The sequence below is a fragment of the Miscanthus floridulus genome, chromosome 2 (assembly GCF_019320115.1).
Source record: "Miscanthus floridulus cultivar M001 chromosome 2, ASM1932011v1, whole genome shotgun sequence".
Taxonomy (NCBI): Eukaryota; Viridiplantae; Streptophyta; class Magnoliopsida; order Poales; family Poaceae; genus Miscanthus; species Miscanthus floridulus.
This window is the reverse complement of record NC_089581.1, coordinates 30313857-30385945: the sequence shown is the minus strand read 5'-3', so window position 1 is coordinate 30385945 and position 72089 is coordinate 30313857. Positions and strand designations below refer to the sequence as shown.

Here is a 72089-nt window from a genome sequence, read left to right as displayed (position 1 = left end):
TTCACCAACAATTCACCGCCTGCTCCCTCGCTATGCGAGGAAGCAGATCGACAATGATGATCTGATCGCATCCATCGATCAGGTCGGCCAGAAGCTTGCTGACTGCCTCTCTATCATGGAATCCGCTCTAACCACTCTGGTTCAGCACCGACCACCCTCCGAGGCCGATCAGGAAACTCCAGGGGTTATGGCCACCACCCATGAGGATGCCCTAAGGGGCAAATTCACCGACCAAGTGGGAGACATCTATGCTCTCGCCGACCAGATCACCGACCAGCTCTCACCGACTATCAATATGCTACAAATCGGCCGACGTCCCGAAGCATCCCTCCACACCATCCTGGAGGAAAATCAAGACTTTGAGTCCTAGGGCTCTATGGAGACTGTCGCCAAAACCACCACCATCCAACCTCCGTTCCCTCCCATCTGAGGAGGTGGGATTTTTAATATCAACGTCGACTGCCCTCCACGAGATGGAGCAACTGTAACAGAACCGTCCAAATTATAAGAGCACAAGTACAAAAAACGATCATCGAAACGATCAAATTCTCGCACTTGAGCCCATATAATTTCGGTAGTCCGTCGAAATCATGAAGGATTTCAAACCAACTTGCATACAACCAAGATCATACATGATTCAACATAACACATCACACGTTACAACATTTCACAAACAGTTCGCAGATAGATTACAACACACCGGAGTCATAGTTATTACAAACCAAGTCTTGCAAAGTAGCGGAAGCAAATAGTTTAACTCACACCCATGAGTTCAAATACAAGTACCAGCTTGCCGATCACATCCCACAAAAGCATTCGGATAAGATAAACAAAGATCATGCCTGTGATCTAGTCTTCGTCACCCGCAGGGTGGAGACAGTACTTACAGAAGCCTTGATAAAGAAGATCATCTGCAACAAGAGGGAATAAACCCTGAGTACGAGAATGTACTCAGCTAGACTTACTCGTCGGAAACCAAAAATAAATGACACCAAGGATCATGCATAGCTTAATTTAGTGGATATGGCTGACACTTTCTTTTTGCGGAAAAGCATAAGTAATAATGATCAACTTTTAACCTAAGCTTGCAGTGACTTTAAGCCATTAACCTATCATCTATATTAGCACCTGTACTAAGCAATCAATTGATTAAGATGCAAACATTATTAACCATAGCAGGTATAAACTGTGGCAACCTTATTATCATCATCCATTTAATCATATCGTTAAATTAATTGAATCTACGTTGTCGCTGCTCAGTCAAGTTCTCACTATCCGGGAGAGACGACGATTCGAATCGATTCCTATCCAGCTGGAGGGGTATTCCTATCACAAACCATGCTTCCCCTGTCAGGGTCGCAATCAAGTCACCTTTGGTATAACTCTGGAGTAAAAAGAAAAGTCGTGGGTATGACCAGCGCCTCATAATCAGAGAACCACTCTACCAAGGGTGATCGGGACTCTAACCTGCCCTAGGGCTTACTTCAATGGCTCTCCGCACATCCTTTCTGCCATCCAGAGTGCGCACTATAACTGCTCGTGGTCCTGGCCTGAGTTGAGCTACTAGGCTTCGCGGTCGAAACGACTTATCCGGCTAGCTAAGTGTTAGGCTGAGTTCAACATGACATGAGAACGTACAACGTATCGGTCCTTAAACGACATGGACGGAGTCACTATGTCCAACCCTACACAGGACTCCGCCCGGTCTTAATTCATTATTAACATGGTTCTTTTCCACGATAGCAAATATAGCAAACCCTGACCCACCTCATCCTAAAGCTCGCAGGTGATAGGAAATCACCCGACTTCTACCGCACTAAGCATGGCTAAGCATTTAACACGTTCCTAAACTTAAATAGGATTCAAGTGCGGTATCTGGACAAGGATAGATATATAATGCATCAAGTGTTTTCACCCAACTCCTACAACTTAATGCATCAAACATGTAAAATTGACTCAAATGATATTTATAAAACAGGGGATTAGCATGCACCGGGGCTTGCCTTTCAGGAAAGAGGATGGGCGGTGATCAGGGCACTCGGGCAACTCCTCCTCGACGGCTGCTTCGTCGGTTGCCTGAACCTCGGGCTCCTCCTCCTGGCTCTCGCTCCCTCGAACTCCAGAAGCGTCACTCCCTCCAGCACACCTATTGCATGTATGCGCAAGATAAAAATCATGGATATACATGAACGAAGTTAGGGATGCTCGGGGAAAGCACATGCTTACTGCAGTACACATATTCCACTTAAGCTCTATTCAAATCACTTTAACTTACCAAGTTTAGACAACCTAATATACAATTGCTCATCTTCAGTTAAGAACCTAGCACCTGCACCTAAGCATTTTCTTAAGTTAGCCTAGCACCTAAACAATCAACAAGAACAATGCTACAAAGCATTCACACAAGCATTCATATTTTAGCAAAACTGGGACTATACAATAGCATAGTAAATTGACCATAACTAGAGATTTACAAATCCAAATGACATGCAACAAGACAATTTGGAAATCTTATGAAATTTCCTAAAATTCATTTTCAGACCTCAAGGCATGATTCCAACTTTTACTAGATCGAAATCACTTAACAACATAAATCTGTCCTCACAAGACAGAAAGCAGCCAAAAACTGGACTCAAACTGAGAACAGCCATATCTCCTAAACTACTTGGCCAAATGACACCAAATTTTAACACAAGCTAGTTTAGTAAGTTAACTACAAGTTTGGTATTCACATGATTCCCAGAAAACACCATTATAAAAGTCGAATTCACCAAGTGCTAGAAACGATCCAGAATTATAAAAATGCTAACATTAAATATTTACTTATGTGCCAAACATGATTTTTGACAAAACCAAGTGCATCACAAGTTAACACATGATATAAGATCACCAGAAAGTAAGGTGTTCACCACCAATTCATTTCTTTTAATGCATTTCTTAATTTATTTAGTTATTTAAGTGGAATAAGGAACATATATGAAAACTGCACAGTTTAATCTACAAAAATTACAGTTCATACTACATGCTTCAAGTAGGCTACTGTAACAATTTCACCCAAAGTTAACAATAAAAACATCCTACACAAAAATAATAAGGCAGCAAGGCTGATTTTGGCCTAAATTAGAAACCCTATTGAAAAGTGTCAAACAACAGAAGAAATATGTTTTTAGCATCCTTAAGGTACTAGGACAACCGCCAATAAATTTCATGAGCATTGGATTCATAGATTAATTATTAAAATTCACACAAGGATCACTAAATTATAAAAGGGAAATTCGTAACTCAAAAACTATTCATGCACTGACTCTCAAATTTTTACTAGAGCTTATACTCATCAAGAAAAGCTCACCATACAAATTTCATAATTTTTGAATCACAGGAACTCTAGATATCAGTTAAACAAATTTACATTCATTTAAAAACACATTTTAAGTTGCAATTTAATTCTTTCAGAAACTTTACTACAAGTGTTCATTTTATATTTTTTCTAAATACTACACTTCATGAGGAACACCAAAAAATTTGGTTCACCAAAATTGGCCCTCTCAAACTCCACTTATGATTTTCCAAAGTTGCATGTAACTCTAGAAATAAATGAACTATCTTTTCACTTCACCGTCACTGACAGCCGGGACCCATCGGTCAGCTGGGCCCGCATGTCAGTGAAAGAAATACAGAGCCACGGCGCGGGACGATGCGGTTCGACCGGAGTTCGCCAACGGCGAGCTTTTTCGACGACATCACCGGTACAACAGTGACCACCAAGACATTGCGAACACAGTAGGCTAGCTATTCGGACCGATGACCGGAGATTAGCACGACGGCGGCGGTCATGGCGGTGCGGCATTGCGGCTCGACGGCGAGGCGCCGGAGCTGACCACGATAGCTCGATCTAGGGTTACGCCTAGACTCTACGTGCTATGGCAGAGCTATTGCATGCGCTATTATGGTGAATGACGAACAGAGGTGGTGCGGCCACAGCGACGAAACACCAGCGAGGTCCGCGCGCGGCATGAAGGCTCACCGTGCGATTTTAGCGAGCTCTAAGGGCGCGGTGATGTGGTGGGAGTTCGACAAAGCTATTGCGATGATGGAGGAGGGATGTGGTGCGCTCTGGGCCGGCAATGGTGACGGCGGCACTGCGGTGCGTTGTTGCGGCTGCTGCGGGCGCTACGGTGAGCGAAGGAGAAGCAGGAAAATGGAAATGGAAGAGCGCGAGGTCACGAGCGGGTGCTGGCGCTTGAGTTGGCGTGCGGCAGCCCGACATGGCCTGATCGAGCACGCCGATGGTGACACGCGGCCTCCACGCAGCGCTGAAGTTCTGATGTGGTTGGCACTATAGCTGCCCGATTCAGTTCAGCCATCAGCGCGAGCGAGGTAGCCTAACAGCGTACTTTCACAGTGTTCAAACTCCTAAACCGTGGCACAACAGCGAAAACAATCTTAACGAAAGTTTCAGCCCTACATACCATCTTCAACTTCTATTAAAGGACTAAGGCCTATTTCTCACTGGTTAAGGAGTAAAATCATCTCCAAGTCGAGTACATGAAACTGTTTTTCAGAGTTAACACAGAAAAATTGTCTCTGAAATCAGGGGTAAATTTTGTATTGTGATCCAATTTTGAGCATGTTCTACACATTTTCATAGCTTGGCACCTTTACAACTTTTGTTCCTTATAAAATTATCTATAACTTTGCCAAAAGGTGCATTGCCATGCAAAGCTTCTAAACAACACTTTTTAAAAGGTCAAACAAATTGGTTCTAGGGTTTCCAATTTGGTCAAACCTCACTTAGGGACATAATTAGTCAATTTACTTAACATGAACAATGCTCCACTATGTACCCTAAGTGTAGTTAAGGTGTTTTAGGGGATAATTAACCACACCAGACATTGATCACACCAAAATCAAGCATCACATGCATTGAAACAAGGAAAAACAAGTGAATTGCTACTTTTGTTTCAAAGCCATGTTTCATATGTTTCATGAGTTTGTTGCATAGTACTAACTAACCATGTTTTACTAAAGTATGTGACATGTTTCAAGAGTGAGTTGCACATGTTGCACTTGAGTGTTGCACACTATCCATTTCATAAAACAAACACACATGGAATATAAACATATGTTGCAATGTTTCAAAAGCATGTTCCAAACAATCTAAGCTCATAAATGGATGAATGATGCTCATGTTTATGAAATGCAAGTGCAAATGTGGTAGCCAAACACCTAGGGTGTTACAGAAACCAAGGAGGACCACACGGCTCATGTCAACAAAAATGCCAACCGTGCGTAGCACCGAGCAAATGAGGCCCCATTGTGCTAGCTGAGGCTGCTCGCGATGGAGAACAGCTCAACGCGCAAGGGAGGCCACGCCCACTCCGCTGCAACCTCAACAACGAATTCGTCCGTGTCGACGGCCATGATGTCTACAAGACCCCAAGCGCCAACTTGGTCGTGGCCGCTAATGAGCTTGCTCAGCTCGAGCAAACGCCAAAAGTTGCCAAGGTCACCGTAATGCTTAAAGTTGCACACTGCCAGGTCAACGAGATCCACCAAGATCAGGGGCTTTCCTACTCAACAAGCTCAAATCACCGATCTGCCGTGCCAAGATCCAATCACTGCCCCGGTAGAAGCCATTTCGTCGACTAGCATTGTGATGATGGATGACCCCTCTAGGGGGAGCTAGGGGGAACCGCATCAACTACCCTTGCCAACATGACCAGGAAGTCAACCAAGATGTCCGAGCGCACATCAACAATCTCTAGGATGCGCGATGTCATATCGACGAGCACCGTTTCTCTCGGCATGAAGAGGAAGTACACCGGTGTCAAGAATATGAGCAAGAATTTGGTAATCCAGACACAGCCCTCTAGCCACTTAATGTCGACAATGCTGCAGATCCTGACGGTGACGATCCTGAAGGGCCCCGAGCATTCACGAGAGCAGTCCGAACACTCCAGTGGCCCTGTGGTTTCAAAATTACTAGAGTCAAGCCCTATGAGGGGTGGATGAACCCCACACAATGGCTACAAGCTTATGCCACCACCATGCGCACCGCTGGGGAAAATACCAATGTCATAGCAAACTATCTTCCCATCATGCTTACGCTAACCACGATGAACTAGCTCACGAGCCTCGCCTCGGATTCCATCGGATCTTGGGAATAGTTGAAGAAAGTCTTCACCGACAACTACATGGCTACGTGTACTCGGCTAGGCACCAAGCACGATCTGAATCGCATCTATCAGAAACCGTCCGAGCTCCTACGTAGCTACATTAGACATTTTTCGAGATGAGGAATTCTATTCCCAACATCATAGAAGCATAAGTCATCACCGCCTTTGTTCGAGGACTCCATCACCTAGTCTCGATCTATGCCATGGAGCTCTATCTTTGTTGAATGATGGTTTTTAGTGACTGCATGATTAGGGTAGAAACTAGTTTGATGAATGAATTGAATCAAAACAAAGATTCATTGGTTGAGCCTCATCTGTACCCGCAACAGTGCTGCATGTTGGGTGTGGCGGTACCACACTCAATATAATGAATATGTAAATATAGATGTTGTTCCATCGATGACTCTCTGTTTTGGTTGGATTTGTGCACCAGATGTATTTCTATCCTAAACATGTAGCTACTTTACCTACATTGTAGATAACTCCATGTATTTGTTTAGGTCTACTCATTCTGAGATTGTCTAGTGGTTTAGGAGAATGGTTGACAAATAGTCTAAATAGTTGAGAAGAAATGAATCATGGGAGAGGTGAAGCACTAGGTGCAGCAGTGCCGCTCCTAGGGTGTGGCAGTGCCGCATCCTCTGACCAGTTTGGTTTAGGGTACTTTCCTAACCCGAGATTTGAATCATCTCATCTATCTAAAGTGTTTTACAAGTATTCTTCTATAACCCTTATGTACAGTTTCTTATTTGGACCTATATTTGTTTGCATAGTGTCCTCTGTTGGTGATGATGACTTGAGGGGGAAGAGGAAGATGATCGAGCCTTGGGATAAGCAGATGCCTCGTCGTGGTCGTGGCAGGACCATAGGGGGTAGCAACAGTGCAGCAGGCAGAGATGTTGCCATAGACAGGGGGAGGAGAGATCAGATGATCCAGGATGAGGAGAACTTGGAGAGGGCTGGCCACACTATTCCTCTAGGTGCTTGCCCAGATACTCCACCTCATCTTGAGGAGTTCAATAGGAGCTACATCAGAGAGTATTCTGATGATGTGGTCAAGAGGCGTCCTGTTGATACATGTGCTCATCCCATGCTCAACTATGCGGGAAAGCTGAAGATGGTGGAGGAAGCACGTGAGAACAATCCCTATGAGCAGCCAAAGGATTTTGGGACAGACTATAGGTTTTGGAATGAGTTTCATTCCAACTTCTATGCATCTATGAACTTCAACTCCAAGAAATCCAAAGTTGTCAAGATGCAGTATGTTGATTGGGAGGAGATGAAGGCAAAGAATGAGCCAGAATTCAATAAGGTGATCAAGGCTTGTGAGTTTTTGGCCTCATTGATATTATGAGCTTCAGATATAATTGGAATGAGGAAGTGCGAGCCTAGTTCCATGCCACTTTCTTCTATAGCATCTACACTGATGAGATTCACTAGATGACTGAGGGATGACATTATAGAGTTGATTTTATGACTTTCAGCCGGATCATTGGTTTTGAAGAGGAGGAGCGGGGCTTCACTTATATTCATGATGAGGCTAGAACTGAGATCTGTGATATTACATATATGTGGATTGATAGGAGAGGAGCAGATGGGAAGGTCAGTGGCCTGAAGAGCTATTATTATATTCTGAATAGTTTGATCAGGCACACTATCAATCCCAAGGATGGAGCAGCCTCTAATCTTAATGGCTATGTCAGGAATGTGCTTGCTAGATTTGCTCCTAGAGGTGATAGGTTTAATGTCCCTCGCTTCATGTGGCATGAGCTGAGGAACGCCATGGAGGATAGGAGAAAGGGGATACCATATGCCCCTTATCTCATGTTTATGATTGAGAGGGTCACTGGCTACAGATTTGAGAAAGATGGTCTTCACACCATCTACAAGATTGAGAAGACCCAAGCCTCAGGTGCTAGCAGGGCAGTGAGACACTCTCCATCAGTTGAGGATGTGCCTGAGTCCTCTCGCTCTAGGCCCCGCAAGGAAAAGAAGATGGAGAAGTTTGAGAGATGGATTAAGGCCATTTTCACCACAAGCACCTATGCAGCGAGGACCGCATATGAGGACCAGTTGGAGAACCGTGAAGCCAACCGAGAGGCTAGAGAGCGTGCAGGGCTGCCACCTCTTTCTCTAGATCAGTCACCGCCAAGGTTTGATGACCTTCTTAGCCTTTCTGAGGCAGATTCGGAGGAGGAAGAGGAGCAGGAGCAGCCAAAGCTTGATCCTCACATGAGTTTGAGGTCCACCTTGCAGTCCATGAGGAGGAGCACTAGGCGTGAGCGCCACACTTTGACCACTCATCGCCAAGGGAGGGCGATGGTGTCTTGTTCTTCCTCCTCTGACGATGACGATGATGGTGGTGGTGGAGAGGAGGACGTTGCAGGTGCTAGTGGAGCTAGTGGTGGAGATGATGTTGATTGGGACACGATCCAAGAGGATGAGGAGTGAGTGTTGGTCTTTCTACTTTTCTTCTCTTGGTTGGTGCTTTATGCCAAAGGGGGAGAAAATTAGAGGGGTCAATAACTTTTTTGACGCTATGGAGGTTGTTGCAGCTAGAGTTATGATCGTATCCGTTTAGAGTAGTCTCCATTAAGTGAGAGTTTGAGAGTCCATTCGAAACTCTATTTATGTAATAATGCTACTTAAGTACTTTATATATGTGTGGGATATGGACATATATTAATCTATGCTTTCGCTTGTGATACAATTGTGCTAGAATGTATATCTTTATATGTATTACATGATGTGTGGTGTCTGTTCTAATCTGTGCTGTTACAGCAAATGCGGCAGTGCCGCACTCTGGTGCGGTAGTGCCGCATCCAACTACAACAGCAAACCATGTTGTGCATAAACTGTCATTTGCATCACGTTTTACATACCTAACACAGTATGCACCACCCCATAGGAGCATGGATGTAGGGGGAGCCCCATCACTTTCACTAAAATGTGAATCTTGGCTTCTTATGCCAATTTGAGAATTCAATTCTCTATTCACATACTTAGGGAGAGGCTCTACACCCATGGCTTGAAAATCTCAATATTTATTTCATATCTTTTATAAGCTCTAATTGGGTTGTCATCAATCACAAAAAGGGGAAGATTGAAAGTGCAATCAAGCCCTAATTATGGGTTTTGGTGATAATGACCACGCAATTAGAGAACTAATGAGATATATCGAGATGACAAGCAGGGAATTCATGTTCGAGGATGCTACACGAAGCGGAGGAGCCCCCAATTACAAATGTAGATGGCTTCAAACTTAAAGGAGGTTTAAATTCTTTTATATTTTGAATTTGAGTATAGAAAAATTCATACTATAAAGGGGGACACAATGCTTAAGCTAATATGTGCTACCAAGTGCTCAAACATACACATGCATCCTCAGATTTACAGCCAAGACAATCTATACTTCACTCTTACCCTTGCTGTCTTGCGTGGTGCGGCACTGCCGCACTTGAAGAGAGGCACTGCCACGACTTAAGTGACCGTTGGGGACTGGGGTATTTATACCCTTCCCCTTCCTCCCCAATGGCTCTCTGCATATTCTTCCTCCTGCTCATTCCAGCATGTCCAAAACAGAAAAGGAGCTCTCTCTCTCTCTCTCACCCTCCATTAGTGACCTAGAGCCTCCAAGCAAATCCATTGATTTCTCCATCAATCCTTGAGAGAAAAGGGTCCAAAACTCGATTAGAGAGCAGCTCCATTGATTTCTCAACTCAAAAGAGCACTTGGTTCACGTTTTGGTCGGCGGTTGTGTTTGTTACTCTTGGAGCTTGGCTCCTAACCGGCTAGAACGTCGCCCGTGGAGCTTCCCAACTTGTGTGGTAGCCCTAGGAGGTTTGTAACCATCTCTTAAAGCTAGTAAACTCATCCCTCGTCTCAAGAGTTAAGTCTCTTGACTTGAGAACGAGGAAGGGCTGGAAAGCCCTAAGCCTTAGTGGCTAACCTCAACAACGTGGAGGTAGGCAAGCCTTGGTGGTGAGTAGAACCACAGGATAAATCATTATGTCACGTGTGCTTGATTTACATTACTTGCATTTCACATTGTTGGTTGAGGTGATTTCTAGGGTTTCTAGTCGATCTACTTATGTGTGGTGTTCCTACAACTTCTAGCTCTTGATCTGTGACTATCATACCTGCAGTAGGCTGAGAAATTTCTCTGATCTAAGTTTCCGTTCACTGATTTTGAACTGTGACTCGAAGTTGTCTGTAGGTGCGGCAGTGTCGCTGTTCTGGTCTGGCAGTGCCGCAGTCCGACAGTGCCGCCCTCCAGAGCGGCAGTGCCGCATGGTGAATTTGATAAAAGTTTGAGTATTTATTTTGATAGGCTTATTCACCTCTCTCTAGGTCAACTAGTGATCCTACATGGGGCTCAAGCCCCCTTCCGCCGGTGTGAGACCACTTTTGCCATCGGAGCACGGGTAGAAGAGGCCAAGTTGTACTTATCTCTCTTGAAGGAGAATAGCCTGTTGTACTTGTTGAAGAACCCAACCACCGCGTTAACGTGGAAGTCCAAGTCGGCCAGAAACACCAGGTAGCTTCTATGTACCCTTAGCCATTACAGGAGCCACCATGTGGCAGGTTGAAGCGCTCCTCGACAACAGTACTCGCCCTAAGCGCATGCACGAATTGATAAGGGAAACAGAACGAAATAATCCAGTAGCACATGTAGGTTATCGCGTTAAACGAAAGAGTGGCGCACATGTCGTGCACATAATAGATCTCAAATACTAGAGCTAGATTAACCGATCGATGAGAAATAAACAAATTAAAGCCGGAAGCCCGGAACGTATCTATCGAAGAGAGTGACAAGCAGCTAATTGAACAACAGCGAGGTAGTAGCTGAAACGAGGCAGGCATCGGTCAGATCCGGCCTCTGGGCCTGCCGTGTGCTGGTCGATCGATCGATCATGCACAACACAAAAAATTAGTTTGTCAGTACTTGGGGGGAGGGGGGCCTCTCGGACCGAGGGTTTGGAAGTTGCTAGCTATAGGTTAAGCGGATGACATGGGGAAGGGAACTGGACGAAGGACCAATATTTTGTATATGCTGTCTATCGCTACTATAAAAACGATTTTAAGAGATAGGAGGTTATTTTTAGAGATGGATCAACCGAGCCACCTCTATAAATGCATTTATAGAGGCAAAGTTGTTAACAACGCCCTCTACAAATACCCCTGCTTTTAGAAGCAGCTCTATTTCAGCCACAACTAGAAATCGATTTATAGAGACGGCTCTATTTTCAGCCGCCTCTAAAAATCGATTTTAGCCGCCTCTAAAAATAGAAGCTGCATAATAAAATTCAATATTTTCAAACAATCTAGAATAGAGAAATGACCAAAACAAAAATTATAGATCTCAAAAAGTTAGCAACTTTGTAGTTGATAACTTTTTATTTGAATTCCTCTATGCATGAAAAATTACGTTTGAATTTCTTACATTTGAAATTTCAAATGTCCTCGAATAGAAAAATGACCAAAACAAAAATTACAGATCTCGAAAAGTTACGAAACTTTATACTTTACAACGTTTTCATTTAAAATCATCTATGCAAGAAAAATTATATTTGATTTCTCACATTTGAAATTTGAATTTTTCAAATAACCTCGGATGGAGAAATGATCAAAATCAAAGTTATAGATCTCAAAAATTTATGGAACTTCGTAGTTGACAACTTTTTCAATTGAATTCGTCTATGCATGAAAAATTACGTTTGAATTTCATACATTTAAAATTCAAAATTTTCAAACGATCTCAGATAGAGAAATATCAAAACCAAAGTTGTAGATCCCCAAAAGTCATAAAAATTTGTAGTTGATAACTTTTTCATTTAAATTCTTTAGAGTCTCAAATACTCATTAAAAAACTAAATGAAGATATATAAAATAATGATGAGGACTCATGGTCAGGGGAGGACAAGCGAGGACTGAGGTCGTGGGTTTGAGCCCCTTGGCTGCTAAGCACACGGAAAAGTTGTGCAACTAGCGACTCAAAAAATCGTGCGGCTCGTTGGTGAGGTCTCCTCGGGTTTAAAAAATTGTTTTTTCGGTCTAGATTTATGATTTAGGCGGCTTGTCTGTCTTCACAAATCGAAAAGCAGAGGCGCCTCCTCTGTAGTGATTTTCTGCAGTAGTAGTGTACCTAATTAATAAGCGCTCGCATATTACCGCTAGGAAATTAATACTACTAATACACCAATGCAAATTTTAGTTTGTAGGTAATGTATTATTTCATCAGTTTTAGTATCCAATTGTTGATCCGTTTCGTTTATTTTCGTTCCTGCGTATGTACACTGAGATGCACCCACAAAGTCCGAGTTCTAGAGAGAAAAGAAGAATACTAGTCGCGCGCACGTACACTGGCAACAGGTCCGCCCCCTGTTGTCCGGCGACGAGTTCAGAGTCGACGTGCTCAGCGGGGCCAGCGCCACGGTGACGCGCATGGTGCCATCCGGTGGTGCCTTGGAGCATGTTTATAAAAAAATGAGTGTGTATTATGAACGTCTGTGTTGTACGGTATAATTTTTTTTAAAAATGGATAGGTGGGCCTCACATACCGATATGCATGAGGGGTATATGCCCTTAAGGGCGAAAACAATTTTGCCTGGAACTGGAGTAGACTGGGGTCACGGGGTTGTGGATGCTGCTTGGAAGTAGTACAAGATAGTCGCGGAAAGGAAGCGAGGCAGACCACCGGTATTTATCTATACTATAGTATAAAGAGCGTGCAAGCCGGCAACTTCCGTCGCTCTCACAGACCACTGTTACCGGCACAGTCAAAGCGCGATGGTTTTTCGGTGAACAGTAACGGATTTTCTGTGAACAGTACCGGGTTTTTATGAACAGTGACGGGTTACTATGAACAGTACTTTACCCATTAATAAACAATACGCACCTGTTTTTTTTTAAGACGTAATACAAACCTTTTTTCCCCACTATTACCCGCGCAAAGCGCGGGGTTACCTGCTAGTATATACTATTAATATGTGACTGTGACTGTTGGAAGTAACAGATAAGCGTATGAGTTTGGATGCCTGAATGGCCAATGGATGAGCACGCCTATATTTGTGCAATTTGATCCGATCCTGACTTATTACCCTGTGCAGACCACAATGGTTGAACATGTGGGTTGTTGGCACGGATAAGTATCCGGAGAAATATATACTGTAGAATACAAGTTTGTTTATACACAGCTTGCGACTTCCTAAAAATCAGTGCACCCGATTTTTTTTTTTTTTGAAGGTAAATGCACTCATTCTGTTGAGAATTATCTCTTGCAACGAACCACTCTATTGAGAATCCCTTGCAACAATTAAATACTTGCTGATCTCTAGCTCCAATCACAGCAGACATATACACACGCTCGAGAACCCTAGAGGCTCACATGAACACGAGATCGATGCACACGCACAATATCTATGTTAGTTCTGCTGTGCTAGACCACATGCCCGCAGATCGACCTCAAAAGAAAAGTGCTACAACCCATCAGTGATACGATCCAAGGTACGTACGTGAGAAATCGATGTTCATATCCCTCGGTTTCAAGGGCTAAGAAGCATGCACTCCTTTCATTTACAACGTGTAACTGAACAAAATCTTACATGATCCAGTGGCAAGGAAATGGTAACATGCCTACACACATATGAAAAGGATGGTAAGCTAGCCTCTTTATGTATATCTATATATATTGCAGATTCTCTGGTTGCTTACTTTACAAGTTACAAATGACGTGTGTATCACTATATATACAAGCCAGAACTGATCCTCTCCGGCTTATACGGGTGTGTTTGGTTGGTGCTCAACACTTTGGCCTAGGCCCTGCTTAGTTTCTAAATTTTTTTTGTCTCATACAGTAAAAGAGCATGTTTGAACACATGCATGGAGTACTAAATGTAGACGAAAAAAACTAATTGCACAGTTTTCGGCGAAATCGCGAGACGAATCTTTTAAGTCTAATTAGTGCATGAAAAGCCTTAAGTGCTACCGTAACCCCATGTGCTAATGACCGATTAATTAGTATCATCAGATTCGTCTCGCAGTTTTCTGATGGGTTCTGTAATTTGTTTTTTTATGAGTATCTAAAAACCCTCCCGATATTCTTCCAACACATTCGATGTGACACCCAAAAATTTTTACCTTCCCAACTAACCACACCCCTAGTCTGCTGGAGCTAACTGGCTTGTTTGGTTGCCTGTTGTTGGGCTTTAGCCAGGCCAAACCTGGCCTTTGTACGCCTCTTGGCAGGCTACGAAAGAACGGATTCGCGATCCGTTTTTCTGGAGCCGGGCTTGGCCAGGCCGCGTACCCGGTTCACAACACCCCGTGATGGGAAGGATATCCGGAAGATGTCACGTAATCTGATAGGATATGTACGATCCCGTGTTTCTTGTAATCTGTTATTACTTTCCGGTTATCTCTCAGATCTAACTGACTTGTAACCTTGCCCCCCGGACTATATAAGGCGGGCAGGGACCCCCTACAAAATGACGGAAAATCATACGATAGCTAATACAAACCAACAGACCACAGGAGTAAGGTATTACGTCATACTGACGGCCTGAACCTGTATAACTCGTGTGTCTCTGTTGCCTTCTTGTTCTTGATTACACGCTCCTCTGCCGATCAATCTACCATCGCGGGATACCCCTCGGTGGACTGCCGACGATATTATGTCGACAGTTGGCGCGCCAGGTAGGGGTGTGCGTGCTGTTTCCTTATCGAACAAGATGGTTTTTTCCACAGGCTCTTCGTTCCTCCCGCGGCCCGGCCAGATCTTCACGGTCGGATCCATCACGGGGGTCATCAACGCCGACGGAGTCGGAGAGCTTCTCGAGCCGGTGCAGATTCGTTCTGCGCCGACCACCCTCGCACCTGCGACCGCAGATCCAATCTCAGAACCACTTCTGGGGTCGACTTCATCAGCCACTCGCCGCTCGCTTCCTCGCTATCGGAGGAGGCACGTCAATAATGACGATCTGATCGAGTCTATCGACCGGGTCGGCCCGAAACTCGCCGATTGCCTCTTCATTGCTGAGTCAGCTCTGGACACCCTTGTTCAGCACCGATCACCTTCCGATCCCGATCTGTCGGTATCTAGTGCTCGGCAAACCTCAGGGCTCGCCGCCCTGCCCTTCGGGCTCGCCAACACCGCCGCTACGTATCAGGACGCCCTGAGGGGCAAATTCGCCGACCAGCTCGCCGACCAGCCTCCACCAACCGTCAACATGCTGCACGCCAGCCGGGGTCCCGGAACATCCCTCCAAACTATCCTTGAGGAAAATCCAGACTCCAAGTCTCAAGGCTCCACGGAGTCCCTCGTCGAGACCTTCACCAAGCAACCTCCCCTCCTGCATTTCCGGGGTGGCGCAATCTTCAACGTCAGTATCGACAGCCCCCTCGGAACGGCGAAATAGATGAGGAACGTGCCGCCCGTGAAAATAGGAACGCCAACCGCTCGCAACGCCGTGATAACGAACGCGCCATTGCGATGGCTGAGGCCGCTCGTGATAACCAGTTCGATTCACAAGGAAGGCCCCTCCATCGCAACCTCAACGAAGAATTCCTCCACGTTGACGGCCACGACGTTTTCAAAACTCCGAGCGCCAATCTAGCCGTGGCTGCCAACGAACTTGCACACCTCCCGCAGACGCCCGAGCTCGCCAAGGTCACCGCTATGCTTAAAGCGGCACACTGTCAAGTTAACGAGATCCGAGAAGTTCAGAGACCTTCATGCTCCACAAGCGCGATTCACCTATCAGCCGATCCTAGATCTAATCGCCACCCTAGTCAAAGCCGTTTCGTCGACCAGTCACTACCTCCCTAGGGGGGAGTTGGTGGCCACCACGCCGAGCATCATCGCCAGCACGACCAAGAGGTCGAACAGGACGCCCGAGTGCACCTCAGTAACCTTCGGGATGCACGACGGCGTATCGATCAATGACGTTTTGGGCGCCATGAAGATGAAGTACGACGTCGCCAGGAGTACGAGCAAGAGTACGGTAACCCGGACTCAGCTCTGGAGCCGATCGTCGCTGGTAATACTGCCGATATCGACCCCGACAGCCCGAAAGGGCCCCCAGCATTCACCAGGGCGCTCCGAACGCTCCAGTGGCCCCGCAGTTTCAAGATCACCGGAGTCGAGCCCTATGAAGGGAGGATGAACCCAACCCAGTGGCTATAGGCTTACGCCACCGCCGTCCGCGCCGTCGGAGGAGACACCAACATCATGGCAAATTATCTCCCCGTCATGCTCAAGCCAGCCGCCATGAGCTGGTTCACAAGCCTTGCCCCAGACTCCATCGGATCTTGGGAAGATCTGAAGAGAGTCTTTACCGACAACTACATGGCCACATGCAGGCGGCCGGGCACCAAGCACGATCTCAACCGTATCACCCAAAAGCCGTCCGAGCTACTCCGCAGCTACATCAGACGCTTCTCCGAGATGAGGAACTCTATTCCCAACATCACGGAAGCCGAAGTCATCACCGCCTTCGTCCGAGGACTTCATCACCGAGACCTCCGTTCTAAGTTCAACAGGAAGCCACCCACCGGCATCGACGAGATGATCACAACTGCCAACCAGTACGCCGACGCCGAGGAAGCAGAGGTGCGTTTTAATGAAGATACGGGCACTAATCGCCCGCCTCGCCGCCACGACGACCGCAACGACGACCGACAGCATAACGATCGCCGCCACGACGACCGCAACGACGACCGACAGCACAACGGTCGTTGCTACGATGACCGTAGTTTCCACCGGGACAGCGGATGAGATCGGCTAGATGGATTCAAACCTGGTCAGAATCACCGCCACTGACCAGATCACTTTGTTGCCAACATCAATGAGCCGCGCGCAAAGCGTAACTACGATGAGCAGTACAAGAAGATCCTTGATGGACCGTGCCCCCTGCACAAGAACGCTAAACACAAGATGAAGGACTGCCTTGGTTTGGCTAAGGAGTTCCAGGAGAAAAAGTACAACGACGACAATGGCGGAAACGGAGGACGCCGACCACCTGGGGATAATAATAATGCCTTCTAGGATCACGACAAGGTTGTCGCCACCATCTTCGGGGGTTTCGCCTCCAACGAGAGCAGAAGGGAACGGAAGCTCGTCGCCCGACGAGTGCTCGCCGTCGTTTTAGAAGAAACTACCGCCAACCCCAGCTATTGCCCGTGGTCTGAAGTCTCCATCACCTTCAGCAGGACCGACCAGTGGGCGGACATACCCTACACAGGGCGTTTTCCACTCGTCCTTGACGCGACTGTCCAGAAGGTGCTCTTCAGAAAAGTCCTCGTTGACGGTGGGAGCGCTTTGAATCTACTCTTCGCCGGGGCCCTAAGGGAGCTCGGCCTCAGGCCAACAGATCTCACGCCTTCAGACTCCTCCTTCTAGGGCGTGGTACCTGGCAGGGCATCTAGACCGCTTGGGGAGATTACCCTACCAGTACAGTTCGGCACGGCAACCAACTACCGAGTGGAGCATATCACTTCTACGTCGTCGACTTCGACACCGCCTATCATGCCATACTGGGGCGACCGGCTCTGGCCAAGTTCATGGCTGTTCCGCACTATGCGTATTTGGTGTTAAAGATGCCTTCGCCCGCAGGGGTCCTGTCTTTGCGCGCCAACCTCTCCGTCGCCTACGCCTGCGAGACAGAAAGTCTCACCCTCGCTGAAGCCACCGACCTCTCCATCCAGATGGCTAGCGTGGTCACCGAAGCCAAGATGCCGTCTGCTGACGACATGGAGATCCCAGAACCTCCTCGTGCCTCCGCCAAGTCCAAGGAAGTCAAGGAGATCGGCCTTCCTGCGTGCCAAATTGGGGCTCACCTTGACCCCAAATAGAAAAGCGCGTTCGTCTCCTTCCTACGTGCCAACGCCGATGTGTTTGCTTGGAAACCTACAGACATGCCGAGGGTACCACGGGAGAAGATCGAGCACTCCTTGAATGTCTCGCCGACCGCCAAACCAATCAAGCAAAAACTTCGTTGATTCGCGCCGGACAAAAAAGAGGCTATTAGGGTAGAAATAAAACGGCTCTTAGCTGCCGGATTTATAAAAGAAGTGTATCATCCAGATTGGTTAGCTAATCCTGTTCTTATTAAGAAAAAGAATAAAGAATGGAGAATGTGTGTCGATTATACTGATCTTAACAAACACTGCCCTAAAGACCCCTTCGGCCTACCTCGGATAGACGAGGTTGCAGACTCCACTGCTGGCTGCGACTTGCTCTCGTTTCTTGACTGTTACTCCGGCTATCATCAGATCTCCCTCAAGAAGGAAGACCAGGTCAAAACATCTTTCATTACGCCTTTCAGTGCATACTACTACACCACTATGTCCTTCGGACTAAAGAACACTGGAGCAACCTACCAAAGGGCTATCTAGACGTGCCTCGACCAACAGATCGGCCGCAACGTCGAGGCCTACATTGACGACGTGGTCGTCAAGACTAAAATCGCCGATAATCTCATCGCCGACCTTGAAGAAACTTTCTCAAACTTGAGCAAATACCGATGGAAGCTGAACCCTTCAAAGTGCATCTTTGGAGTTCCATCTGGTATCCTGCTAGGCTACATCATCAGCGCTCGGGGCATTGAACCAAACCCTGATAAGGTCTCCGCCATCACCAACATGAAACGACCGACGTGTGTCAAGGGTATACAGAAGCTTACAGGCTGCATGGCTGTGTTAAGCCGATTTATATCGCGCCTCAGTGAAAAAGGGCTACCTTTCTTCAAGCTCCTTAAGGCTTTCGAGCTTTTTTCTTGGTCAGAGGAGGCAGACACAGCTTTCGAGCAGCTCAAGTTGTTTTTAACAAAACCTCCAATCATGACAGCGCCACGACCAAATGAAACTCTGCTGGTTTACATCGCCGCCACTTCTCGAGTTGTCAGTACGGCTATTGTCGTCGAACGCGAGGAAACTGGACACGCCTACAAGGTACAACGTCCGGTCTATTTCATCAGCGAGGTAATTAATGAGCCCAAAACTCGTTATCCTCAGGTGCAAAAGCTATTATATGCAATTTTGATTACCTCACGCAAGCTCCGACATTACTTTGAATACTACAAGATCGCCGTGGTCACCGAGTTCCCTCTGGGGGATATTCTCTACAATATAGAGGCCAATGGCCGTATCATCAAGTGGGCTGTTGAGCTCGACACATACTCCATTGACTTCAGAAGCAGACCGACCGTTAAGTCACAGGCGCTTGCTGATTTCATCGCTGAGTGGACCAAAATCCAAGAACCCATCGCCGCCACTTGCCCTGAGCACTGGGTGATGTACTTCGACGGCGCCCTTAATATCAATGGTGCCGCTGCGGGCATTCTATTCATCACACCAACAAAGGATAAACTCCGATATGTTCTTCGCATACATTTTCCGGTCTCCAACAACGCCACGAAATACGAAGCATGTCTCCACGGCCTCCGTATAGCCGTCGAGCTCGGCGTCAAACGCCTCATGGTATACGGGGATTCCGCGCTGGTTATCAATCAGCTCAATAAAGATTGGTCCTGTTCCAGTGAGAAAATGGACGCATACTGCGCCGAAATCAGGAAGCTTGAAGGGAAATTCTATGGCATCGAGTACCACCACGTGGTATGGGATCAAAACCAACTAGCCGACCAGCTATCAAAGATAGGATCTTCTCGCGCCGCGGTTCTGCCGGGGTTTTTCGTTCAAGACATCTTGACACCATCCATTAAAGAAGATAAGGAAGTTGTAGAAGTACCCCCTGCTAAGCAGTTGGTACTCATGTTACCTTCGCCGATCACCGATTGGAGGGAACAGTTCATCAAATACCTCTCCAACGGTGAAGTACCCGCCGACAAAATCAAAATCGAATGACTAATTCGCCGAAGTAAGCACTACGTGTTGGTAGACGGTAGCCTGATGAGGAAAAGTGCCAAGGAGGGGATACTGCAGAAGTGCATCATCCAAGACAACGGTGTGAAGCTACTCTCCGAAATTCACTCTGGCTCCTGTGGCAATCATGCGGCTTTGAGAACACTGGTCGGCAAAGCTTTCTGAGCAGGTTTTTTCTGGCCCACGGCCATCTCCAATGTGGAAAATCTTGTTCGACGATGTGAGGGTTGTCAGTTTTTTGCCAAGCAAATATATGTACCGGCACAGGAACTACAGACCATCCCAGCTTCCTGGCCATTCTCATGCTGGGGACTTGATATGATTGGACCTTTCAAACCAGCGCCAGGAGGTTTCCGGTATGTGTACGTCGCCATTGATAAGTTCTCCAAGTGGATTGAGTACAAACCACTCATCGCAGTTACTGCTAAGAAAGCAGTCGAGCTCTTTGAAGACATCGTACACAGATTCGGTCTCTCGAACAGCATCATCACCGACCTCGGGACAACTTTTACCGACCATCATTTTTGGGACTTCTGCGAAGACCGGTGCATCTCTGTTAAATACGTTTCCATTGCTCATCCTAGAGCTAACGGCCAGGTCGAACGGGCTAATGGGATGATCCTCGACGCCCTAAAAAAGGCTCTATCAGAAAGAAGAAAAGCATCTGGGCAGATGGCTCAAAGAACTACCAGCTGTGGTCTGGGGACTGCGCACTCAAGCTAGTCGTAGTACCAGCGTATCTCCATATTTTATGATCTACGGCTCAGAGGCCATACTCCCAGCGAATATTGCATTCCGAGCACCCAGAGTAGAAAATTATGATGAAGAGCAAGCCGCAGCTGTTCGGACAGAAGACATTGATCGGGCTGAGGAAGAACGTTTGATTACTTGCATTCGCACATCCAAGTACCTCGAAGGTCTGCGGAGATATTACAACCGTAACGTCAAAGGTCATTCGTTCGCGATCGGCGACCTCATCTTACGTCGGAAACAAAAAACCGAAGGGCTTCACAAGCTGTCTTCACCCTGGGAGGGCCCTTACATCGTAAAAGGTGTTACTCGACCAGGGTCTTATCGCTTTTGTGACTTAGATGGACTCGATGTTCCCAACTCCTGGCACATAGAGCACCTTATACGTTTCTACCCCTGAAATAACACAGATATGTATTCTTTACTTTCATATTAATAAAGTTCTGGTCTCCATAATTTTCCTCCATTTTTTCCCTCCATTATAAGCTTCACTTACCGCTATCGGGCTATACGCCACTCCATCACGACCTCCAATACGCTCGCCAAGTATGCCCAAAAATCGCCGAACACGATAACTCCAAAAATCGCCGAACACGATAACTCCAAAAAACGCCGAACACGATTACTCCAAAAATCGCCGAACACGATTACTCCAAAAATCGCCAAACACGATAACTCCAAAAATCGCCGAACACGATAACTCCAAAAAACGCCGAACACGATAACTCCTAAAATCGCCGAACACGATTACTCCAAAAATCGCCAAACACGATTACTCCAAAAATCGCCAAACACGATAACTCCAAAAATCGACGAACACGATTTCTCCAAAAATCGCCAATTATGTTTTCACCGAATTACATAAGTTTTTCCTCCTAAAAACGACAACAATTTTTTGCACTCCAAATTTCGTAACATAGCTCGCCAAGCAACACACGTTTGTCTTTTCTATTTTCTATGGGGAAAACCCAGTCTTCGATTACTTCCTACACGCGCTAAGGGGCTCCACGCTCTGTGTTTCGGTTGGTCGGCTGCGGTTCCTTGGTCATACTTGTTAATCCTACACGTCAGGGTCTCTGCGCTCGACATTATGGACTATGGGCTAATCAAGGCCTAGATTTCAGGCATTGACTAACTGCTCGGACGCCACTTTAACTATTTCTCTCGACAAGTTACTCAAATCAGCCGCTGGGCGGCATGAGTTTTGCTTTGATAATTATGGAAGAAACCAAGGCTCCAACATCCCACCACACGTGCTATGGGCTCCGTGCTCTGCGTCTCGGGCCGTAGGCTACGGTCCTATGGTAACGCTCGTTTTTCCAACATGCACATGGGCTACGTGCCCTGCGAATTACGGGCTAGCTAAAGCATCAGGTTTAGTTAAAACTAACTGATCAAACACTGCTTATATTATGCATAACGGCATCGGGTTATTAATAAAAACGACTCTTCAGCGCTAAATAAAGTAAGTAGTACAGGCGACAGTATCCGAGCAGTTCGTTAAGATTCGCCACCAGCTTCTGTTTCGCCAAACAGGTCTATATCGACGACAAGCATTTTCGCCGCATCTTCAACATCATCCTCCAGTTGCTGGGTTTGCGCATCGCTCAGCCTATCTGTGAACCCACCACCTATCGACTGGATGTCGATAGACGGATAGTGGGACCGAACCACTGCAAGGGCATGAGTAGCGGCGGTCAAAACGGCGTCACGGTTGAAATTTTTGAAGTTCTCCCATGCTGCCTTGCATCTCTGAATGATGGTGTCTGGCCCTTACTGCCTGCTGTCAGGATGGGGTGCCGGTTCAATGTCGACGCAGTCGAGTACTGGTGCTATTGCGGCAGATATAGTGTTGAAGTTGTCTTTCTGGACTTTGGCTTCCTGTACTAGCACATCGAATTGTGCCCTAGTTTTATGGCGGTAATCTACAAAAATTAGAATGGTTCGTCATACCAGAAAAGTACTACAACATTACTTCTGATCAGGGGGTATCTACCTTTTAGTTCTTCGGCCAGTTTGGCTGCTCGCTCCGACTCTTTCACTTTCTCTTGTCGAATTTGCTCGACGGTCTGGCGAAGCTGGCCGAGTTCTGCGTCTTGCTCTGCAAGCACAATAGTTATCATAACAATGGATTGGCAAACTATTGCAAAGTACATTATGTATTAAGGCATACCGGATTTCTGCTTGGATACATCCTCGAACTGCTGACATTTCCGATCGAGTTGCTCGGATTTATTTTTGAGTTCTCCGGTTTTCTTACCCAATTGCTCGGACATATTTTTTAGCTCCTCGGATACAATCGCCAGTTGTTCGGACTTCTTCTGCAGCTGCTCGGATGTAGCCGTTAATTGTTCGGACAGAACCCCTTTCTGATGTTCAAGGTCAAGTGAGTTAGACTCTGCAAGGTCCCGCTCGCGCTGGGCCCTCTTAATATTCTTCTTCGAAAGATTTAATGCCTCTCGGAGCTTCTTGTTTTCCTCGGCGAGGGGCTCCATCCTCTTCATCAGTTGATGCCGCTGCTCGGCTGTTCGAGCTATCCCCTGCGGATGAACAATGCTAGAGATAAGCCATGGTTTCCAACAACATATATCACTGTTTTAGATGCGGTACTCACCTCGATTTGAGTCATAACACCAGCAACGGCGGATTTTAACCTCTTTATCTCCCTGGTGGTGTCTTCTTCCTCGACAACTACCACCTCTTCCCCGCGTTTTCAGAGAATCCGGACAGACTGGGGCTTGGGCGCGGCACGCTCGATCTCCACAACCTCGTCCTCATCCGTCGTCGATTGAGGCACCACTGGGGGACTCCGTGGTCGGACAGCTGCTCCGACCACCCCTGGCATCGCTGCGGGTGGTGCAGGTTGCTCCTTGGCCGTCGACGGAGCTTCATCTTCAGCTTCCGGTACATCAACAACAGTTGCAGTTTCCGCTTCCAAAGTACCGACCTTTTCAGTTGAAGCCTCAGTCGCGATCACTGATGCGCCTGTCGCGTGCGCCAATGATTCACCGTCGCCAGGACCGCTCGCAGCGGCAGTTGGCCCGTCCTCTGTTGGTCGAGCACTCGGGGACTCCCGGATAGGGGCAGTTGCCATTTTTTCTACTGAGGGTACGGGCCTCGGCGTCGCCCTGCGTAATATCGGTTTTTCAGTAATCAAGAAAATTCAAAGAACAATATTATTACTCCAAGGCAAATATACTTACGGTTTGGTCTTCCAATTAAATTTCTTGAACCGACGATGCCTGCCTGATCCCCCAGGCACTGCTGCTTGTTCTGCCTGATGGGAGGACTCCTGCTCCTCTACAACAGAGTGCCGCTCTGCTTGGTGCCCCGGGGCCGCCTCTGTGTGCTGCTCTGCGGTTATCCCCTCTTGCTGCTCGGGGACTTTGGTCGTCTGCGCCGCTGGGACGTCTGTCGTTGCCCGCACATAGCTTCTCCCCGTCTGCTGCTCGAGAGCTTCAGCATCCGTCGATGGCTCTTTCATGCTCGGCGGATGCGCTGCCTGGTCCTCATCATCGTCCGACCACTCCAGCACAGTGTTTCTTCGTGGTCGAGCGGTTCGGTCTTCTCCAAGCGAGATGCCGCCCGATTTTGGTGCTGTAGAGCTTGCGGTTTTCCTCCTTTTTTGGATCGGCTCATCTACTACCGGTCTTTTCCCGCGGATCTTCTCCGATGCTTGGGATGGACTATCCGACGAGGTGCTCTGCTCCTCCTCTTCGGACTGTAGCGGTCGTCGAATGTCCACTCCTTTCGGCCAATCCGCTCTCGAAACGTTTGAAAAGTATATTGCCCTATCCTGCAAATGGATCTTTACATAAGTAAGTCAGTCCTTTGCTCGGAAATTGATGCCTAAAAAATGCAAGGTGAAAGGGTTACCTGAGGAGGGGGATTGGTATAGTTGAAAGCCTTCATTCCTTTTGGCCAACTGAATGAGATATTGGAAGTAAATAGGTCCATGGCACGGTCTATTACTTCTTTCTTCATCAGACGGTCTGTGTTTTCCCAGGTACCGTCGTTGTCACCTTTATAGTCAAATGCTAGGTGGGCCCTCTCTTTGCAGGGCTGAACGCGCCGCACTATGAAGCTAGCCGCCACCAGTTCACCCCTAAGCTCCACGCCCTTAATCAAGTCCAGCAGTTCCATTACCTGCTCCATGTCAGCATTGTTGGGTCTCTCCGACCAGTTACTATGATTAACCGGGATGTGGTGGACGTCGCATTGAATCATTGGGTGACTTTGTTTGATATAGAACCATCTGGCATTCCAACCTTTAAGAGAGGTATTTAGCGGTACACTGATATATTCGCTGGTCATCCCATCCCTGAGTTGCAGGTACACACCGCCGACCACCTTGGAACCGCTGCCCCCCTTCTTCTTCAGACAGAACAGGTGCCTGAAGAGGTTGAAGTGCGGAAGAACACCGAGAAACGCCTCGCAGAAATGGATAAAGATAGACACATGCAGAATGGTGTTGGGATGCAGATTACAGAGGCTAATCGCCCAAAACTCCATAAGATCCCTCAAAAAGGGGTGGACAGGAAACCCTAATCCTCGCCAGAAATAATCTTCAAATACTATAGCCTCATCAGTATGTGGTGTTGGGAAGGGCTCACCACTAGCCGGCCGCCATCCAGCAGTGAGGCGGTCTGGGAGAACGCCCACCGCCACCATCCTATCGAGATCAGCCGCCGACGTCTTCGACGGCACCCACTCCTCGTCGCGGCTAGCTCCGGTGGCCACTTTCTTCGGCTTTGCGGCTCCTTTTTTCGGCGCCATTTTCTCTGGATTGGAATTGGTTTGGAGGCGAGTGCTCGCGATGGTGTGGAATGTGGAGCGTAGGGTTTGCGAAGGAAGGAAGAAAGGCAAACTGAGTGAGGTAGGAGGCGATGTATGTGGCGGCGCGGTTATAAAGCACTTCCTCCAGTTTTCATTGCGCCTGAGGGTTTTTGGGAAACCGTTCTTGCCATTAGCGCTATTTCGACTCCACCAAAGCGGTTTAATGGGCCGCAAATTGGGCTATCACGCAACAGTAGCCCACGTCGCTCATTTATTGCCGCCAAATATTCACCAATTTCTCCGCAATTTAATGAGGCTCAGCACCCGATGCTGCACAACCATTACTCCGATTTTTTCTCCACGGTTTGATTTATCCGATATCTACGCCCAACACACGGGGACTAGCTACTTGCTTGGGTGGATTACTTTTTTCTGAGCCTGGCACCACGTGACTACGTCACCTACTGTCAGGCTCGGGGACTAAGTGGGCACACTTCACCTTGCGGTGAATGTGTTTGTTTTTCATCTCGAGGCTACGCTCGGGGACTGGTTACTTGCTCGGGTGGATTACTTTTTTCTGAGCCTGGCACCATGTGACTACGTCACATACTGTCAGACTCGGGGACTAAGTGGGCACACTTCACCTCGCGGCGAATGTGTTTGTTTTTTCTGAAATACTCCGAGCCTCTAAAAGTTAAACCAAGGTTTCTTTAACCTCGTGGTCGGACTCTAAGTGGGCACACTTCATTTTACCACGCGGGAATTTTCAATTCTGAAATTGAGCTCCTTACACCCTTATGACAAGCCGTGCTCGGAACACACTGGTCGGCGATGGTGCACGCTGCTCGGCAACTGCTCACAACTGATCGGCGATTCGTTATGGTGGTCGGACCATGATTTGGACAGCTCGGTTTTTGTTCGCACCTGCTCGGAAAAGTTCAAGACGGCGTTGCTCAACGGGTACAAGGCGCTCGGGGACTAGCTGTGGGGGGTATGACCCCGGATACCCACGGCAGGCCATATGGGCTATGCCTCCAGAGGCGGTCCAGCCCACGAGAAGGAGCCTTGCGGGGCACGATTCTGCTCGGCGCCTCCCGCAAGGCATGGGAAGGATATCCGGAAGATGTCATGTAATCTGATAGGATATGTACGATTCCGTGTTTCTTGTAATCTGTTATTACTTTCCGGTTATTTCTCAGATCTAACCGACTTGTAACCTTGCCCTCCGGACTATATAAGGCGGGCAGGGACCCCCTACAAAATGACGGAAAATCATACGATAGCTAATACAAACCAACAGACCACGGGAGTAAGGTATTACGTCATACTGACGGCCTGAACCTGTATAACTCGTGTGTCTCCGTTGCCTTCTTGTTCTTGATTACACGCTCCTCTGCCGATCAATCTACCATCGCGGGATACCCCTCGGTGGACTGCCGACGATATTCTGTCGACAAGTAGACAGTAGTAGTAGATTGATTTTTTATGGTTAACCGCTGTGGTTGTCTGATATATATAGGGGGGTGTGGTTTTATCTGAGTAAAAAATATATCCAAGATATAATCTACAAGTTCACCGTAACATCAGAGGTGTTTCCATCGAATTTGAGTTGAATTAGACTCGGGCTGCCGATTTCTAAAATTGCCCTAGGCCAACAGCAGTCAAAACCGGTCTGGACTGGTTTGGTCTTCAGCAGCATGTGCATCGTGGCAGTCCAAACCGGTCTAGGCCGGTTTTCTACTTGTTTTGCTCAACTTTATATATATATAAATCCAAAATTGATTTTTTTATATAATTTGATTCTCAAATTTGAACACGTGAAATAAGATTGGCCTGTGAAGTTGTGAGCGCTGGTCGGTGAAGAACTACTTCTGTTGGTAACTTCGTATGCGTACGTGGATACTGCTTCGTATAGTAATCGGTAGGCGCCCCGCGCTGCCGCGCATCCACATCCACCGAACTGCATCATGGATATTCGATTCGAATTCCCCTTTCCCAGTTCCCTGGTGTGTTTCTCTGAGCGGCGAACTTGTAGCGGCCCGACCAGTTGTTTGTTTTTGGTAGATAAGTTTAATCGGTGCTGGTTTATTGTGAGAAAAAAATATTATTGATTGACTGAAAAGCCCTGTCTAAAATCAATAAGCCCTTGTTTAGTTGCCCGATTTTAAACAACCAAAATCATTGTGCTAGCATTGTAGCACATTGTAGCGTTTCGTTTGTATTTGTGAATTATTGTCCAATCATTGACTAATTAGGTTTAAAACGTTCGTCTCGCAAAGTACGATCAAACTGTGTAATTAGTTTTTGATTTCGTCAACATTTAGTACTCTATGTATGTACCGCAAGTTTGATATGACGAAGAATTTTCTTTTTACATAGTGCCAAAGTTTAGATTTTGGCGAGAACGAAACGCCCCCTAAGCCAACATGCTGCTTTACTCGACTACCGTACGTTGTCAGGGCACGTTTCAACGTGCTCGTCGTCGTCATTGTGGAGGGAGGGGATCGTGGTACATGCCGGTGCAAAATCGCAGAGCACAGTGAATGTCTTGAATGCAAACAAACAGGGGGAGCGGTAGGAGGGCATGCGTAGCTGCACAATTTAATGCACGCATCAGAAGGACTCCAGCTGTTCAGCCAGAAGCCCAGAGAACCGCTCTAGGCTCTCCTCGCCAGTCGCCTCTGGCCTTGACCCTTGAGCCAGCTGCTGCGTTCGGCCATGTAGAACGGCGAGGGCTCCAAGCGCGGTGGCTGGACCGCCTGCACCTTCATCGTCGGTACGTCCCGTACATTTTCCTCATCAGAGAGATTCAGAGTCAGCTAGCGGCGCGCTCTCGTTTCTCCGGCCCGACGGCCGGCGGCAATGTTTCGCCGCTGGGATTTGTTTCGCGTGCCCATGGGCCATGGATCTATGCTACGCATATATGCATGCAGTGTACGAGCTGTTCGAGCGGACGGCGTACTACGGCGTGGCGGCGAACCTGGTGGTGTACCTGACGGAGCGGCTGCACCAGGGCACCGTCCAGGCCGCCAACAACGTCACCAACTGGTCGGGCACCGTCTTCCTCACGCCGCTCCTCGGGGCCTTCCTCGCCGACGCCTACCTTGGCCGCTACTGGACCTTCGTCGCCGGCTCCGCCGTCTACCTACTGGTATGTACGTCATCGCTAATTAATAATTACCCCTCCTGAGTCCTCACTAACCAGTTATTACGTTAATTAATTTGTTTGCCATTACAGTACGTTTCACAAATAAACCGTTCGCAAGTTAATTCTTGGATTCTTTATTTCTAGCCGTTGGATATATTTTTTTTGGTGTCCCATGTTTTTGTGTATCCTAGAAAAACATAGTGAGGGGAATGAACCTCCCGTTAAATTTGAGGAAAAAAAATGCCCTGCAATAAATGAGATCTTATTGTCATGCTTGCGCAATAATTACATGTTGAATGCTTGTAAGTACTTTAGGACAAATCCATTCCAACCAGCTGATGAGCCACTACTTTGTGAATTGTGAGCAACATTGTAAACTACAGGTTCAGAAGGCAGAGCATCAGATGCCTTCCATTTTTCTAAAAAAAAGCGCATCAGATGCTTTTGTTCTACTAACATTGGTACAAAGGAACTTATTTGAGGTTGACTGTTCGGTTGGCTTCATGACTACTTTTGGATTGAGCTTATTCAATACGCATGGAATAATATTTTCTTCTCACAATATTTCAGCGTAAGCATCAGCGTAAGCCAAATTTCAGCATAAGCAAACAGGGTAAGGTTGTGTCAAATACTTCCACCATCCAAGAAAAGCATTTAATGTTTAAGTTGCTCTTTGTCCTAAGTCAAACTACCAAATTTATAGAGAAAATTGTTAACATTTATACACGAGTACATATACTCGTTCCGTTCCAAAATACATGACGTTTTTTACTTTTTAGACATCATGTTTGATTGTTGTGGGGGTATGGTCCTCGGTATCCACAAGACAAGACATGGGCCGCACCATCAGAGGTGGCCTAACCCACAAGATCAAGGCGTGCACAACGTTGCTCGGCGTGCACCGTAAGATATTGTATAGTACCAAATAGAATATTGTCCTTATAACCCTATCCCTCCAGAGTACATAAGGAGAGGCAAAGGTCCCCTAGTCGCTGGGCTACATCAAGATACATACATCTACACACACGCAATATCAGACGATAGCTATATAAACCAACAGACCATAGGAGTAGAGTATTACGTCATACTGACGGTCTGAATCTATTTAACTCGTGTGTCTCTATTGCCTTCTTGTTCTTGATCTCACGCTTCTCTGTTGATCAATCTATCTTCGTGGGATACCTCTCGAAGGACTGCCGATGATATTCTGTCGACAGTTGGCGCGCCAGGTAGGGGTTTACGTGCTGTTTCCTTATCAAACAAGATGTCTTTTTCTGTAGGCTCTTTGTCCCTCCTGCAGCTCGGCTAGATCTTCACGGTCGGATCGATCTCATGGATCATCAACGCTGATGGAGTCAGAGAGCTCCTCGAACCGGTGCAGATCAATTCTGCATCGATCACCCCCGTACCTACAACTGCAGATCCGATCTCGGAACCACCTCTGAGCTTGCCTTCATCGACAACTTATCGTCCGCTTCCTCGCTATCAAAGGAGGCAGATCAACAACGATGATCTGATCGCATTCATCGATCAGGTTGGTCTGAAGCTCGCCGATTACCTCTCCATCGTCGAATCGGCTCTGGACACTCTGGTTCAGCACCGACCACCCTCCGATCCAGATTATCAGAGACTGATCGGAAGGCTCCAAGGGTTACGGCCCTACCCTTCGGGCTCACCAACGTCTCCGCCACCTACCAAGACGCCCTAAGGGGTAAATTCACTGACCAGGTGGAAGATGTCTGCCCTCTCGCTGACCAGATCGCCGACCGACCTCCGTCGACCATCAACATGCTGCACGTCGGCCGACGCCCCGAAGCATCCCTCCAAACCATCCTAGAGGAGAATCCGGACCAGATAACATCAGACATCGTCGACCAGACTTTCTAAATCAAGCTAAGTCATAGATTTAATATTCTTCTAAATATTCTCCACTCTTCGTATATCGCCATAATGTTTCTCCGAGTTGCTTTCTCCATATTTGTTCTCCAAATGATTTTCTGAATCCCTGAACAGTCATGTTGATGCTCGGACGCCTCCAGAGACGGCCCTATCTCCGGCTTCTCCCTACATGTGCTACGGGCTCTACGCTCTACGTTATGGGTGGTCGGCAGCGGCTCTTTGGTCACACATGTTCCTCCTACACGTTCACGGGCTTCGCGCTCGACGTTATGGTTAATGGGCTAGCTAGGGCTGGAGACTCAGATACACACTAACTGTTCGGGCGGTTTATATTAAATACATCTTCACACCAACTGATCTCCGAGCTACTTACGCTATTTCATCGTCATTGTTGATTTTTCTTCGGAGTTCATATATTTTTACATCATGTAATACCAGTTCTATATATTTATATTGCAGGATCATTGAAAGGATCAAGATGCCCAAGAGGGGGATGAATTGGGCTAATTCTAAATTTCTTTGCAATAATTAAATCCTATGGTTAGCTCAATTAACCCCTTATGTCTAGAAAGTGTTTCTAATTGTTCTACCGCACAAAAGACTTGCAACCTAAGTTCAAATCCTACTCTAGCATGGCAATTCTATGAATATAAAGACAAGAATTGAATTGCTCAAAGTAAATGCTCAAAGTAAATAGAGAAGGAGGAACGCGGTGATGTTTTGCCGAGGTATCAGAGAGTCGCCACTCCCCACTAGTCCTCGTTGGAGCACCCGTGTAAGGGTGTAGCTCCTCCTTGATCCCCGCAAGGATCAAGTGCTCTCTATGGGTTTATTCTTTGACACTCCATCACGGTGAATCGCCCACAACAGCTCACAACTTGAGTTGGGTCACTCACAAGCTCCGCTGGGTGATCACCAAGCTCCCAATCACCACCAAGTCATCTAGGTGATGGCGATCACCAAGAGTAACAAGCACAAACTCTCACTTGATCACGATAAGCTTAATGAGAAGGTGGATGCACACTTTGCTACTCTTGATCTTCACTAATGAGGGCTCTCTTTGGGATTCTCAAATCTTAATTATCTCACTAGGACCTTGCTCTTCTTGGCACTCTCTAAGGTGTTTTTCAGCTGTTGAAATGAGCAAAAGTACCCCCACACACGAGCGGAGGTTGTATTTATAACACCGGCTGAAAAACAAACCATTATGTGCCTCTGTGGGGTGACCGGACGCACCGGTCAGTACACCCTGAACTCCAGTGGTTAAGTGTTGACCAAACGCAGGTCAGCGTCCGGTTAGCACTGACCGGACACGTCCGGTCACGTTTTCCCCTCACTGGAACCTTACTGATGTCAACCGGACTCTGGACCCCAGCGTCCGGTCACTTGCTGAGCAGCGTCCGGTCAGTAGCCGGAATCTGATCAGTGTCTGGTCAGCATTGACCGGACATGTTCGATCAGGATTCTCCCTCTCTAGGACCTTACTAGAGTCGACCGGACATTGGCCCTCAGCGTCCAGTGACTTGACCTCGCAGCGTCCGGTCACTTCTAGATGCTTTCACCTTGGTCAAAAGAACTGACCGGACCCTGAGCTAGCGTCCGGTCACACTGGAGCCAGCGTCCGGTCAATATTTGACCCTCCATTCACTTTCAACTCTCGATCATAGGTGAATGAAGTTTGCTCCATTGGATCAAAGGGTTGTTATGGAGCTACCTAGTGCTAGTTTTAACAAGTGTGCACCACACCTAACTTAGACTCACCTAGGTCAAGCTACCCGTTCATACCCCCCTTAATAGTATGGCCAAAGGAAAAACAAAGTTCTAAACTACTCTAAGTGTCTCTCCAACTTCAATCGACACTTAGAACTAGTCCATCCTTAACCTTGTCGTCCATCCTTTGAAAACCGAAACGATTTCCATCATAGGGGCATGACAACTATGATTGCCCAATCGATCTTCATTACCGTGACCTAACTCAATTGTTTCTGCAAAACATACGTTAGTCACAGTAATCACGTATTGTCATTAATCACCGAAATCCAACTAGGGGCCTAGATGCTTTCAATCTCTCCCTTTTTGGTGATTGATGACAATACTACCTTGAGAATGTGAAAGAGATGAGGTTTTTAACATGCTTGGTTTATATAAGCTTTTGGTAATAAGAACAAAAGTGTTAGGCAAGCTTATACGACCCAAGCCAACATGATGTACTCAAAAGATATAAAATAAGCATGAGTACAAGTAATAAAGCTCATTTGCATCGGAGTAAAACGCGGAAGCAAAGGCAAATGAGCATAGCACAAGTGATATGACATATAAAGAATTCAAAGTAGAGAGCACACATGTTATATATCACGATCACGTAGATATCACTATCATATAAATATAGTAGTAAACATGAATGCATAATGTATCACACACACAAATGCATAATAGTGTATCTCACATATAAAAACTCCAAATGTAATATATAAACTAATATAATAACTAAGCTCTCCCTAGATAAGTAGCTCCCCTAAGTCTAACATACTCAAACCTCCTCCCCCTTTGGCGTCAAACACCAAAACCTAAGGGTCGATCGATGGGGCTGCAGCGGACGAGCCGGGCGTTGAGGTACGAGGAGTAAGGTGGAACTGGGTGCCATGATCATCTGATCCTGAGCTCTGAGCTGTCTGACCCTCTAAAGCTAGTAGTGATACTGAAGCAGTCTGGGTCGGATCAGGAACTGGTGCTGTTGTAGGCTGGGCTGGTATAACTGAAGCAGCCGGCTCTAATGATGACACTAAGGAGGGGAGCGTCTCTGTTGTCGCTGTGATAGGTGCAACCATAGAAGGACCTGAAGCATGTAGGTATGGAGGAGTGGGCTACCCTGTCAACTCACTGAAGGAAGCTCCAAGACTCCTAGAGACTGAAGTGTCTGGCACTAGCAGCGACGACGTCTATGTCGGTGTGAAGCCCGTCTGAAGTGGTGTGAACTGTGACGCTACCACTGGCGAAGCAAACCACTGGGACACCTGCTCTGTCGGTGAAGCATACTATGCTGTTGGCTGTCCCTGACTCTAAAGTCCACTAGGCTATAACGCTGGAGTCATCGAAGTGGTGGCAGGCTGACCAAGCTAGGGCAAAGCCTATGGCGGTGGGGCCCCAATCCCTATCACTACATGCTACATGAATCCAAGAAGCTGCTGCTGCATGAGGATCTGCTGTTGATGCATGGCCTACTGCTGCTGCTGTAGAGCCTATGTCTGCTGCTGAATAACTAGCTACTATCGCTGGAACTCGTCCTATCAAGTCTAGAACTGAGCAAATGTAGCAGCTGTCTCCTGAGCCTATCGTGCCTGGTCCTGCATCATCCGCTCAAGTATAGCAAGAAGAGCGGGGTCTGTCTATGGGGCAAGTGCCGCTAAACTAGAGCTACCGACCTTAGCATCATGTCGTCGTGGAGGCATCTAAGGAATGGGTTGGTAGTCATCATCAGAACTGTCTCTGGGCTCGCTAGTGACCAACCCCTCTGCTGAGCAAGCTCCTCCTCCTCTGTGGCTGTAATACCCCTGATAATATCATCCTATTGAGCTGTAGTCTCGGGCACCTCTGGACAACGGCATGGCTAACTAGGTGCCTATAGTGTACTGTGGTGGATCATCTGAGTCAGGTTATAAGCAGGAAACTCTGTAGTGGCACCACTGTACTCAGCAATCATCTCAGGCGACCTAACAGTAATGGCTCTGTGGATAAGGAATGTGATCCAGTGAGCATAGGGTAGCTGCCTGTGACCTCTAAAACCCTCAGCTATAGTGCCCTCCATCTCTGACAGAAGAAAATCTCAAATATCAAAAATTGTCTGCTGCATCAGAGAGTTGAGAAGCTATAGCTGTATCTGAGTCAATCCCTCTCTGTATCCCATCCTCAGAAGTAAAGTCCTCATGATAGCCTCAATCACGCGAGCAGTGGGAGTGAGATCACTGGGGTTCCTCCTCGACCCCTCGCCAAAGGGCTCTATGAAACAGTGATGAACCAAGTCCGTAGGAGGTACCATACCACCATGAGGGTGTCTGGGGGTGCAGTCTGTCCATAGCACACCTCATGGAGCCTGACTGGCTGCTCCTGAAGCTTGAGAATCTCCCTGACCCTAGTGCTCGTCAGCCGGTAGTCTCTGCCACCGAATGCAAAGTGTATGAACCTATGTTGGGGGTCAATCCAGAGAGTAGCATAAAATTGTCGAACCCAAGATGGGACATACATTCCTGTCCGTCCAATAAGATATGTCAGCCCTGGTAAATAGGATAGGTACGGACGAATGTGCTCTTCAGCTGCTGCTACTATAGACTCTATGTTGCACACTCTGTGATCTGAAGACTGCTCTACTGTTGAGATAGGCATTATAGAAGTCCTCCTGTAAGGGTGTATAGAATCCCTCTGATGCTCTCTCATCCCTCCTGGGTGGAAATTACACCTCAAAGTCCACAAACCTCAGCTGCTGCATCTGCTTGGCTGTGGTGGCCCTTAGGTCAAGATAGGTCACTAGAGGCAGACCCTGCGGTCGAGGCGGTGGACGAGAACCCCTCCTCTGAGTGTCTGCCCTCGGCGTGACTGGAACACGAGTACAACCAGAGCGGTGTAACTATGGCTATGGTGCTGGCTCTATTTCCTCGGCCTGCTTGGCCTGCTCACCCTCTTGAGTCTGCTGAGCCGGTTGTGCCTCCTGTGTCTGCTCTACTGCCTATGGCTGCTGCTGTGGCTCCCCCTGAGGCTGAACCTCATCAATGGCAACACGCTGTCCGCCAATCATGAGAGTCCCAGCTGGACCACCATGAAGGCGCTCAACTGGCTCAAGTGAAGCCCCCGCTTCTGGTGAAAGCGGATCAGCAATCCGAACTCCACTACGAGTACCTCCTCTCTCGGCACGCTCTACGGCCTCTGCAACTACGGCGGCTCTCGCTGTATCTGCATCTAGATACTTGCGCTTCCTTGCTGCCAACTTATTTGTCGCCTTGCCTTTTGGTTCTGTAGGCTGGCGAGGCGGGGGCCTCGGATCCTCATCACCGGGACCACCTCTGACATTCTTTGTACGAGCCATCTAAAGGATCTGAGATGAATCAACTGTCGCTGACAAAGATCAACTATCACTTTCGAGGTTTGGCCTCGTTCCGTACTCACGAGCTTGGCCCTGAGTTAACTGAAAACTCTCACTAACACCTCAACAAAACCGACTCGCTGCATGATGGAATAGATAGGATATACAAATAATCTTAATTATTCATCTAGAGATGCAAAACCCTAAGAAAGCAAGCAATTTGGTACGAAATTGAACGTGGGGCTTGCTACCTAACGAACCGGCGATCCGAGAAGAAAAGAAACGACGCGCGGGGAACCATCGGGTCGGCAATCGAAGATTAGGGTTAGCAAAGCGCAGGAGGCTCTCCGGCGAGGAAGCAATGTAGGCGCTAGGGTACGGCAGCGGCACTGGAGATCCAACGGTGGTGCTACTGCTGTGAATCTTGGCGACAGCTAGGGCAGTGGAGGCGCGGCTGCTCTGCTGTGGTGGGAGCCCGGTGGCGTGCGGGCATGGCTAGGGCATGGCGCGGCGTAGGGTGAGGCGCGGGGTGCGGTGATGCGCGGGCTTGCGGCGCAGGACAGGCAGCGCGGCGAGCTGGAGCTGCTGTGAGCGGGGACGACGGCGATGGGTGTGGCGCGGTGGCTCGAGACGGCAAAAGGCACTACGGCGATGCGGGATACAGGACACGGCGGGGTGGATTAGATTAATATACGGTTCCCCGACGTGAGAATTGGAAAGGAGAAAAGAGTTCGTATGCCGCATGATTCCTATTGACTGGACGCTCCGGTGGCAATGACCGGACGCTGCCACCCAGCGTCTAGTCGATTCCAGAGAGGTCCAATTCCTCTGGAATCGTGACCGGACGTGTCTAGTGGACAACAACCGGATGCAGCCAGAGTCCGGTCAATACAGCCTTCATCTTCTTCACACGACCGGACGCTGAAATCCTTCTGACCGGACGCTGAAACGCAGAGTTCGGTCACTCCTTCGCAACAAGTTCACCTCCTGTGAACTGACCGGACACTGGACTCCAGAGTCCGATGCAGCGTTCGGTCACTCTTTCTTTAGTAAATCTTCAAAGTCCTTCGTGCTGCCTGTTCCCAATCAAGTCCCAACTCGAATAAGATCCAAATAAACTCCAATTGGGACTGATGTGAGTGACCTCTCTTAAACCCTCAAGTTTTTCAAAATATTTTGCCTTAGGCTATAATTCTTTTTAAGAAAATAGGCAATAAGAGGGCAATTTGAAGACAAACAACAAAACAACATTCATGCATATGCAATGCAATACTTGTAAGTAAATCTAGTTGCTTGTCAAGTTTGATTCAAGGTTAAGCTTCTTCACACGCTTTTCGGTGGTTATCTTAACCATGTTAGACAAGCCCTATATGCATTACAAAACATTAACCATGTTGTATATTACAATGCAATGCAAGGGACAACACAAGCTCATTTTTAGTGAAGTTACTAAAATCAAGCACATTGAGCTCATTCCGCAATCTACATAATGTTGCCTCATCTAGCGGTTTAGTGAAGATATCCGTCAATTGATCATCGGTCCTTACACCTTCTAGTGATATATCATTTTTAGCAACATGATCTCTAAGAAAGTGATGGCGAATATCTATGTGTTTGGTGCGAGAGTGTTGAACCAGATTATTAGCAAGTTTTACCGCACTTTCATTGTCGCACAAAAGAGATACTTTATCTAGAACTACACCATAGTCTAGCAAAGTTTATTTCATGTAAAGTATTTGTGCACAACAAGCACCCGCGGTAATGTATTTCGCTTCGGCGGTGGACAAAGCCACACTTTTGTTTCTTGGAGGACCAAGACACAAGTGATCTACCAAGCAAATGGCACCCTCCGGATTTGATCTTTCTATCAACTTTGCAACCGGCATAATCCAAATCGGAATAGCCAACTAATTCAAATATAGCTCCTTTGGGATACCAAAGGCCAATGCTTGGTGTGTGTTTAAGATACCTAAGGATTCTTTTTATGGCAATTAAATGAGTTTCCTTAGGATTAGCTTGAAATCTAGCAAACATACACACACTAAACATGATGTTGGGCCTAGATGCAGTCAAGTATAACAAGCTATCAATCATAGAGCGGTAGAGAGTTTGATTAACCGGGTTACCTCCCTTATCTAGGTCGAGATGTCCATTAGATGGCATTGGTGTCTTGATTGGCTTACATTCATCCATCTTGAATCTCTTGAGAAGATCATTAGTATATTTCTCTTGAGAGATGAAAATCCCCTCTCTCATTTGCTTGACTTGAAAACCAAGAAAGAATGTAAGCTCTCCAATCATTGACATCTCGAACTCCTTCGACATCAATTCACCAAACTCTTTGCATGAATCTTCATTTGATGATCCAAAGATGATATCATCAACATACATTTGACAAATGAAGATATGTCCATCAAGCTTCTTGGTGAATAGTGTGGTATCGACCTTTCCAATGGTGAAGCCCTTCTCAATGAGAAAGTCCCGAAGGCGCTCATACCAAGCTCTTGGGGTTTGCTTAAGCCCATATAATGCCTTGGACAACATATAAACATGATTAGGATATCTAGGGTCTTCAAACCCGGGAGGTTGATCAACATAGACTAGTTCATTAATAAAGCCATTTAAAAATACAATTTTTACATTCATTTGATAAAGTTTTATTTCATGATGTGATGCATATGTAAGGAGGATACGGATGGCTTCTAATCTTGCAACCGGAGCAAAGGTCTCTCCAAAATCCAAGCCTTCAACTTGAGAGAATCCCTTTGCAACTAGTCTTGTCTTGTTCCTCACAACAACACCTTGATCATCTTGCTTGTTTCAGAACACCCACTTTGTTCCAATGACTCTTGCTCCTTTTGGCCGCTCTTCAAGAGTTCAAACTTTATTGCGGGTGTAGTTGTTTAACTCTTCATGCGTTGCATTTATCCAATCTAGATCTTGAAGAGCTTATTCTACCTTAGTAGGCTCAAAACAAGAGACAAAAGAGTAATGAGCAATAAATAAAGCAAGTTTTTATGATCGAGTCATTATACCCTTTGATGTACTCCCTATGATGAGATCTTGTGGATGATTTTGAAGTAGAGGTGTATTTCTTCTATTGACCACTTGAGGGGGAGGTTGTGGAGCATTAACATCTTGTGCTTGTACCACCATTTATTCATGGGAGACATGAGTATCTTCATTTTCTACTCTTCCATCTTTTTCACCATCTTGTGGCACACTTGATGAAGAAGGTGGATCAATTATTTGCACATCAACTTCATCATCTTTAGGCTTGATGTCTCCAACCGGAATGTTCTTCATAGCCTCCCTCAATGATTCATCACCTATATCATCAAGATTCTCATGTGCTCCTTGGGAGCCGTTAGATTCATCAAATTCCACATCATATGGTTCTTCAACCAAGCCGGTGGCATGATTAAATACTCTATATGCTTTGGACTTTGATGGGTAACCAATAAGAAAATAAATATCACAACGTCTTTGAAACTTCCCAAGGTGTTGCCGCTTCTTGTAAATGTAGCATTTGCAACCAAATACCCTAAAGAAAGAGACGTTCGGCTTCTTCTCATTGAGCAACTCATAAGGTGTCTTGCCAAGAAACTTCTGAAAGAATAGGCGGTTGGATGCATAGCATGCGGTGTTGATAGCTTCCACCCATAGAGCTTCGGGAGTGTTGTACTCATCAAGCATTGTTCTTGTAAGAGTGATCAATGTTCGGTTCTTTCTCTCAACTACACCATTTTGTTAAGGAGTATATGTTGCGGAGACCTCATGCTTGATCCCAACTTCATCACAATAGGCTTCTATATTTGTGTTGTCAAATTCTTTTCCATTGACGCTTCTTATCTTCTTTAGCTTCACTTCAAACTCATTTTATGCCCTCTTTGCAAACTTCTTGAAACAAGATGCAACTTTAGATTTGTCATGAAGGAAGAATACCCATGTGTATCTTGATTAGTCATCAACAATCATGTAACACCTCGGGTGTTTAAATATTAAAATCTGACATGTCATCATATGCATTGCAAAGCATTTGGCATTTGGTGAAAACTTTGAGATGCATACACTAATACAAGTTTATATTTATGTGGTATGTGTTGCATTGTATTATTTGACTCAAGTTCAAAGTTTGTTTGGATTTTGAATTTTTCGAGAAAACCCCGCTTTTCAGCATTTAAATTCTACCCTGAAAAACTCATTTCAAAATCTAAGCATATTTTGGGGTTGAGCTTAAAAGCAAAAGTGTAGAGCTTGTCAAGTTATACAAAGTTTGTTTTTGGAGTTTTCAAAGTTGTTTTATAAAATTTAAAGTAATTTGAAAAGGCATAATTCTTTAAATGTTCCCTTTTTGAATTCAAATTTGCATTTTAAAATGTAGACCGAATTAGGGGGTGGTTATAAAAGCAAAGTTGTAGAACTTTTGATTTTGAACAACTTTTATTTTTGGAGATTTTTGAGTTGTTACATAAATTTGGGAGTAATTTGGATTTTTAAATCGAATGACAGTTTGGTAATTTTGATGAACAGTAATCGTTGCTTTTCTTCCTCGCGGCCAGCAGCACCGCCGTCGCGAGCGCGTCGTCGTGGGCAGAGCTCTCCGATGCGTATTTGTCCTTGCTCAGCGTAGCTCTAGCTTTGCCTTGATGCCGTGGTCCTTAATACCTTGTTGCTTGATCGTTTTGTCCATCGCAGTCGCCGGAGCACCACCACCGTCGACGTTTTGCTCCGCCGTGGTTGCTCGGATCGTTGACCTGCTTCACCGTTGCTTCTCCAGCCCCGTTCTTTGCTCCATTGAGCTCAGGGTGAGCTACTGGTGCTTCCTGTGCACGTCGAACCACTCATCCGTTGTTCTTCCGATCCAGCTTTATGCTCTAGTGCGTTCGAGGTGAGCTCCTGATTCTTTCCGAGTTGTTTATGTGAGCTCCTGGTTCTTTCCGAGTTGTTTGTGTGAGCTCCTGGTTCTTTCCGAGTTGTTTATGTGAGCTCCTGGTTCTTTCTGAGTTGTTTGTGTGAGCTCCTGATTCTTTCCGAGTTGTTTGTGTGAGCTCCTGATTCTTTTCGAGTTGTTTGTGTGAACTCCTGATTCTTTCCGAGTTGTTTGTGTGAGCTCCTAGTTCTTCCCGAGTTGTTTGTGTGAGCGGGTGTTTTGAAAATGAATTTTTCCTTTTTCAGAAATGATTGAATAGTGCTATAATTTGTTATTTTTGTGTAGATTTATTTAGAGCTAAAAAAATTATAAAAATTTTTGTGTGACCTCTCTGTGATGAATATTATTTAGTAAAAATATGAAATATTGATTTACAGAACTTTTTGAATGTAATAAAAATTGCTCAATTAATTAATAAATGGATTTCCATGATTTTTCTAGGCTCAATTAATTATCCAAAAATTATGAGATTTGTTTTGCCACTTAGTTATCATGTGATGAACGTTTACAAAAATTTTGAGGTCAATTGGAACAAGTTGATTTATTTCATAATTCTTAATTAAATAATTCATTCATAAAAGCAAATACTAACTTTTAATGATTTAGGTTTTGATTGAATTTTTGATTGAGTGGTGTCCTTGGGTCATTAGTTGGTAATGATCTTTGGCAATCGATATAAGTAGTACGAAAAAGAATTGGTTAGTTTGACTTATAACCGTACCGCGAAGGAAAGTTGTATTCAAGTTAATTTTTGCATCCATCATCGAGCATCATGTTTTGTATTCCGCATCATGTTAAACATGTCATTGTTATTACGTGTAGTGAACGAAGGTGAACACATGGTAGTTAATCAAGTTGTTGAGGAGGTTAATCCGTCTGTTGTGGTCGGATCAAATACTTGTGAAACGTCGCAGGAGCCGGATTTTTCCGTCAACGAAGGCAAGCCCCGGATGCATACAACCCTACCTTGTGTTTTATAAATTTATTTTGCTTTTGCTTTCCGTTACTGCATTAAGTGGTTAGGAGTTAAGTAAGAGCCTAATTGGTGCATTACCACCCTTGTTATTCCATATTTACCATATTACCAGTTTTAAACTCGTATATGCCTAGTTTTGCTTAGCTATGCATAGAACGGTGAAAGTCGGGTGACTACCTGCCACCTGCAAGTTTTAAATGAAACATTGGTTAATTATGTTAGGATATGATATGGGAATGTGGAGTAATAAATCTAGACCGGGCGGACTCGGTGAGTGTGAGCCACCAGACATGGAGGTCTTGTGAGCGGGTTTTTTCCGCCTGTGTTGATTAAGGCACGTCCGTTGTTGAATTGTATGAGGTGAGAATTTGTAGTATTAACCACATACTCCAGTAAGCCTGAACTTGGCAATTCTATTACGAGAAGGGCTACTCGCGCACTGGGAGTGGAGAGATGGCGGGAATAGCGTGTACCCACGTGGCAATGGGCTGGATTGGTGGAGTACTGTATTCTCGGGTGGCGCGGACCTGTTCTTGTTTTAGAGGATCCGAGGGTAGGTTGGTATATGTAGGTCTGGAACCTGCATATGTCGTGTGGTCTGGAATCCCCAGCTGGGTCTTAATCGGTTCAAATCGTCGTTGCTCCTCGGTTATGGAGACTCAACTCACTGTTCATCATCGTAGTACTAATAACTGGAACTCGAATAAGGCTTGTGAAGGTGTTAGATATGAAGTTTCATGATCTCAGCGCGGATCGTGTCAGCTTTGTATATAATTCTTATGAAGTTTTCTATATAAAGAATTTTGTTGAAAGAGCTTTTATGCAAAAGAACTTTGATTATTGCTAAAGCCATACCTTGAATCCCTAAGCCTGTATTCCTGAGTCTTCTCAGTGTTATTTTGGTTAAGTCTTGTTGAGTACTTTTGTACTCAGGGTTCGTTGACCCTTGTTGTAGGTGAGCCTCATGAGCAGATCTGTTTTGGATCATGCTGCATAACTATCGTTCGTTCTGACGATGAGAAGTAAATGTGGATCCTTGGGTAGGATGTTTAATTTGTGTGTAATGTATATGTTAATTATGCCACTCCACTACTACTATGGTTTATAATAATTATCGAACTTAGTTTGTAAGGTTTGAAACAACTGGTTTGTAAACTATGTTATCGTAAGACTTCCGCTATTTTTACTCTGGTACTGATATTTGAATAAATGTTGTAATACTGCATTGACTCTGTAACGTGATCCTGCTCGGAAATCGTGGATAATTCGGGGTTCCCCGAGGACACCCGATAGTCTTTTTAAGTTAATGGAAACATATGCATAGATGTCAAAGGTCGTCGGACAGCGACAGGTGCATGTGGGCCCTATAACTTAGGAGGTTCTGCCACAAATCACAAGACAATAAAGATTTCCTCCCAAACTCTTGTATGTTATTGGTCCAAATAAGTCCATATGAAGGAGTTCTAGCACTCTTGTGGTTGACATGAAAGCTTTGGTTGAATGAGTAATTGCAACTTGCTTGCCGGCTTGACATGCACTACAAAGCTTGTCCTTCTCAAACTTCACATCCTTCAACCCTCTCATCAAATCATTCTTCATTAGCTTCTTGAGTGAGTTCATCCATAGCCACCTAAGTGTTGTTTTGGTGAATAGGAATGTCTTTAAGTTAGCATCTTTAGAGGTGAAGTCCACTAGATATAGGTTGTTGTACCTAAATCCTTTGAATATCACTTGATCAGCATCCTTCTTAGATACAACAACTTCCTTTTCAGTAAACAAGCATTGGAAGCCAAGATCACACAATTGTCCAACGGATAGCAAGTTGAAGCTCAATGAAGCAACATATAGCACATTTGAGATAGAATGATCATTTAATATTGTCATTTTACCCAATCCTTTCACCTTGCCCTTTGAATTATCTCCAAATGTGATTCTTTTTTGTCCATCTACTTCTTCATCTAGGGAGGTGAACATACAAGGATCACCCGTCATATGTTGTGTGCAACCACTATCAATAATCCAATGACTTTCATCGGTCTTGTAGTTCACCTACACACAAGAGATCAAGATTTAGGAACCCAAACTTGTTGAGGGCCCTTCACCTTCTCAACAAGTGACTTTGCTACCTAAATTTTCTTAGGCCTATTCTTGTTGGGAGGACCTAAGAACATCACTTTCATATTTCCACTAGAATCCTTTCTAAGCATGTAGTGAACATTGAAGGCAAAAGGTCTAGCATGCTTAGGCAAGGGTTGTGGTGGTGGAGTTTGGCACTCATGAGCAAAGTGGCCTTCTTGTCCACACTCAAAACATCTTTTTGATTTTGGCTTGGACTTATGTTGTTGTTGAGCTTGAGCCTTCTTCTCTTGATTTGTCAAGTACTCAATGTCACTTCTATCTATCTTTATGACGGTGTTCATTAGTAGCTCACTTTGAAGATGCTTGCCTCTAGTGAACTTGCTCAATCCAATCTTAAGATGCTCTTTCTTCAACTTGAGCTTCTTGTTTTTTTTCTTGAGAGCATCATTGTTTTTCTCTTCCTTGAGCTTCTTGTTCTTATCTTTGGGCTTCTCATTCTCAAGGATCAAACCATCATCATGAACAATAGTTTCTAGCACAATAGACTTGGTGGTTTTGAGTTCTTCAAGATCTTTCTTGAGCTTTTTATTGTCATTCTTGAGCTTGACAAACTCATCATAGTCATTGGCTTCAATCACTTGCTTGCCCTTACTACTAGAACTTTGCTCAATGCTCTTAATAATCAAGTCATCACATGATGTAGCTATATCAATCTTAACAACATCGTTAGTAGCATCATGTGGCTCATTAGATAAGAATTCTTGAGCAATAACAAGAGTATCATGATTAACCTTAAGAGTGGTATATTCTTCTCTTAGCTTGTTGTGGCTAGTGATGAGCTCATTATGTGTCCTCTCAAGTTTATCATGTTTATCTTTAAGCTTTTTCTTAGAAGATTTGAGCTCCTTGAGTTTGGATGATATAGCATCATTTGCTTCTCTAAGCTCAACACTAGCCTTTTTGGTCATATCACATTTTGCTAAAAGTGCATCATTTTAGCCTCTAGCTTTTCATTCTTAGCTCTAGTTTTTATAATGATCTTAGTGTATTGTTTTAGTAATCTAGCAAGATCATCATAAGAAGGTGATTCATATTCATCATCATCACTATCGCTGTCATCTTCACTAACATGCTCATCATCACTACTATCATCATTGTTAGATACCTTGCGGTCACCCTTGGCCATAAGGCATAGGTGTGTAGAGGATGATGGCGGTGGTGGTGATGAAGATGATGAAGAGTTGATAACAATTGCGGTCACCTTCTCGTTGTCACTATCATCATCAGATGAGGCACTAGATGAATCAATGTTCATGAGCCAATCACCGACAATGTATGTCTTTCCACTCTTCTTCTTCTTCTTGTGGAAGTTCCTCTTCTTGCCATCTCTCTTCTTGTATGGCTTGTTCTTCTTCTCTTCTTCTTCTTCATTACTTGAGTCTTCTTTCTTGCCCTTGTATTTGTTCTTGAACTTGTCTTTCTTGGCTTTAGTGCATTGGTGTGCTAGATGACCAAGTTCTCCACAATTGAAGCAATCCATCTTGGAGATTGGCTTCCTTTTAGAGCTAGTGAAGAACTTCTTCTTCTTGCCATCAAACTTGATGCCACTCTTGAGCTTCTTTATCATCTTGGCGGTCTTCTTCACCATGAGAGCAAGACTTTCATCATCAACTTTATCATCACTTGAGTTTTGATACTCAAGTCTTGCTTTACCCTTCTCTTGGCTAGCTTTGAATGCTAAGTCCTTATCTTTCTTCTTGGTAGAGGATGAGTCATCTTATGGCCTGATGTGCATGTACATCTCATGAGCATTGATCTTTTCCAAGATTTGTGTCGGTGTAGCGGTGGAAAGATCACCTTGATGTAGCACGGTCACAATATGCCCATATTTATTAATGGAGAGGACACTCAAGATCTTTCTTATAACATCGGATGGTTGCATTTGAGTGAGTCCAAGTCCATTGACTTCCTCTACAAGAACATTTAAATGAAATACATTTCATAAGCACATTCTTTAGGAAGCATTTCAAAAATGTTGAGCTTTTTCATGACAAGATGATAGCGTTCCTCACGCTCACTCTTAGTTCTCTCATGAAGCGCACAAATGTCTGACTATAGTGCATAGGCGTCTTTGTGGTTCCTCACCCAATTGAACACATCTTTGCAAAGGCCTCTAAAGATGGTGTTTCGAGCCTTTGCATTCCATTTCTCGTAATTCACCTCATCGCCTTGTAGGTGAGTAGCATCTCGAGGTTTTGGGAAGCCTTGTGAGGTATCTAGAGCTTCTAGATACGTCTCCATACGAATTTTCTAATAAGGAAAATCATCTCCCTCAAAGATAGGAGGAGGTCCATCCCCGTAAGATATCTTGCTCTAGGCGGTTAAGCCTAAATACATGAGCACGAGGCTATGATACCACATGAAAGGATCAAGATGTCCAAGAAGGGGGGGGTGAATTGTGCTAATTCTAAATTTCTTTGCAATAATTAAATCCTATGGTTAGCCTAAATACCCCGTTGTGCCTAGAAAGTGTTTCTAATTGTTCTACCGCACAAAAGACTTGCAACCTAAGTTCTAATTCTACTCTAACATGGCAATTCTATGAATGTTAAGACAAGAATTGAATTGTTCAAAGTAAATGCTCAAAGTAAATAGAGAAGGAGGAACGAGGCGATGTTTTGCCAAGGTATGGGAGAGTCGCCACTCCCCACTAGTCCTCGTTGGAGCACCCGCGCAAGGGTGTAGCTCCCCCTTGATCCGCGCAAGGATCAAGTGCTCTATACGGGTTGATTCTTCGACACTCCATCACGGTGAATCACCCACAACCGCTCATAACTTGAGTTAGATCACCCACAAGCTCCGCCGGGTGATCACCAAGCTCCCAATCACCACCAAGCCGTCTAGGTGATGGCGATCACCAAGAGTAACAAGCACGAACTCTTACTTGACCACGACAAGCCTAATGAGAAGGTGGATGCACACTTTGCTACTCTTGATCTTCACTAATAAGGGCTCTCTTTAGGATTCTCAAATCTCAATCACCTCACTAGGACCTTACTCTTCTTGGCACTCTCTAAGGTGTTTTCAGCTGTTGAAATGAGCAAAAGTACCCCCACACATGAGCGGAGGTTGTATTTATAACACCGGCTAAAAAATGAACCATTATGTGTTTTTGCGGGGTAACCGGACACACCGGTCAGTACACCCCGAACTCCAGTGGTTAAGTGTTGACCGGACGCTGGCCAGCGTCCGATTAGCACTGACCAGATGCGTCCGGTCATGTTTTTCCCTCACTGGAACTTTACTGATGTCGATCGGACTCTTGACCCCTCACGTCCGGTCACTTGCTGAGCAGCGTTCGGTCAGTAGCCGGAACCTGATCAGTGTCTGGTCAGCATTGACCGGACGCATCCGATCAGGATTCTCTCTCTCTAGGACCTTACTATTGTTGACCAGACGCTGGCCCTCAGTGTCTGGTGACTTGACCTCACAGTGTCCGGTCACTTCCAGATGCTTTCACCTTGGTCAAATGAACTGACCGGACCCTGAGCCAGCATCCGGTCACACCGGAGCCAGCGTCCGGTCAGTATTTGACCCTCCATTCACTTCCAACTCTCGATCATAGGTAAATGAAGTTTGCTCCATTAGATCAAAGGGCTGTTGTGGAGCTACCTAGTGCTAGTTTTAATAAGTGTGCACCACACCTAACTCACTAGACTCACCTAGGTCAAGCTACCCATTCATACCCCCCTTAATAGTACAGCCAAAGGAAAAACAAAGTCCTAAACTACTCTAAGTGTCTCTCCAACTTCAATCGACACTTAGAACTAGTCCATCCTTAACCTTGTCGTCCATCCTTTAAAAACCGAAAGGATTTCTATCGTAGGGGCATGACAACCATGATTGCCCAATCGATCTTCATTACCGTGACCTAACTCAATTGTTTTTGTAAAACACACGTTAGTCACAGTAATCACGTATTGTCATTAATCACTGAAACCCAACTAGGGGGCTAGATGCTTTCAATCATCATCCAGGTGGTCAGGCCACCGGGCCTTCGGACTTCTTCACCGATCAACTGGTCGAACCGCTAGGTTCATAGACTTTGTCGCCGACCAGTTGATTGGACTGTTCGTCGATCGCTTCTACTTAATGTTTACTTCGCTGCCGACCAGTCGACCAGATTGTTCGTCGTTCGTGCTTCATCGCCAGCTACGTCAGGGACTCCTCGGCGCTCAATTTCTTTGTGCTCGAGGACTAAGTGGGCACACTTCACCTTGCAGACATCGCTAGCGACGCCGAGGACTCCTTGGTGCTCAGACATCGTCAGCGATGTTGGGGACTTCTCGGTGCTCGAACATCACTAGCTACATCAGGAACTCCTCGATGCTTGGACATCGCCAGCTACACCGGGACTCCTCTGTGCTCGGACATCGCCAGCTACGACGGGGACTCCTCGGTGCTCGGACATCGCCGGCTACGCCGGGGACTCCCTTGGTGGTCGAATCTTGCTACGTCTCATCGGTGTGCTATCAAGCTGCTCCATGCTGTTCGGATCAGGGTGCTGATCTTAGGCAACATGTCTGGGGTCTTGATATGCGCATATCAGACGACGTCGGCAAGCTTTCAGACTTCTTTTTCTTTGACCATGCTACAAGATTCATTCTTCATCTTCCAGCAGGCTCGGAGACTAAGTGAGCATACTTCACCTTACGGTGAATGTGCGCTTTTCGATTCAGAGCTCCGCCTGTGGACCGGTTGCCTACTCAGCCGGTCTTCTGCCTTTCTTCTACTTTCTGACCCTGGCACCATGTGACTGCGTCACCTACTATCAGGCTCGAGGACTAGCTGTGGGGGTATGGCCCCCAGTATCCACAAGATAAGACATGAGCCACACCGTCAGAGGTGGCCCAGCCCACAAGATCAAGGCGTGCACGACACTGCTCGACGTGCACCGCAAGATATTATATAGTACCAAATAGGATAATGTCCTTGTAATTCTACCCCTCCAGAGTATATAAGGAGAGGCAAGGGTCTCCTAGTCGCTGGGCTACATCAAGATACACACATATACACACACACACGCAATATCAGACGATAGCTAATACAAACTAACAGACCACAGGAGTTGATGAGTACAGGCCCGATCTTCCGAGAGGTAGCCGGTAAGTTCGATTTGTGGAGATCTCGACGTTGGCGATCCGGCTTCAAATCAGATGCGATTCGAACCCTGCAACCGTTACACCACTACTCTGTTGGATATCAACCAAGCACAACTTGATTGACCTCGCCAAGAAGGCTTTTCCTACAAGCGAATCGAAGAGCACAAGCAAGAAGGTAAAACACGCAATCTGAAATTATAAATATGAATGACGCGAATATCAATAGAGGGTTCAAGAACTCGGTTCCAAAGGACTAATCGACACAGTGGAGGAGATCAAGAACAGGGGCCTTGGATTACTGTAAAAGGATTTGTCACCACAGTTACAATGAACGATTCAGTTTCTCGATGGAAAACTAAACTCTAAACAAAACCCAATTGTGTAGCAGCGGCGGCGGCTGTGTTTATAGTCTAAGACTCGACCTAGGGTTGGGGACGGCCAGGGGTTGGGCGCCCACAACTTGGGCTTAAGGCCCGACACGATACATGGCCAAGTTGGCCCAAATAGGTGACGCAGCACCTTGCCGTGGTCACACAGAATGATCCACGGACCTTCTGGAGCTGGGACCAGATCCAAAACGACGGCGTCGTCGTCCCCTTTCCAACGCATCCAAGAACGGCCCGTTTTGATGTCGTATGAGAAAGTTATGACCGAAACAGTGACGACGTGTCTGCTGAATCCGAGGGTGACGTGGCAGCTGAGTTGGGAACGAATTGCAACTTGGGGAAGACCATGGCGTCGGTGTGTCCAGCGTGGCGATGTCCTCATCATCCTCCCCTTCTCGAATTGGAGTCGTCCTCGACTCCATCTTGGCGATGTCCTCATCATCCCCTCCTTGTAGAATTAGAGTCGTCCTCGACTCCATCCCATCATCAGTGAACTCCTGTAAAAGGTTAGTGACAGCAGGCAATGCACCAGACATAAAAGGTTGACAAAACATAGTATAACATGGTGCATCAGGATTATCACATAACTCAGCAGTAGCAGGAGTTGTAGCAAGAAAAGCACCTCCTTTTAACTTAATCCCATTATTTTTATCAATGTCTGTTGGATGTTTATTTTTGATCTCATTAGCATGTTTAATAATATCCATAGGAGACAAAGGCAGCAATGTAATTTTCTTGTCCTTATGTATGATAGTGTATGTATTAGTTCTACCATGGTGTAAAGCATCATTATCAAATTCCCATGGGCGACCTAACAAAATGGAACAAGCTTGCATAGGGACAACATCAAAATCAGCAGTATCATGATAAGAGCCTGTGAAAAAGCTAATGCGTGCTGATTTAGTTACCTTAGTCTTACCACTATTATTGAACCATTGAAGTTTATATGGATACGAATGTTGTCGTGTGGTCAAGCCAAGCTTGTCAACCAAATCTGAACTCACCAAGTTGTTGCAACTCCCGCTATCAATGATAGTGAGAACACGACAACCCTGCACAATGAGATACATGTGGAACAAATTGTGGCGTTGGATCTTCATCTCTTCTTCATGACCCACACGTGTACTCAACACACGCTGCACAAGAAGGCTAGGGTAGTCCGCGGCAGCAGCCACGGAGTCAATGGTGATGGCCTCCTTGTCTTGATCGCCCTCGGTGGGATCTGCATCAATGTTAGCAGCAAGGGCTAAATCATCTTCAACATCACTAGCACTTACATATCCATCCTCGGTAGCAATGAAAGCGCGACGACTGGGGCATTCCTTCATGACATGTCACATGCCTTTGCATCGGTGGCAAATGATTTTAGAGCTAGACGAGGAGGAGCTAGTAGAAGCACCCGGAGTGCCACCTTTCTTCAGCTGTGGAAACTGCACATTAGACAATTTACTTACCCCAGAAGAAAATGGAGGTGTAGATGGCTGTGGTGCAACAGGAAGCTTGGGCGTCTCCGGCTCGGAACGCTGCTGAAAATTCCTCCCATTGTTAGACCTGAAAGGCTGGTGTTGTTTGCGTCCCTGTACTTCTCGTTCGGCCTTAATAGCAAGATGATACAATTAGGAAAAATTGCGCCATTCTTTGTAATCAAGTATGTTCTGTATATCATGGTTTAAACCACCAAAAAATCTAGCACTAGCATCATGATCATCTTCATTTATACCACAACGTGCTAAACCAATAAGCAATTCTTGATAGTATGCTTCTACTCCTTTATCACCTTGTTTTAAAGTTTGTAGTTTCAAACGTAAATCACGTTGGTAATAAGGAGGAACAAAATGAGATGTCATACGTTGCTTTAAAACATTCCAAGTTTGAGGCACAGCAGCAGCATTATTGGCATTGCAAAGATCACTCCACCAGAACAAAGCAAAATTAGTAAACTCACTAGTAGCAAGTCTGACTCTATGCTCAGCAGGAACATTATGAGAATCAAATTTTTGTTGAACAGCAAGCTCCCAATCTAAATATGCCTCTGGATCAACATTACCAGCAAAAGGTGGTAGACTAAATTTAATTTTAGCAAAAGGATCATTATTACCATGATTATTACCTGCCATACCGCGACGATTGAAGTTGAGGCGGCGACGGGCACCACCGTCAGCATACGCATCTTCATCACCAAAAACATCCTCATCTTCATCATCAGCACGATAAGGTGGAGGGCGTTGCTCAAGCTGTTCAATGCGGGTGACCAGATTGTTCATGTTGCGCGTCAGCTCGGTCATAAGATTGCGTTGTTCAGTCATGAACGTTGCAAGCTCGCCCTTGGACACGCACTCATTGAAGTCCGTCGGAGTTCCTGCCATGGTTAGAAGATAGAAAAAGACAACACCAAAGTATTATCCCTAGCAACTAAAAGGAAACAAGTGGTGGTGATGGTGGTGAAAGTGGAATGCAAAATCACAAGCGGCTTACCACCGTCTTGCCTGTATTCTTACCAACGCCAAATAGGAGCAAAACCAAAGTGACGAAGCAATCTGTTGTTGAGCGTGGGTAACAGTTGCAAGATGAACCTGTGCTGACAGAAGAATATGTGGAGCTATGGGTAGGCACACAATATGACAGCAAGGATTAGCAATTAACGAGTGCAGAGTAGCGATTGTTCAATCTAGATCCAAAGTACAAATCACAGGTGCTGGCTAAGACGTGTTGAGACGTAGCGCAACAATATGAAAACAAAGAAAGATCGCAAGAACTCACAGAACAAGCAAATAGCCCGGATTTCTCCTTTTTCCTGAATTTTTTCCCGGGTTTTTCCAAAAGGCACTAGTAGGAAACAAAATTTTTTTTTTACTATTTTTTTATACTTTTCTCTGAACAAGGATCACAAAAGATGCAACCACAAAAATTGACACCTACAACTGAGGTGGGATGTGGTCTACAGAAATTCAGCACGTTCTCTGAAAAACGTGCAAAAACTTTAACAATTTTTTTTCTATATTTTCCTGAATTTTTTTGGCAATTCTGATGAAACCAGCCTAGTTTGGGTCGGGTCCAAATGGTGTCAAGAAGCTGTTGAAAAAATTTTAGATTTTTCTGATAAACGAGCGAAAAGTTATGCCTGTTTTACCGAAGGTATCTCAAGGTATGTTTTCCGGGAGGCACAACACGGCGGCGGCAGTTAGGGCAAAGCGTCCCTAAACTCTAACACCGATCACAGCAGTAGGTATCGCCTGATGATGTAAGGAGGGCTACGATGCAGGCAAAATAAGAGCGGCTGGCAACCTATCTAGGGTTTGCGCGGCGGCAAGAAGTTACACAAGGCGGCTAGCGGGGCAAGTCGAGTAATGTGGTGGCTTTGACTTGTTGTTTGGGAACGGTGGATGGGATAGCGGCGGAAAACAAAATCACAGCAACGGGCGATTGAACTACGACCACGAACACAATCCTAAACCAGCAACAAGACTCGACCACGGACACAAACTCAACAACACGAATCTGAAACGAAATTGCAAAGGCACAAAGGGTGATAGGACAGCGGAAATTGAAATATTTTTGGGCTTTTTGTGGACTCTAGGTAATGAACAAATATGAATCTAAGGCAAACGAGATTATATCTCGCGGTAAACCTGAAATATCCGATACCAATTGATGAGTACAGGCCCGATCTTCCGAGAGGTAGCCGGTAAGTTCAATTTGTGGAGATCTCGACGTCGGCGATCTGGCTTCAAATCAGACGCGATTCGAACCCTGCAACCGTTACACCACTGCTCCGTTGGATATCAACCAAGCACAACTTGATTGACCTCGCCAAGAAGGCTTTTCCTGCAAGCGAATCGAAGAGCACAAGCAAGAAGGTAAAACACGTAATCTGAAATTGCAAATATGAATGACGCGAATATCAATAGAGGGTTCAAGAACTCGGTTCCAAAGGACTAATCGACACAGTGGAGGAGATCAAGAACGGGGGCCCTGGATCACTGTAAAAGGATTTGTCACCACAGTTACAATGAACGATTCAGTTTCTCGATGGAAACTAAACTCTAAACAAAACCCAATTGTGTAGCAGCGGCGGCGGCTGTGTTTATAGTCTAAGACTCGACCTAGGGTTGGGGACGGCCAGGGGTTGGGCGCCCACAACTTGGGCTTAAGGCCCGACACGATACATGGCCAAGTTGGCCCAAATAGGTGACGCAGCACCTTGCCGTGGTCACACAGAATGATCCACGGACCTTCTGGAGCTGGGACTAGATCCAAAACGACGGCGTCGTCGTCCCCTTTCCAACGCATCCAAGAACGGCCCGTTTCGATGTCGTATGAGAAAGTTATGACCGAAACAGTGACGACGTGTCTGCTGAATCCGAGGGTGACGTGGCAGCTGAGTTGGGAACGAATTGCAACTTGGGGAAGACCATGACGTCGGTGTGTCCAGCGTGGCGATGTCCTCATCATCCTCCCCTTCTCGAATTGGAGTCGTCCTCGACTCCATCTTGGCGATGTCCTCATCAGGAGTGGGGTATTACGTCATACTGACGGCCTGAACCTGTCTAACTCGTGTGTCTCTGTTGCCTTCTTGTTCTTGATTTCACGCTTCTCTGCCGATCAATCTACCTTCGTGGGATACCCCTCGAAGGACTGTTGATGATATTCTGTCAACAATTGTTCATCTTATTCAAAATTTTTGTATAAATATTATTTATTCTGTTATGACTAATCATTAGACACTTTAATAATGACTTTATTTACTTTATCATTTGTAAAAAAAATTGAATAAGATAAATGGTCAAACATTATATCTAAAAGTGAAAGGCGTCACCAGGACAGAGGGAGTATTTCGTCTAATGATAATTATTTGATAATATGATTATTAGTAGTCTTTTGTATTAAATTGGTTAAATTTTAGACAAATTAACTTAGAACAAACTTGGGATGAAGGTAGCATGACTCCATAGAAGTTTATCGGTATATATTAACAGTAAATATGATATCTCTGTAGAAAACTTCATACAAACTTACACATTTCAGAGAGCTACTTTTTTTTCATGGAGGATCATTCGGAGCTACTGTATTATAGTTGTAGTTGTTGCGGGCGCAACTTGGGCCTAAATAGTTAAAATCACACAAGCAATAGCCCAAGTAAGCCTTTTGGTAAGGCCTACTAAGACTTGACTCAACCAAAGCGTAATCCAAGCCCATTACATAGAATCTGGGCCGCAACGCTACCCGTTCGGCGTTTTTGATCCGCTTTAGCTGTAACAAGATCTCTATCATTATTGTTGGGCTATTGGCGGGCCATTTGCAAAATGGGCTGACCACGAAAACGAAGCATAGGTTCTATGGCGTCTGAATTGTTGCCGAATCAAACGCAGGGAATGCTGCTGCTGACGTTGGCGGTCTCCGTGCCGGCACTGAAGCCGCCGCCCTGCGACCCCGGCGCCGGCGCCGGCGCCACCTGCCCACGCGCATCCACGCTGCAGCTGGGCGTCTACTTCGTCGGGCTGTACACCATCGCGCTGGGACACGGTGGCACGAAGCCCAACATCTCCACCATCGGCGCCGACCAGTTCGACGACTTCCACCCGGCAGAGCGGCTGCGGAAGCTGTCCTTCTTCAACTGGTGAATGTTCACGGGCATCCTCTTCTCCACCGCCGTGCTCGTCTACCTCTAGGACAGGGTCAGCTGGTCGTGGGGGTACGGCGTGCCCACGCTGGCGCTCGCGGCCTCGGTCGTTGTCTTCCTCGCCGGCACGCCGCTGTACCGGCTAAAGCTACCGCAGGGCAGCCCGATCACGAAAATGGGCAAGGTGGTCTGCGCGGCCGTGTGGAAGTGCCGCGTCGTGGTTCCTGGGGACCTGACCGAGCTGCACGAACTGGACCCCGAGCACTACGCCAACAAGAAGAGGTTTCACGTGAACCCAACGAGCTCCATGGGGTTCCTAAACAAAGCGGTGGTCAAGGTGGGGGACGCTTCCCCCTCCGGGTGGACGCCGCCGCTGTGCACGGTGACTGAGGTGGAGGAGACGAAGCAGATCGCGAAGCTGGTGCCGCTGCTGGCCACCATGTTCGTGACGTGCGCGCTGATGGCGCAGGTGGGCACGCTCTTCGTGAAGCAGGGCGTTACGTTGGACCGCCGCGTCGGGCGCGGCGGCAGGTTCCGGGTTCTCTCCGCCCCCCCCCCCCCCCCCCCCCCCCCCGCCCCCCCCCCCACACACACAGCCTCGGCGCCGTCGTCACGCTGACGATGCTCGTCTACGTGGCGGTCTACGACCGCGCCCTCGTCCCCGCCATCTGGAGGCGCGCCAAGAACCCGCGCGGGATCACGCTGCTGCAGCGCATCGGCGGCGGGCTGGTCCTGCAGGTCGTGACGATGGCGACCACGGCGGCGGTGGAAAGCCGGAGGCTAAGCATGGCGAGGAGCCATGGCGCCAAGGCCGCCGGCGAGCCGCTGCCGCTCACCATCTTCGTCCTGCTCCCGCAGTTCGTGTTGATGGGCGCCGCCGACGCGTTCCTGGTGGTGGGGCAGATCGAGTTCTTCTACGACCAGGCCCCCGAGAGCATGAAGATCCTCGGCACGGCCATGTCCCTGACGGCGTACGGCGTCGGCAGCATGCTGAGCAGCGCCGTCCTGTTGGCCGTGGTGCGGGTGACGGCGGCCGGGAGGGGCACGCCCTGGGTGACCGACGACCTCAACGCGTCGCGCGTCGACTGCTACTACGCGTTCCTCGCCGCGCTGGCCGCCACGAACCTGGCCGCGTTCGTGGCACTGAGGTACTCGTACAGGGCGGAGTCCACGGAGGCCATCGGCGTCATCGCCCGTTCAGCTTAGGCCCTCTACAGTGTGAGCGGTGCCCGATACTGTTCACGTATGCCAGCTCACAGTGATGCTTTGTTGAGTTTGGGCCTGCAGCGTGTAAAAGTGATGCTAGAAAAAGTAGCGTATTCTTTATCTTCTATCAATACCCTCTGCAGTGTGGAGTGACGCCTTAAAAAAACCAAAGTGCAACTACATTCACCACTCCTCTCTTTTCCTATGCTGGCATCGATAGTTGCAGTGTGCTAAGTGGTGCTTTATCTTTCTCTCTCTGTTTTAGGCACCACTCTGGTCGCATGCTGTGGAAGGCCTTATAAGCTCTTGTTGAATTTTGGTTGAAACTGGTCGAAAAATACTGTTATGGCTGAATAGTTGGGAGAGAAAAATACTGTTTCGGTTGAAAAAGGAACCGAACAAGTCGGCTTCTAGGTAAGCTGAACGGTTTATGCTCTAAATAAGCTGAAATCAACAGCCAAACATTATGTTTTTCAAAGTTTATTTTGGCCACGCTTATTCTCACAGCTCCTATTTATACTAAAAAGCAGAAAAGATTAGCTTATTTTGATCGCCGCTCTATTTATGCAGCTTATCTAAGAAGCGCTTCCCAGATAAACTGTATCAAATAGGGTCTACTTATTTTAAATTATAAGTCGTTCTACAAAATTTGGAGAATCAAAACATCTTAAGTTTGACCAAAATTATAGAGAGAATTATAAAGATTTATATCATCAAATAGGAATACAAATGCTATGAAAGTAAATCTAATGATACTTAGTTACAATTATTAGTGTTATTATCTTAGCCCGTGTTTAGTTGCCAAAATATCCAAAAAATGACTGTAGCTATAAAGTTACCCAAAAAATGAGCAGTACAACTTTTTATGGGGCGTTTAGTTCCCAAAATCTGGAAAACTACTGTACAACATTTAATGAACTGCATGCAGCTTATTAATGGCATGCATGCATGACATTGAATGCAAGTAAAGCATGCTTTTACATCCACCCAGGCATTGTCAACAAGGCAGGAGTCATTGCTGGGGTCATGGCGCCTCCTCAACAGCACAACAATCAACATAAACCAATAATTATTGGTAAACAAATGAAATGGCACAGGCTTCTGCTGGCACATAGTTACACAGTAAAAAAATTACACTGTTTGTCGGACAAAAAATTACAGTTACAGTAAAAAAAAATTAACAGTTACACAGTCGCCTCAAAAAGACGATCAAATCATGTTCGATTAGCCAAACCGATTGCGATGGATTCCCGAAATACATTCATAAGCTCAGAATCAGAACTACCGCTTGCAGGAATAGTTTCCGGCTGATCGGCACAGGCTTCTGCCGGCACATAGTTGTCATCCCGGTCACACCAAGCAAAGTACCGATCCCCTATGCCACTCACCCTTATGAAGTTATGTAGGGCACAACATGCAACAATGATTTGACTTTGTATATGGGGGGCATAACTAGGGACTTCTTTCATCATCCGTCACTTCATTTTCAACACTCCAAATGACCTTTCTATGACATTCCTAAGTGACGAATGTGCATAATTGAAGATCTCAGTTTTACCTTGGGGTTCTGGTGCCTCTCGGTACTCCGGTAGGTGGTACTTTGTTCCCTTGTACGGTGCAAGATAACCTGGTCGGTTAGCGTACCCTGAGTCCACAAGGTAATATTTGCCTATACCATCCAAACAACAGTTAGTATCATGAACTTGTACTCGTATGCACAAAAGTACAACCAACTAATTGTATACCTGTTGGTGGATGTGGAAACACGTTGGTGTATGTTGTTGTCGCATTAGTGAAGACCCTCATGTCATGTACTAAACCCAGCCAGCCAGCTAGGACGAATGTAAATCGCATGTCGAAGTCACACACAGCCAAGACATTCTGTGTTGTCATCCCCTTGCGGCATAGGTGCTGCACAAACTTATCACTAGGCACCACACAGGGGACATGAGTCCCATCTATCGCCCCTATATAGTCCTTGAAGTAGGGATAGAACCTAGGATTTCTTAGCCTATCATGCATAGTGTTAAAATTTGGGTCATTAGGCCTAATGATGTCAGTAGCAAGCTTGACAACAGACTTCAACACCCTATGAAACATGCTATGCACAGTCCCCAGTGACCTCTCAAACCTGTCCTCCGCTTGCCTAACAGATTGTGGAGCCCCCACCATCCACAGAAACATCCCAAGAGCCTCAATAGATGCTGATTTGCTATTAGATTTCAGCCCATATGATTCTACCAATAAATCATGCAGACTATGGAACATATCATGGCTCATTCTGAACATGTTATAACAAGCCTTCCTATTTCCTAGTTTACTATGTACCCATTCCAAACCAGTAATGACTGGTTGTCTATACTCTGACCTTGACAAGTGCTTGCCAATGTGGTAGGCATACTGGTACATACCGTACAGGAAAGCATCGTCATCATCCTCCACCTCCATCCAGTCACTAATGAACTCGTCCAAATCATTCTCATAATAATCTTGCCTCGATGACATCATCCCCGTCACTATTGTTTGGACATCCTCCTGTCAAAATGAAAAACAGTTCCAATCAGTTTTCAACATCAACTAGGCAACATTAGCATGTATCCCTATTAGAACTGACTCATGCCAGTTACTCAAACTCATGCACTATATACATCAACAGATCATAGCGATATCCAGTCATACTACAAATAACCAGTTCAAGTGTTCGACATGACATACTTAGGTCAATGACAAATGACACCCACCACACCTCACATAGTTCTAATGACATAACTTAGTAACTACGTAGAAAGCTTAAGAAAATAAGGTCTAGGGGAGGACCCCCGATGTATTGCTTAATCGTCAGCATCCTTCCTTAGGGCGAGGAGCTTATGAAGAAGTTCATAACAGGCTCACTCTACACGATCTTGAGCACGGCCATCCACTCAGCTGGGGTCTCTTCAGTTGCACCACACTGTCTTACCAATTGTAGCACTAGTTCCACCTTCCTCTCCAGCGCCTTGCTGTTGTCCTCAATTTTTTGGTTCCTCTCTTGCCACATGGCTGTCATCCTCTCAAGCCTCTGCCTTGAAATCTCATTGTGTTCCTTCATGTGACCATCCATGGTCCTGACAGCAGGGCTCTTGGACCTCTTGCTCGGGCTAGAGGCAGTTGTGCTGGTGCTGCTTGCCCTCTTAGTGCCGACACTAAGCGGCGTAAGTTGGTCGTCGTGCTCATCATTGGAGTCGTCATCCGAACTTTCAACGTCAACTGTATTGCTTTGTGCAGGACAGAACGAGGTTGAGCCATCAACAGCATTGCCGGCGAACATCCGGTCCAAATCGTCCAAGTACGGAGGCCACCCGTCCTTGAGCTTCTTCCACTCCGGGTGTCCCTGAAAAACCGGTATAGGTGAATCAATGAATATTAACATTTTAACAGTACATGATTCAACATAAGATTGCTTACATACCACCATACGAGAGTCCCACCAAGCATCAGTAGCAAGGATGGAGCCATCGTCTCTCCTGCCTAAGCCAGTGCCTTTTCGGAGGTCGTTTATAAAATGACATAAATGCTTGAGCTGGCATAACTTACTTTTGAACTAGTCCTTGTCATGAACCAAGGTTGTTGTTGCATAATACCTTGCAATCAGATCTCTCCACCCTAACTTGTTCATGCAGCCGCGGACACAGTTGCCGCTGTCAATTTGGTGGCACCAGATTTGGCAAAACTTGCTTATATTGGGCTCTGACCAGTTTCCCCTGTCGTTCCTAGCCTAAACGATTTCATAAGACATGATTTCACACCGACGAACAGGCAACGATGGGGCGAACAACAAATGCTTCGAACACAATAGTATACATGAGCAATGCAAGATAGACGATGGGTGAGGAAAACTACCGGGATGTGACCCACGGGGGTAGCATGCATCGGGTTCACGATGTCGTCATCCACCTGTGGGACAGCCCCACGACGGCGGCGACGCCGGCCCCTTCCTCCACCCTCGACGGCAGAGGCAGAGGCGCGACCACGATGGACACGCGGCACGCGGTCGCCTCCGACAGCTTCTGATGTGGCGCGGCCTCCCGTGCCGTCACTGCCTCCTCCAAAGCGGGCGCTGGGAGGCTGCTCGTAGGTGAGGTTCCGCCGCCGAGGAACACGGATGGGAGGCGGCCCCATCTAGCTACCACCAGGGTCGGACCGAAGGTCGGCGTCGTAGCCGTCCATGCCAGCCCATCCCCCGCCGTCGTTGAGGTCCAGGGAATCCAGGCGCTAGCAGGGAGGGTTGACGCCGCTGGACCCCGTGTACGGTGGCGGCGGGTCGGTGAAGCCCTCGTACACCGACGAACCCAAAAGCGGGTTCGCCCCCGCCAGGAAGTTCCGCGTGCCGTCGTTGCTGCCGGAGCCGCCGTCGAAGTTCGTGTTGCCGCCTCCGTTGAAGCCGTCATCAGGGAAGCCGTCCATCTAGGAAGCCGCGGCCGTGCAGCGACTAGATCCGGGCACGCCACGCGTAGATCTACCGGCCGAGGTGGTGGATCTAGGCGGGCGCGTGCGCTAGCTTCGGCGGCGAGCGGCGGGGCCGCCGAGGGGAGATGCGTGCGGGGGAGAGCGGGGCTAGGGTTGATGAATGCGCGAATGGAGGGGTGCTGCCTGCCGACGCTGTGTGCCACGCGGTTTTGCGGCTGTCGTTGGGCCTCATGCCGGAAAACATACGTGGGCCGCTTTTCACCACCCGTTTAGTTCCAAACTCCAAAAACTGGCCCAATTTTAGAATTTGGTTCCCCAACTAAACACGGGCTTATCATATAAATTTAGTCACACTCTAGAAGCTTTGACTCTCTAAGTTCTTGAATGACTAAGCAGCGTAGAGAAAGCATGCATGGTCTACGACTCTGCACAGACTACGCGTTCTGGATAAGTACTGTACATACATTAGGGAGGTCAGTCCAATTCTTCAGCTTCACACGAACAGATTGCCAAGCAAATTTAATGCTACCTGTGCCAAACTGCCAATTTATATCGGGCCCAAAAAGTTTTTCAAAAAGTGCTACAGTACCATTACATTGAATCTTACGATACGTGCATGGAGCATTAAATGTAGACAAAAAAAATTAATTACATAGTTTGGTTGAAAATCACGAGACAAGCGTTTTGAGCCTAATTAGTTCATAATTAAACAATAATTACCAAATAAAAATAAAAATACTTCGGTAGCCAAATTTTTAAACTTCGCGAACTAAACACAGCCATACTTCCCAGCAAGTCGCCGGTACTTGGGAGCAATTTCATGACACCCGCGCTTCCACAGTCCCACACGCTGGACTTTTCCGATCCTGCCGGCCTGGCTAGAAGACGACTGGTTGACCGTACGGTGTGCCAATCTACGGTCTGTTTGGCTGGGCTTATTCGATTGTAGATTATAAACTATAACATCGTAGATTATAAATTAGAACAGTATTTTTCTTTCACAACAAATCAGCTAAACCAATCAGCAGTAAATAATCTATGATCGTTTACAACGAAACAAACAGGCTGCTGATTATTAGCTGATCGGATAGTTATTACTCTCACCGTCCAGAAAAGAATGCAATTATAGGAAACGTGTCGGTCAAGCTTATCCAACTTGAACTAAATTTATAATAAATAATATTAGCATTTATGTCTCGAAACAAACTTATTATAAAAATATATTCTATAACTAATCTAATGATACTTATTTTGTCTCACGAGTGTTAGCACATTTTTATATAATTTTAGTTAAAATTAAAACTATTTAATTTCTTGAATTACATTACGTTGGGAGCAGTAACCTCCATCGAGAGGCGAGTTGTTACTCGCTAGTGTCGTCAAGAATCTACTGTACAAGTCAAAGTCAGTAGGGGAGCAGGAACAAGTTGTCCTCGTCGTCCTTTCCCTTGTGTTACTGCCGCTGTCATATCACTGACTTATGGCTCTCCCTAATCTCTGCTGGTAGTAAAAGCGAGTGTCAATCCCTGTTCGTTGATGCTGAAATTTAGTTTATGCTAATATTTATATTAAAATATTATAAGAAAAAAATATGGTACATGGTGAATAACTTCGCACTACAGAGCTAAAATTCAACGCTAGCTGCCGTGTTAACGCAGCTAAGATAGCTGAAACCTCCGGAATCGTCCAAACGCATGTATCTAAAAACAACGCCACTAACCAATTGAAAACGGGCATTGATTGCTGCTGACAGGTTGTCGATACGCAAACACATAGCTCATACTTAATGTTACAAAATCTGCTTATAAAATTCTCTATGTTATTTGAGCAATCTATCTTCTTATTATAATTACATTATTGTCCGGTACTCCTATGTATATTTATTCAGTTGATAGCTCAGCTGGTTAAACTTCTCGTGATGGGACATGCATACCAATTTGAATTCGAGCCTTTGGCTCTGTTCGTTTGAGCTTATAAGCCAGAATTAGTTCTATTTTTTATATTTTTCTCTCATAATAAATTAGTCTTACGAATCAGTCACAGTAGCAATAAGTCATATCAAATAGAGCCTTTAACTCAACATGTGTGGCGGTATTTACAGGTATCTTATTATTTTACTGGATAGACACGTGTATATAGTGAGATACATATGGTGATTTTATCTGTCTCAAAATGTGCGCGCCTAACCCATCGAGGAATTAATCAGAGGTGCCTACGGGGATAAGTGTAATACATGCATATTATAACCTTTAATTTTGTGTTCGTGTTTCGAAAAAAAAGGAAAAGGGAAAGGAATTCAGGCCAAAGGTTACCGTCACGAATCAAGTCGGAAGACCACTTCTTTTTCGACTAATTTAGGCCGCTTACGTATATGCTATGCTCCATCCAGTTCCGCGTTCTCACTGCTAGCTGCTATTGTACCTGTTGCTGTCCCCTCCCGTCATACAATGCAAGATTAACGTACGTATTGAACGAGACGAGCTCGAGTGGTCAATGCATGAAACCACCCGCGACGGCGGCAGTTGAAAAATCACAAGTGTTTTTTTAGTGGCAGATGTCGACTTAAGACCCTGTTCATTTTGCTGAAAATACATGGCTGAAAATATTGATCGCTGATTTATTCTGAGAGAAAAATATTATTCATTCGCTAAAATAGTACCACTCGTAAGATAAGTGAAGAGGGACCTGGGCCTTAATTGGTACGTTTGACAGGGGCATGCGTGAATCCACTTGGTTATACTGAAATTCACGCTCTGATTCCGGTAGTGGTACCGGTAGAGCTACCACGTAGGAGTGTGCCACTTGATGTAGACTTGGTCACTGAATACTGATGGCCAAGCCAGATTATTTATTAATCTAATCCAATGTATATAACCGAGACCCTGGAGTCCGGACCCACGAGATGTAGACTGGGTCAATGCATCAAACCAGCTGCAACGCATGAATACACAATATGCTACTCCCACTTGCATGGTTCCGTTGAAATTTCTTCAGCGAATTCACCTGTCACGTGGCCTTATAACATGCTACAAACTCGGTATATATTGTGGACGATGTAGTGACGGTTTGTTTTGAGCTTTTCCACGATATAGCTCCTCCCGCGAGAGTGAATATGTATCCTGACGTGGACTTTCTGTCATCTCCCGTATAATCAGAATATGTATACCCCTCTATGTGCAGAGAATCAAATCTTCTGTACGTTAGCATGAGACCCTTCGTACCTTGCAGGTAACGCAAAACTTTCTTTACTAATTTCCAATGTTCTGTTTTTAGATTACTCTGATATCTGTCAAATAACCTGGTAACAAATGCTAAGTCAGGACGAGTATACACTTCCGACAGCTGAACTATATGGAACCGCTTTCATTTGATCGATCTCATATTGGTTCCTGGGACATTGAAATTTCTCATATCTATCACCCATGACTATGGGAGCAAGTGAAGACTTATAATTTTACATACTGTATTTCTTTAGAACTTTTTCTAAGTATGTTTTTTGTGATAATCCTAAAACCCCATTTTCTCTATCTTGGTGAATATCTATTCGTAGAACGAACAAAGCTTCACCAAAACCTTCACATCAAACTCCGAGGACAAGAATTTCTTTATTTCTAGTAGTAGATTAACATCACTGCTAGCGAGCAAGATGTCATCCACATACAAGACTAGAAAAATATATTTCCCATTCTTAAACTTTGCATAAACGCAATTGTCCTCTATATTTTCTTGAAACCCAAACTTTCTTATTGTACTATCAAACTTCAAATACCACTGTCTTGAAGCTTGTTTTAATCCGTAAATGGATTTCTTCAGACGGCATCCCATACGTTCTTTTCCTTCCACAACAAAACCTTTCGGTTGTGCCATGTAAATATTTTTCTCCAGATCCCCATTTAGGAACGCCGTCTTTACATCCATCTGATGTAATTCTAAATCGTAATACGCGACAAGCGCCATTATGATTCTAAAAGAATCCTTACATGAGACTGGAGAAAATATCTCATTATAATCTATACCTTCTGTAACACCTCGGGTGTTTAAATATTAAAATCTGACATGTCATCATATGCATTGCAAAGCATTTGGCATTTGGTGAAAACTTTGAGATGCATACACTAATACAAGTTTATATTTATGTGGTATGTGTTGCATTGTATTGTTTGACTCAAGTTCAAAGTTTGTTTGGATTTTGAATTTTTCGAGAAAACCCCGCTTTTCAGCATTTAAATCCTACCCTGAAAATCCAATTCAAAATCTAAGCATATTTTGGGGTTGAGCCTTAAAGCAAAAGTGTAGAGCTTGACTAGTTAAGCAAAGTTTATCTTTGGAGTTTTTCAAGTTGTTTAGAAAAATTTTGAGTAATTCAAAAAGGCGTAATTCGTTAAATTTCCCTATTTAAATTCAAAAGTTCATTTCAAAATTTAGACCGAATTAGGAGATGGTTATAAAAGCAAAGTTGTAGAACTTTTGATTTTGAACAACTTTTGTTTTTGGAGATTTTTGAGTTGTTATGAAAATTTGGGAGTAATTTGTGAAATTTGGCGAATGGCAATTCTGTAATTTCGATGAACAGTGTTCACCGCTTGCGCTACACCGTCGGCGAGCTTCGGTTAGCTTCCAGTCGCGCGCGTGGCCGTCTGGGCATTGCGTTGGCACGGCGAAGGCTTCCGCGTGGTTTCTTTGCGCTTCCTTGGTCGCGTTATAAGCCAGCCACCGTCGCCGTTCTTCGTTTTCTCTTCCCCTCTGTTTTCCAGTCACCGCTGCCGCAGCTCCGTCGAGCTCTCGCCGTCGACCTAGCGCCGTTGCCGTCTCAGCAAAGCGTGTTCCAGCTCCGCCGTATCCTTACGCGCCCAGCCAACACACCAATTTAGTTTGATTTCGCCGGGAAACTGCTGTGCGCGCTCTTCTTCCTCGCGGCCGGCAGCGTCCCCGTCGCGAGCGCTTCGCCGTGGCCAGAGCTCCACGGTACGCCTCTGCCCCTGCTGAGTCTTGCTTCAGCTTCGCCACGATGCTATGGTACTCCATGACCCATTGGTTTCTCATTTTGACCACCACAGCTCCCGGAACATCGCCACCGACGACGACCAGCTCCGCCGTGCTTGCTTGGAACATCGACCCACCTCTCCGTTGCTCCTCCGGCCTTGTGCTCTACTCAGTCGCGTTTGGGGTGAGCCACTGATGCTTCCTGGATCCCTTGTTTGAGCTCTACCGGTCGCACATCGCCGGCGTAGCGCTGCCGTGCCACCGCGTCCGCCATAGCCGACGACGAGCTAGTATAGGGCCGTAATCAGTGCTGCTAGGGACGTCAATCGATGCGCCTAGTCTTGGTGATCATTTTGGTACGTTGGCCGTCGCCGTTGGGCTCACCGTTGACGAGTTTACGTCGTTCAGCGCCGTCGTTGCCGTGGTCAGCGCGCGAGGTTAGGGATGACAGGTGGGGTCGGGTTGTCAGTGACTCAACGTTCAAATGGAATTTTTCTATTTTCAGATTTGAATGAATAGTGATGTAATTTGTTATTTTTGTGTAGATTTATTTAGAGCTCAAAAATTATGAAAATTTTTGTGTGACCTCTATGTGATGTATATTATTTAAGAAAAATATGAAATATTGTTTTTCAGCACTTTTTGAATGTGATAAAAATTGCTCAATTTATTAATAAATGGGTTTCCATGATTTTTCTAGGCTTATTTAATTGTCCAAAAATTATGAAATTTGTTTTGCCACTTACTTATCATGTAATAAACAATTACTAAAATTTTGAGCTCAATTAGAATAAGTTGATTTGTTTCATAATTTTGAATTAAATAATTAATTCATAAAAGCAAATAGTAACCTTTAATGATTTAGGTTTTGTTTGAAATTTTGGATTGAGTGATGACCTTGGGTCATTAGTTAATGATGATCCTTGGTAATTGATGTTTGTGTTATGAAACAGACTTTTGTTTGTTTGACTTGTAACTGTACCGCGAAGGAAAGTTGTATTCAAATTGTTAATTTTTGCATCCATCATTGAGCATCATATTTCGTATTCCGCATCATGTTAAACATGGCATTGTTATTACGTGTAGTGAACGAAGGTGAACACGTGGTAGTTAATCAAGTTGTTGAGGAGGTTAATCCGTCTGTTGAGGTCGGATCGAATCCTTGTGAATCGTCGTAGGAACCGGACTTTTCCGTCAACGAAGGCAAGCCCGGATGCATACAACCCTACCTTGTGTTTTATAAATTAATTTTGCTTTTGCTTTCCGTTACTGCATTAAGTGATTAGGAGTTAAGTAAGAGCCTAATTGGTGCATTACCACCCTTGTTATTCCATATTTACCATATTACCAGTTTTAAACTCGTATATGCCTAGTTTTGCTTAGCTATGCGTAGAACGTTGAAAGTCGGGTGACTACCTGCCACCTGCAAGTTTTAAATGGAACATTGGTTAATTATGTTAGCATGTGATATGGGAATGTGGAGTAATAAATCTAGACCGGGCGGACTCAGTGAGTGTGAGCCACCTGACATGGAGGTCTTGTGAGCGGGGTCTTTCCGCCTGTGTCGATTAAGGCACGTCCGTTGTTGAATTGCATGAGGTGAGAATTTGTAGTACTAACCACATACTTCGGTAAGCCTTTACTCGGCTATTCTATTATGAGAATGGCTACTCGCGCACTGGGAGTGGAGAGATGGTGGGAATAGCGTGTACCCACATGGCCATAGGCTGGAATGGTGGAGTACTGTATTCTCGGGTGGCACGGACCCATTCTTGTTTTAGAGGATCCGAGGGTAGGTTGGTATATGTAGGTCGGGGACCTGCATATGTCGTGTGGTCTGGAATCCCCAGCTGGGTGTTTAATCGGTTCGAATCGTCGTTGCTCCTCGGTCATGGAGACTCAACTCACTGTTCATCATTGTAGTATTAATAACTGGAACTTGAATAAGGCTTGTGAAGGTGTTGGATATGAAGTTTCATGATCTCAGCACGGATCGTGTCAGCTTTGTATATAATTCTTATGAAGTCTACTATAATAAGAATTTTGTTAAAAGAGCTTTTACGCAAAAGAACTTTGATAATTGTTAAAGCTATACCTTGAATCCCTAAGCCTGCATTCCTAAGTTATCAGTTAATATTTCGGTTAAGTCTTGTTGAGTACTTTTGTACTTAGGGTTCGTTGACCCTTGTTGCAGGTGAGCCTCATGAGCAGATCTGTTTTGGATCGTGCTGCATGACTATTGTTCGTTCTGACGATGAGAAGTAAATGTGTGATCCTTGGGCAGGATGTTTATTTTGTGTGTTATGTATATGTTAATTATGCCACTCCACTACTACTATGATTTGTAATAATTATCGAACTTAGTTTGTAAGGTTTGAAACAACTAGTTTGTAAACTATGTTATCGTAAGACTTCCGCTTTTTACTCTGGTGTCGATATTTGAATAAATGTTGTAATACTGCAATGACTCTGTAACGTGATCCTGCTCGAAAATCGTGGATGATTCAGGGTTCCCCGAGGACACCCGACAGTCTTTTTAAGTTCATGGAAACATATGCATAGATGTCAAAGGTCGTCGGATAGTGACAGGTGCATGTGGGCCCTATAACTTAGGAGGTTCTACCACAGAATGGTATCAGAGCGATCGTTATAAGGTTTTTGTTGTATTATTTTACAAAAACTTCAAAATGATTTGGGATGACTAAATTTAATTTGATAATTTGGTCCAAATTGCTTCTGACTTATCTTATTTCTTTTTCACCATTCCGTATTTGATTAAAAAGGTTTTGTGTGGTGGAGTAGTAATATTACTATGCCCTATATAAAAATAAATATTGTTTATGTGCATTATAAACTTTGATGTTTTTGTTCGTAAGAACGATTCATGCATCATGAATTATTCACTCGTTACTTCCTTCACCTCTTAGTCTGGAGTTGAGTAGTGAGTCTGGTTTGAGGAATGTAATCCATCTTAGCTACTTTTTAGATTTTGATCAAATGGTCTTACTTGGATTAAATTGGCTTCCTACAGTATGGCTCGTGCCAAGATGACGCCCTGTAAGTACACCGGATCCAAAGGAGTTCCTTGTCACCAACTTGCTCCTAGAAATGATGGTGCTAGCAGTAGCAGTGCTAGGCTTGATCCCTAGGCAGAGATACTGAGGATTTCTATAGAGTTAGCACAATCTACTAGAGATAGGGCTTTGGATGTTATACAAATAGGAGAATTACAGGGTCAATTGAGGCATCTCAGCACCGCGCATGGGAACTACGAACGTATGTTGGTTCGTACGGTGGAGGGAAGAAATGAAGCTTGGCAGAGGGAAAATGTAGCTAGAGCTAGAACTCATGAGCTAGAATTCTATGTAGAAGATTTAGAAGAACATAATACCTATCTACATGAGGAAGTTCATAGGCTTAGCAATCTACTAAATCCGAATCATGAGCCTCAAGCTGATGCCATGGACCCCGATGTCATCCTTGCCGATGATGATAAATCGGGAGAGGAAGAAGAAGAAGATCCGGAAGAATTAGTAATGATCGATGAAAGTGATAACGAAGGCGGTAATAATTCCGGAATGGATACCGAGCCTAAAGTTTGAAGTAATTGAGGAAAGGAGTAGAGTTGTATAATAGTAGCTCTAGTTAAGTTATGTAGTTTTGTTTTCGTACTCGTGGGTTTGTCTGTACATTAGTAAACTCTATGTAATGTGTCTAGAGTAAACTTTGGTACAATTCAATAAAGACATGTGAATAAAGTTTAGTTTGTTATGAGCAGATGCGTCGTACGCGGGGTTCATTTATTCCGGGAACTTCACAAGATGAGGACGGTATTCCAGATCCGCCACCAGTTCCAACAAATTTAGCTGATGCTATAACCGCACTTGTCAATGTGATGGCTAAAAATTCTCGTTTGCTTCATGAGATGGCTTAGAGTAATCAGAATCAGATGCACGGAAACTGTGGACGCCACCATAACAGACAGGAGGCTACATATGTTGATTTCACAGACACAAGACCCCCGGTGTTCACCAAGGCAGATGAACCATTGGAGGCTGATGAGTGGCTTCGAACCATGGAGCAGAAATTTGACCTTATTCCATGCACGGAGTATCAGAAACCTGCGTTTGCCGCCTAGCAACTTAGAGGAGTAGCAAGTGCTTGGTGGGCAAACTTAGTGGCTATGCAACCAGCTGGCATTCCAATAACTTGGGCTGAGTTCCGTGCTGCCTTCAGAGCCCATTATATCCCTGAGGGAGTGATGGCTATGAAGCTAGATGAATTCCTTGCTTTAAAGCAAGGAGATCAAACTGTGATGCAGTATGTGGGAAGATTTAATCATCTGTCCCAATATGCATCAGAACATGTCAATACTGATGCCAAGAAGAAGAGGTGGTTTATGAGAGGCCTGAATACCTAGTTGCAGACTATGATGACCACTTGCACCAATGTTACTTATCATGAGATAGTAAATATTGCAATTGCTTCAGAGTCAAAGCATCGGCAGCATAAGGAGCTCAAAAAGAAAAAGAGTGTGCCGTCTGGAGCTTTTGGGGGAAATCAGAAGAGGCAGAGGGTGATTTATCATCCAGTACATCATAATCATCCTCCTTATCATCCGCCGTAGTTCCAAGCCGGGCAACAGTCAAATGTCCGTCCTGCTATAACCTATCCGAATTCACAGTCAACCAATGCTTCTGGTGGCAATGCTCCAACATCCTAGGGTCACAACTATCCGTGTTACAATTGTGGAAGGACTGGTCATTTCTCCAGGGAATGTCCATATCCTAGGCAGGCTAATCAAAATTATCAGAAGACCCCTGCCAATCAACAACAGGGTCAGGCACCAAACAAGAACCACAATCAGAATGCTCAGAAGGGCAAAGATGAGAGGAAGACAGGACAGGTGTTCTATATTCAAGCTGGAGAAATTCCGGAAGGGGAGCCAGTGATGATGGGTATGTTTCATGTTGCCAATCACCCTGTAGTTATACTTTTTGATTCTGGCGCATCGCATTCATTCATCAATAGAACATTTGTCGTGAAGCATGAAATTTCAATTGGGGCAACAAAGGAAAGTTTCTTTATACAGTCGCCCGGGGGACGTCTGTGTACTAAGGAAATGATATACCAGGTACCCGTAAACCTGGGTGGGCATATTTTTCCCACTACCATGATTATCCTTAAGGATCAGGATATAGATGTAATTTTGGGAATGAATTGGATGTATCAGTATAAGGCTGTTATAGATGCTTTGAATAGGACATTAAGAGTGAGTTTGCCTGATAGTAATTCTCAACTTCTCATCCAACTTCCAACCCTAAGGAGATCAGTGGGCAAGATATGTACAACTGCTGTCAAAGAGATTAGAGATATTCCGGTAGTGTGTGAATTTCCGGATGTGTTTCCTAAAGATTTACCCGGTCTACCACCTGATAGGGATGTACAGTTTAATATAGAGTTACAACCTAGAACAGCTCCGATTTCTCAGAGAGCTTATAGGATGCCACCTAAGGAATTGGCCGAGTTGAAGACTCAGTTACAAGAATTGATTGAGAAAGGGTTTATCCAACCTAGTTCCTCACCTTGGGGGTGTCCGGCAATTTTTGTGAAAAAGAAAGATGAGACCCTGAGGTTATGTGTTGACTATCGTCCATTGAATGAAGCGACCATCAAGAATAAGTATCCATTACCTCGGATAGATTTGCTTTTTGATCAATTGGCCGGAGCCAAAGTTTTCTCCAAGATAGATTTGAGATCAGGATATCACCAAATCAAGATAAAGCCTGAAGATATTCCCAAAACGGCATTTACCACAAGATATGGATTATATGAATACTTGGTAATGTCTTTTGGTTTGACAAATGCTCCATCTCATTTCATGTATCTAATGAACTCAGTATTCATGCCTGAGCTAGACAAGTTTGTAGTGGTGTTTATTGATAACATTTTAGTATATTCCAAGAATAAGAAAGAACATGTGGAACATCTCAGAATTGTTCTGACCCGTTTGAGAGAACATCAACTATATGCCAAGTTCAGCAAGTGTGATTTTTTGGCTTAAGGAAGTGCAATTTCTTGGACATGTCTTGTCAGCCGAAGGAGTTGCAGTTGATCCTAGCAAAGTGAAGGATGTGCTTGATTGGAAACCGCCAGCCACAGTTCATCAAGTTCGGAGTTTTCTGGGATTGGCGGGGTATTACCGTCGGTTTATTCTAGATTTCTCAAAAATATCAAAGTCCATAACTGAGTTGTTGAAGAACCAAGTTAAGTTTGTTTGGTCATCAGATTATGAGGAGGCTTTCCAGACTTTGAAGAGATGGTTGACTACTGCACCAGTGTTAGCCCAACCTGATATCGAGAAGCCGTTTGATGTTTATTGTGATGCTTCAGGTATTGGTATTGGGTGTGTGTTGATGCAAGAAGGCCGAGTTATTGCCTATGCATCCCGGCAACTTAAGCAACATGAAGAACACTATCCGACTCATGACTTGGAGTTAGCAGCTGTGGTTCATGCTCTGAAGATTTGGCGGCATTACCTGCTTGGTAATACGTGCCATATGTATAAAGACCACAAGAGCTTAAAGTATATCTTTA

The 72089-nt window shown here is 45.6% G+C and overlaps 1 pseudogene; it reads left to right on the top strand.

Moving 5' to 3' along the window:
* The first annotated feature begins 24382 nt into the window (after positions 1 to 24382).
* Positions 24383 to 56063, top strand: LOC136536277 (protein NRT1/ PTR FAMILY 5.2-like; annotated as a pseudogene).
* The last annotated feature ends 16026 nt before the right edge of the window (positions 56064 to 72089 follow it).